This window comes from Cornus florida, unplaced genomic scaffold (genome assembly GCF_030987335.1).
Source record: "Cornus florida cultivar Cherokee Brave unplaced genomic scaffold, ASM3098733v1 CherokeeBrave_3.0.0_Hap2_Chr11, whole genome shotgun sequence".
Taxonomy (NCBI): domain Eukaryota; kingdom Viridiplantae; phylum Streptophyta; class Magnoliopsida; order Cornales; family Cornaceae; genus Cornus; species Cornus florida.
Window position 1 is genome coordinate 90,014,074 of NW_026775581.1, and position 66,058 is coordinate 90,080,131.

Below are 66,058 nucleotides of genomic sequence, written 5' to 3' on the forward strand. Positions count from 1 at the left end.
GAAGCAAGATAGCATTCCAGCTCGATTCCTGATAGATGAAACGGCGTTCTTCAATTTGTTTGCTATAGCAAATCTGGGTTATTTCGGAAAGAAAGATGAAATAAATCTAGAGCAAGCACAAGATCTCTATTTTCTTGCTATTAATGAGACTATTCAGCTTGCACCATCTATTGTGCAGCTTATGATAGCTCATTACAAGAAGAACTCGCGAAAGTTTTCTTCTCCTTTTCCGGTGATTATCATGGAACTCTTCAAGAGAAAGAATGTTTAGATTCCTCCAAGAGCGTATGATCAGTCTATTATGACTGAATTGGATCCTCGTGCTCTGAATAAGTTTAAGATTGTTAGGGAGAATGCAAAAAAGGCTCGGAGAGTTGTTGATGAGGGGTCTTCACAAGCGCCAGAAATTACTCAGCTATTTCCTCCAAAAGTTTCACTCAAGCAGATGCAAACATCATGTATTCTCATCTACTTCAGCATCAGACTTCTATGTTTGATAGGATGTTGGTTGAGATTCGAGATCTCAAACTACAGATGAATCAGATGAGAGAACAGCAGTCAGAGGTTTTGGATAAGGATGTCTACAAGCCTGCACCTCTAGATCCGTCTATAAGAGCTGAGGATGAGGATGACTATTCAGATGGGGATGAGGATGAGGAAGATAAAGAGGCTGAGGAGGATAGTAGAAAAGACTAAAGATGAAATTTTTTGACATAGTGGCAGGGAAGATAATGATGCTGATTTTTGTGTTTATTTATCATGCATCATGACATCATACACTTTATCACATGGTCATTATATTTGGATATTCTTGGTATATGCGTTAATGACAAGTTTGGGTGTTTATTTATTTCTCTTATTTGTCTCTATACTTTGTCAATTTGTTACAAAAATAAGGAGAACAAATGTGATGTTAAGGGGGAGATAAAAATTTGGATATTTACTTAAGGGGGAGTTTTTATAAATTTTTATTTATTAAACTTCACTGGTAGTTGTTGCTTGATAATGTGCAGGAATTTAGGTCAAGCCATATATCCAAGAAGCAAAGAGAACAGTGATATTTTGTGTTTTACCTTTAAACCAATTTGTAATTTACTTTTCTGCTTTGAGTATATTATTCAAATTATTTTTAGGGTTTTGTCACGAAATTGCTAAAGGGGGAGATTGTGAAATATTATTTTATTTGGCAATTATCGTAAACAAAACAAGTCCATGTCGAGTTGTAATTCCAGTTACTTGTACTGCAAGTTATCAAGATTGACGGCGATTACAAAATTGGAGAGGTTGTTCAAAGTTACCATAATTGAGATCATTTGAAGAAAAAGGTAAGAACAACGCATTAGGAAGGATTTTACACAGGGTTAGACACATTCCGCACTTTGCATAATTTTCAAAACTTACCATAGAATTTTTTTAGGTTGAATGAACCAAGGAATTCAAGTCTACCAAACTTGAACCTATTCAGCCCCTCTGAACCGGTTCAAGTAGTCCTGATTAGTTTCCAATTTTTAGTTTATTGTTTCATAATTCTTTCAGAGTTGCTCTAGAATTGTACCAAGTTCTATGCACGAATTTTCTATATTTTCAGAGGGACTAAGACATTCTAAACTCTATATAAACCTTGTCATACACATAGGTTTATTCACGGCTTTTGCATTATCAGTTTATTATTTCTAAAAGCCTTAGGAAGATTTTTTGTCTTAGAAATTCTTAGAGAATTTTCTGTTTGTCTTTCTAGAACATATACACATAAATGCTTAGTGAGTTTAGAGTTGTATTGCTCGAATCCTGATCATACAATTACATCTACATCGATCAGACAAAAGCAAAACTACTTCTACATCGAATTCAGACAATTGAAGAACAGAAGTAAAAGCGATCACACTTTGACAGGGTTGGAGCATTCAAGGAGTGTTGTTTGATCTACCTGTTACTCTTCTACAAAGATCAAGCATAAGTCTGAGGTCAAGTTGCTGTTGGACGGGGAGTCGCAAAGCCAGAGGATTGTCAGCAGTTGGTGTTTTGTAGAACGATAGGATGTGAGCCAGAGTCAAAGTTCAGTGTACTTTGTTTCAAACATATCAGATCGGTTTACTTTGGACTGCACAGTCCACGAGGTTTTTCCCATACAAATAGTTGATGTATTTTATCAATTAGGGTTTTCTCGCTAAAATCCTGGTGCCATCTCTAACTTTACTTTGCTTTATTTTATATTATATGATATTGATTTATTAATTGCTAAAATAAAGAAAGTTGGTAAAGATACAGATCTGTTTTAAAATAATCAAAACTTTCTAAGTATTTTCCGCTGTGTAGGTGCAAAATTCTGCTCAACCAATTACGATTAAGAGAAAATAATACAACACACTCAACAAATAATAAAAATAAACAATAATAGCGTCTGTAGAAGAACTGAATTCCTTGCCCCCTTTATTGGAGGTCTAGGTCTCTATTTATACACAAAAGTTGGTAGAATTATGGTAGGACTTGCGTTGCTTGTCCTCCAATTCTTCCTTTACATGAGTTTCTTTACAAATAGAATTCTTTCCATTGTATGATATGTCCTACATAGGACTTGCTTTGTATAAAGACTTTCCTTCTGGGTTGACCCCTTTGCTTAATAGGACTGGGCCATATTTAATTATACTTGGGCCGGATGTGGTTTGGTGTAAGTGACTTGACTAATGGACCAAAACTTCAACAGCGATAATGTTGGGCTGATCGATACTCTTGCTTGGCTTTGAAGGCCCAACATAAATGATAATGGGTTAAAGCACAACGTAACTTGGGCTTGATCCGGATGGGTTTTTGAGATCTCCTAAATACAGATTTGTATAATGGCGACGTGTTTCATTCTTATTGGAGGGAAATTTTTCCCTCCGCATTTTGCCCCCAATTCCACTTTAATTGGGTTACGGCTCCTAATTAAAGGGGAATTGAAGTCGTGTAGTTGCCATTTTCGCACGAGGCGTTTCCACTTGCGTCTATTGTTATTCTGACTCAAGGGCTTATTCAAGATTCGCTTTTGTTCTCAGTGTGCTCGTTCTGTCTACTGCGTTCTTCAGACTCTCATATCTCCAAGTTAGTTCTTCTTTTCTTTCTTCCAATCTTACATTATGAGTACTTCAACCACTCCTGAGCGTATAGAGATCGTAGATTCTGAGTCCACGCCCTCGTCTTCCCCTAATCTCATTAGGGTTCCCCCTCTTAGGGTTTCAAACTTTCCTAAGCCTGCAAATGACTCGGTTAATCAGCTAGATACTTCTCAATCCAGGCTGAAACATCCACCTCTGGGTCAGACAATATCTTTACTAAGGAAGAAAGGAATGCAATTTTATCTATTCGTCGTATCCCTTTTTCCATTGAATCCGTAATGGAAGAATTTGAGATTCCTGAGGGGGTAGAAATTATAGAATACCCTAAAGGCGCTGATTTTTGCGCCGGCGAGGGCGTCGGAGGAGACGAGTTGCTCCTCTCTGTTGGGCATCTCAACGCTCTTAGGTTCCCCCTTCATCCTTTCTATCACTTAGTCTTCAACAAATTAGGGATTGCACCCCTACAAGTAAACCTTAACTTCCTTCGAGTAATCTCGGCACTCCTCATTCGCCGATGGCTGGAGAGTCTTGACCTGACTCTGGCTAACTTGCTGATTACTTATTCCATTTCTAAGCACGGGACCGAACTTGCTCGTTTCTTTTTCACCTCCCCCTTGCACCAAAGGATATGTACAGACCTCTCTACTTCTGAGAAGAAGTGGAAAGAGAGGATGATAATTGTTAAAGGGAGATGGGCCGTGCCCCAATCGAGCAAACTCCCAATCCCTCACAAGTTCGGGAAGTTAGGTATCGAACATCCCCCCTTTCTTCATGAAGATTGTTCTGGCTGTTTCCCATGTCGAGTCTTATTCTATCGATATATTTATGAGTTTCTTGGTGTTTTTTCAGTGACATTTCCTTCTTCGGCTGCCAAGAAGAGGCTTTCTTTCCTTGAAGGGCAGGTTTGGAAAGACCTTCCTTCGGTTGAGAACTTGCTTACCTCTGCAAATCTCAAAGCAGTTGCTTCCAGAGCTGTAGCCGCTGATCTCATGGACCTCTCACTTCCCTCATTTGATAGCTTCCCCATGATTGAGGAAGAAAAACAAAGGGCTGAAGCCTTGAAGAGGAAGGCTGCAGAGAGTGCCCCACTAACTATATTGCGCTCAACCGAGCAGGAGAAGGAGATTGACGAAGTCCCCTTGAAAAAAAAGGCGAGGCTGAACTCTTCTTCAACCACGAAACCCAAGAGTCCTTCCAACCCAAAAAGCAAAGGGAAAAAAATTGAAGAGATCAACCCTAAAGATGAGGTCAGCGCTTACGTCCTCGCTGAGGCTGGGGCACCTTGGACTCCTTCTTTCTCGAGGGCTGACAAGTCCATCCTCAATGTTGGTGATTCTATGATCACTGACCCATCTACAGCGCTGACTGTTGCTAAGGGAATGTGGCTCCCCAAGGATGAAGAAATTATCGGCAGAATGGGATTGGAACAACTACTCCCATCTGCCCCTGTTCGAGCCATAGAGGTTTGCTTCTTCCTTCTTTTCCATTGTTATGATTATCTCATAAATTTTCTTACATTGTTACTGTCCCTATCTTGATAACGCAGGGCTTGTATCACACTATAGCTCTTTGTGCCACTGTTGAGGCTCAATCTCTCTCTATTCAGAAGCTAGAGAAAGACCTCAGCAATTTTGAGAAGAAGGCATCCCATGCCATTGCAAATGCACAAATTGCATATGAGGCTAGGGATGTTTATAAGAAACATCTGGCTGTTTCTGATGCAAAAGTGGAATCGCTGGAGGCTGAAGTCCAGCGTTTGAATGATGCCATTTGCACCTGCATCATTGCAAGGAGGCAGATGCAAGGTCGTTACTCCAGTTTGGTGCGCTTATCTAGCTCTAAGGCCTTCAGGTCCAGCTTCAACCAAGGTTCAGGGGAAAAAATAACAGATCTTGAGGCTTTTGATACTCATATGGGAGTGTCTTTCCCTTATGATGAGGGTTCGAAGGCTCAGGAAGCTGAAGTTCTTTTCGCCGAGATGGTGAAAGCTCATCCTGAGGTCCCTTCAGCTCCAAGTGTCTCCACTCCTGCAACCAGCCCATCAAATCCTCCACCTGTAAGTCCAGCTGTGGTAAATGCTTTTGAATCTGCCCCGTTTGATCCGAAGAGGAAGTAGGATCGAGTAACTTTTTTTTTTTTTTTTTCCTTTTTCTTTTGTAATGAAACAACATTGGGAATGATAAATATGAATGATATAACCTTATTTCTTAAAGCTGTGTCACTTTTATTCTGCTTCGACTGAGTATGCTTGTATGCTTTTGATATTGCACATACTCTATTGGATGAGATTTTTTTATTTTTTTATTTTTATTTATTTATTTATTTTAAGGAAAGTGCCCTGCCTGAGGGTTCCTTATCTGTTTTAGTCCGAAATAAAATGAATAAGATGTGAAGAAGAGATCTCCTCTAACGGTTTATCTGATAATAGAGGATTGCTTTTTCCTTTGGTGATTTAACCGTCAAGGGAACCCTTCTTGAAATGGATTTGTGTGAAGCAGGTATATTTATACTCATTTCTTCTTGTAGTTTTTTGATGTGGGACAATCTCGTGGCTTATATTACCGAACTTAGAATCAGTGAATATGAGCGTGAGAGTAAGGTTTGTTGAGCCGGACAGTTAGGGTCCGAGGCGAAGGAATTACTCCCCGGCGCTAAGCTTGAGGGGAGTTTTGTCAAGCCGGACACTTAGGGTCCGAGGCGAATGAATTACTCCTCGGCGAATGAGTTACTCCCCTACGTCGAGCCTGAGGGGAGGTTTTTTGAGCCGGACACTTAGGGTCAAGGCGAATAAATTACTCCCCGGCGCAGAGCCTGAGGGGAGGTTTTTTGAGCTGGATATTTAGGGTCCGAGGCGAATAAATTACTCCTCAGCGCGGAGCCTAAGGGGAGGTTTGCTATGCCAGACACTTAGGGTCCGAGGCGAATGAATTACTCTCCGGCGTTGAGCCTGAGGGGAGGTTTGCCGAGCTAGACACTTAGGGTTCGAGGCGAATAAATTACTCCCCGGCGCTGAGCCTGAGGGGAGGTTTACCGAGCTGGACACTTAGGGTCCAAGGCAAATAAATTACTCCCTGGCGCTGAGCTTGAGAGGAGGTTTGCTGTGCAGGACACTTAGGGTCCGAGGCGAATGAATTACTCCCCGGCGCTGAGCCTGAGGGGAGGTTTGCCGAGGTGGACACTTAGGGTCCGAGGCGAGTTGGTTCCTCCTCGGCGTTGAGCCTGAGGAGAAGTTTGCATATATATATATATATATATATATATATATATATATATATTCTTTTTTTTCTTTTTCAAACAACTTATCATGAAGCCGAGGACTCAAAAATGATAGGAGGCCAAGAAAGCGAGTAACAGTGGCTGAGAAGTTTCCTATTTGTTTACTTTGGAGACTTTCCTCCATTGATACTCCCTTCTTGGCAACCAAATGTAATGGACTACACATATATTAACCACATTTCTTTTCTATTTTTATCCAATGTGGGACAAAAACTAAATTTTGTCAAAAAGGTCGGTGTAAGGAATGCCTTTAGTACTGAGCTTGACAGCCTTTAATACCAGTAGGCCCTCCTTACACCGTAATCAACTATTTGAATATTTCCATATATAACAGAATGCAACTCACACTTTTTTGTCGATGTGGGACAAAGAGTTTTAACCATAGGCCAAAACGCATGCTTTTTAATAACTTGCTTCCAACATTACTTTGCATGAAAGCATAAAATTGCATAATCGCAGTGTAGTATGAAAATTTCTTTGCATAAAAATTGCATAATGCATAATGCATAATGCGACGCAAACAAGAAAATTGCATAATGCATAATGCGACGCAAAATTGCATAATCATAGAGTGGTATGGCCTTTTTATGGGAAGAAACAAATGGAGTAGAATTGTACTGAATATAATAGAAGCAAAATAAAGAAAAGCTTGGCTGATTGTGGGCATACGCAACCTTATTTGTGAAGAACTCTTAACAAAATTGACAAACTTATCTAATGGAAATACCTTTTAAGGTGTATTGCATTCCAAGGACGCGCACTGGGACGTCCGTCAGCTTTGGCCAAACGATATGCTCCCTTCTCCACTACTTCAATAACCCTGTAGGGTCCGGTCCAATTAGGTTCCAGTTTCTTTACATGAGCTGTCTCTTGCTTCAAAACCCAATAGCCTACCATAAAGCTCCTGAATCTGACACGTTTGTTATAATTGTTACGTAGCTGTTGCTGATATGAAGCAAGCCTAATTGCTGCAGCATCCCTTTTTTCATCTAGAAGATCGAGACTATGTTCGAGCTGCTGACTATTGTTTCCTTCAAGCAATAAGAATGTCCGAAAGGTTGGAACTGCCGCTTCGGTTGGGATCACAGCTTTGGATCCATAAGCCATGGCAAAGGGACTCTCCCCCGTGAGCCGCGCGTGGTGTGGTTCGGTACGCCCAAAGCACCTGGGGGGGATTCTCGTACCATTTTATTTTGAGTTTCTCCAGCTTCTTCTTTAAACAACTGAAAATGGTTCGGTTAGTTATTTCAGTCTGTCCATTCCCTTATGGATGACTGATCGACGGATCGACTACCAATTATAAATCAACCCGTTTTGCAATAGCACAAATCACTGTAAAATAGGGCTATTGGTCGGGTAAGTCGAACCACTTAGATTGCTAGTTTATGGCAACTTAGATATCTAGGATCATTTTTTAGAATGATAAGGGGGTTTATAAAGGATTTGTTGAATTGTCACTAAAACTAAAATGTGAGGTTCATAAAATAAAGCTTACGAGAATTAAAGCGAGATAAAATACGAGTAAAGACAACTAGGGAAGTGAATCTGCCTCCATCCCTCTACACATGCTAGATATAGAACTAATTTAGGGGATAAACAATATATAATGGTCAAGAATTATATAGCGACAGATAGTTGCCATATAATTAACAAGAAGTACATTAAGCCTTAAACAAGCATAATCCACCAAAGGTGAATGTGTTTAAACTACTTAAACTAGGATGCAACTTAAACACACTTACTTGGATGAAATATTATCAAATTCTTGACAAAAATGATGAAGCATATAAAGGTAGAGATTAAGCATACACCATCAAAGGATTTTCCTAAGCAATGATCTATCAAAGTCACCTATCAACATGCCATTAAACCATTTCATAACCTTATTTCCATTGTAACCATGAAAACATAAGCAATATGATTAATGTAAGACATTACCTAGAACAAGATAATCAACTTAGAAAAATCATTCATATATATATCAACATCCATTACAACCAATGAAGTGCTCTTGGTCATGAAAAGACCATAAAATATATATTGTAATCCCCAAAATAGAACTATAGTAGAACATGCTTACAAGGGGAAGGGGCTTCATCACCTCCCTAGAGGAAGAATTAGTTACCTATGGATGCACTAAAGGAAGGAAGAAGCTTGCCTCCAACCTCCATTTTCGAGCTCCCTCTTTGTAGCCACAAGAACTCTATCTTCTCCTTCCTTTCTCTCTCTACCAATCTTGCAAAAATGATATATGATGATATCTAATCTCTTGGTTCCCCTCTCTTTTTGTAGCCAATAAGCTTACCAAACCCCCTCAAAATGAGGCTCAACTCCCACCAAAAGACATCTCCAACCAACTCATAAAAGAGGGAAATCCGAAGTTGAGGGAATCAAGGCACAAGTGGGTCTGCATGTTCCTTCGAGCGCTTGAAGAATGGGCTTCGAGCGCTCGAAGGTTCTTCTTCGAGCACTCGAAGATGTAACAGATTGCATTCTTCTATTTGTTTTACTCTGAGCTACTTTGGTAAAAAAGCCATAACTTTCTGCTCCGAATTCCAAATAATAAACCGTTTGATGATTTAAAAGGCTAATTCAAAGCTCTAAGTACGCCATGTTTTAATAGAAGTCCAATTCTCAAGTTTGTTAGGTCAAAAATGACAACCAAGGTCAAACTCCACTGCTACCAGGCTGTAAACTTCAGCATTGCACACTTTGATATTCAAGAACTCATCAAAACATCATTTTTATTCCTTTTTGGCAAACAAACCTGAAAATAAATAAAACATGCAAATGAAGATAATCTACATAAAATAATCAAATAATAGACTTAACTAATGCAACTAAGGGCGCTTGAATATGCAATATTCGGCGCTTATCAATGACTAACTGTAGCTAGCTTTTGTATAATTCCAAGCTCAGCGAAGAATTTTCTTGTACTTTTATTGTCGAGGTTCTTACCATTGTCCATCATAATGACTTTTGGGACCCCAAACCAGAAAATGATGTTGTTCCAAAGAAAACTTTTTACCTGCTCATGGGTCACACTTGAGTAAGCCTCGGCTTCTACCCATTTAGTAAAATAATCTGTAGCAAGTAGCACGTACTCCTTTTGTTCCATGGTTTTGGGTAAAGGGCCCACCATATCAATCCCCCATTGTGCAAATGGCCATGGATTTGCCATTGCATGCAAATCTTTGGCAGGTTGATACTTCATTGGACCGTGGCATTGACATTTGTCACATCTCCGAGAATACTCTTCCGTATTCCGGGCTAAGTACGGCCAGAAGTAGCCTTGAGTTAAAACTTTATGTGTAAGGGATCTACCCCTAGAATGGTTGCCGCAATCTCCATCATGGATTTGTTTCAACACCACAAGGGCCTGAGAAGGGCTTAAACATTTCAGGTAATTACCTGAAAATGACTTCCAGTATAACTGGTTGTTAATGATGGCATATTTAGCTGCGGTGAGTCAGAGCTTCCGTGCTTTAGGCTTTTGGTTTGGAAGAATTCCATGCTTGAGGTAGGCTTCCAGTGGATCAATCCAGCATGGCTCTCGAGGAATAACTGGAATCACCATTACTTTTTGTTGAGGGTTAATGCTGGGCTTGTCCAAGACGTCAATCGGCATAATCCGAGTCAGATCTTCATTTGAGGATGACGTTGCTGTGGCCAATTGATCTGCTTCGACATTATCAACACGAGGTACCTGACAGAATTCGATTTGATCGAATCCCCGTGTAACATTCTCTGCAGCTTCTTTATATGCCTTCATTCTTTCCTCTTTGGGATGGTACTGACCTGTCACTTGATTTATAACAAACTGTGAGTCACTAAAAACCTTTAAATAACATACCTGGAGGCTGCTAGCCAATCGAAGACCAGCAAGTAACACCTCATACTCGGCCTCATTGTTCATAGCAGGGAATTTCAAGCAGATAGACTGTTGCAACTTAGTGTCTTCGGGTGTTGACATAACAACCCCTACCCCTGCACTTGTTTGATTCGAGGAACCATTGACCCGAAGCTCCCACTATGGTTCAGGGGGTTTCGGCTCTTCAAGAGTGTCTAAATATTCGAGAAGAAAGTCTGCTACGGCTTGTCCCTTGTGCGACACCTTCGGCTCATAAGTTATGTCGAAGGAATTAAGCTCGATAGCCCATTTGGTAATTCTCCCAGACAGATCGGGCTTAGAGAGTATACCCCGTATAGGATAGTTGGTGAGTACCACAATGCTGTGAGATTTAAAATAATGCCGAAGCTTCCTCTTGGCATAGACCAAGGCCAAGATGATTTTCTCTGCTTTGCTGTATCATGTCTCCGCATCTGTCATTGTCTTACTTGTGTAAAAGATTGGATATTGCCTCTTTCCTTCTTTTCTAATCAATGCTACACTTGTCGCTATACTAGAAAATTGCCAAATACATAATAAGAACCTCCTCGGGTTTTAGAGCGGATAGAATTGGTGGTTCGGCCATATAACCTTTCAACTGATTGAGGGCCTCCTGCTGCTGAGGTCCCCATACATCTTTATTCTTAGATCTTATAGAATCGAAGAATGGTTTGCACTTATCTGACAATCGGGATATAAACCAGCTGAGGGCTGAGATTCGACCAGTAAGAACTTGTACCTCCCTACGATTTTTTGGTTCCTGATTCTGGATGAGGGCCTTAGCCTGAGCCGGACTTACCTCTCTCCCTTTTTTATTCACTCTGTGGCCGAGGAATTAACCTAATGATACTGCAAAGGAGCACTTGGATGGATTCAGCTTCATGTTGTACTTTTTTAAGTTATTGAAAACTTCCTGGAGATGCTTCGGATGGTCCTCATTCTTCACACTTTTGACCACCATGTCATCTATATATGCTTCAATTGTCTTTCCCAACAGATTGTCAAAGATCTTATTGACAAAACGTTGATAAGTAGCCCCAGCGTTCTTCAGTCCGAAGGGCATGACCCTGTAACAATAAGTCCCCTTTTCTGTAATGAAAGCCATTTTTTCTTCATCTTCAGGGTTCATAGGAATTTGATTGTATCTCGAGTATGCATCAAGGAATGTTAGCCTCTCGTAGCCAGTGGTAGCATCAACTATCTGATCTATCTTGGGCAGAGGGAAGCTATCTTTAGGGCAGGCTTTGTTAAGGTTGGTATAGTCTACACAAACCCTCTACTTTCCATTCTTCTTCTGTACGACCACCACGTTTGACAGCCACTGTGGATATTGCACTTCTCGAATGAAACCTACTTGCAACAACTTATCCACTTCTTCAGCTATAATGCGATTGCGTTCGGGGGCAAACCTTCAGTGTTTCTACTTAACCGGTTTGAACTCCAGATCCATCTTCAAGCTATGGCAGGAAACTAAAGGATCGATTCCTACCATGTCCGAGTGATCCCATGCAAAAGCATCTGCATTGCTCCGAATAACATCAATTAACGCCTCATTTTCTTCAGACGTGGAGGAAGAGCCTAAATAAGTGACCTTCTGAGGGTTGCCGAGGATAACTTCCACGGCTTTAAGGGTCTCCTCGGTGGGCTTCGTAATTTCCTCTTCCTTCTCTACCTTAAGATGCTTAGGCAGAGGGCTCTGTAATTGCTATTTGGGTATATTTTTGGAGGTCACACCTGGTTGCTGCTGAGTAGACACCTTCTTTGCTTCAGCCTGTGTCAACATATAGCATTCCTTCGCAGCAACTTGATCGCTCCATAGATTAATCACTTCTTTTCCGTCCGGAGATAAGCACCGCATTACCTGGTGAAGGGTGGACAGAACTCCTCTCATCTGGTATATCCAGCATATTCCCATGATGAGATTATAAGAAGGATGGATCTCCGTTAAAACAAAGTTCTCCTTCAGAGTCCTCTTCGCCGCAGTTACGGACAAGTCTATTACTCTAAGGGGATCTACTCTTGTGCCATTGAATCCCATCAACGGGCTGGAGGTAGGTAGAATAGATGATGACGAGATCTCTAGCTGCTCAAAGACCATCTTTATGATGATGTTGACGCTACTTCCTGGATCTATCAAAACCCTCTTGATCATACAATTGGCCACTAAAAGACTGATGACCAATGGATCCTCGTGGGGGAGTTAAACTTTGGATAAGTCGCCATTTCTGAATCCAATACTGATGCTACCCGAAGCGATAGCATTGACCGAGGATATCTTCCTGAGCTTGTTGGCTGCCCTCAATCTGGATTTGTATACCACCTCGGACTCTTGATCATCTTCAGACTTGCCATGTATTGCATGAATGACTTTTACTTGCGTACCTTCCACCTTGTGAGGATAGACCTCGCGGGGCTTTGCATACTCCTTTGTCATGAGGTAGTCTGCCAACTCACCTCTGGCGATCATATTCTCCACCTGTCGCCTAAGGGATCTGCAATCATTGGTTGAATGCCCATAATCACGATGATAAGCGCAATGCTTGCTTTTGTCCCTTTACTCCAGGGGTTGCTTTATTGGCTACGGGGTTGTGAACTTCATCTTATTCTCTTGGAAGAGCCGAGCCAAGGTAGTTCGGAGAGGTGTAAATCCTTCCTCTACCATTTCCCTTTTCTCAGGTGCCTGGGTGATCGGCGTTGAGGTACGTTGGCTTTTCTGAATATTTGAATTTGGAACTCTTTCTCAAGGCTTTTTCTCCACCGTCACGAGGGTGGCGTGCTGTGCTTGGTGGGCTATATTTTCCTTGAGCCGAATGTAGATCTGGGCCCTGGCATTAAGAGTCTGCATGTCGGGAGAAGAATACTTGACCAAGGAAGTGTGGAACTTCGTCCCCTGAATCATCGCAAGTTTAAATGTCTCTATAGCAGTCGCGGGATAACAATCTGCTATTTCTGAGGCTTCCATATTGAATCTTGATAGAAAATCCTGCAATGTTTCCCCCTTCTTTTGCCTTATGGTGAAGAGGCTGGCAATACTCTTCTTTTGCTTCTTATTTCCGCAATACTGTGCCAGGAACATGGTGCACAGAGTTACGTAATCCGGGATGGACTTATGCAGTCTATTCCTGAACCACTCTAGTGCTGCTCCTGTCAAGTTGGTAGGAAAAACTCTGCACATCCAAGGGTCATTACAATCATCCAAAGCCATCTTTTGAGTGTAATGATCTAGGTGTCGAGAAGGATCCCCCGTTCCATCAAACTGGGTGAAAGAAGGCATGGTAAACTTCTTGGCCTCTCAACCAGATACATATCGTCAGTGAAAGGAGTTTTGACCAAGGAATTTTTGTGTTCTCTAGCCATCTCAGCAAGTGTCTGAATCTTCAGGAGTCTTTTCTCATCAAAGGCATCCTGAACACCTGCACCATCTGGAATTTCATTGGACCACACCATGAGCTTATGGCTGGATTCGACTTGTTTGTTCTGCGTGCGACGAGGGACGTTGTCTGAAGCCACAGCCTCGGATCTTGCCCTCTGTTGTTGCTGAACCTCATTTGGCTGAGCCTCATTGGGTCGTGCCCCATTAGGTGGAAGCCCGGTAATCGGAGGAATATTCTGATTAGAGGGTGCCGCTGTGTCACCTATTGGTGGTGGTGGTGCCAACTGAGCCATCGCCATTTGCAGAGTGTTATTCTGCTGTTGAAGCAAGACGATCTGAGCCACGCTCGCTTCATTTGCCTGACGAAGTACGTCAAACTGGTGTAAAAACTCTTCACACATCTTCTGCATCAACTCCGTCTATTGATCCGTTGAAGATCCTCCGTTTGACATTCTGGATGGTAGTTGCAGGATTCACCTGTGAAACAAGAGTGGGAATATATTTGCACACGTTCCCATAAACGGCACCAAAATGTAGGTACAAAATTCCGCTCAACCAATTACGATTGAGAGAAAATAATACAACACACTTAACAAATAATAAAAATAAACAATAACAGCATCTATAGAAGAATTGAATTGCTTGTCCCTTTATTGGAGGTCTAGGCCTCTATTTATACACAAAAGTTGGTAGAATTATGGTAGTTTCGCGTTGCTTGTCCTCCAATTCTTCCCTTACATGAGTTTCTTTACAAATAGAATTCTTTCCATTGTATGATATTTCCTACGTAGGACTTGCTTTGTATAAAGAGTTTCCTTCTGGGTTGACCCATTTGCTTAATAGGACTGAGCCATATTTAATTATACTTGGGCCAGATGTGGTTTGGTGTAAGTGACTTGACTAATGGACCAAAACTTCAACAACGATAATGTTGGGTTGATTGATACTCTTGCCTGGCTTTGGATGCCCAAGATAAATGATAATGGGTTAAAGCACAACGTAACTTGGGCTTGATCCGGATGGGCTTCTGAGATCTCCTAAATGCAGATTTGTATAATGGCGACGTGTTTCATTCTTATTGAAGGGAAATTTTTCCCTTTACACGCTGCGTATGACTCACATTCATGATCCTTTTCTGCTGCGCTCAATCCTACTTTCTATGTCAATGGTTATTGCAAACATTGAAAGTAGCGAGGGTTTTATGATTTTGTAATTTAAAAAATAATAATTTTTAATTTTTAATTTAACATTAAATGATAAGGTCAAATTTGTTATTTCACAGTCCGGTTAACGGGTCGGACTCGAATATTGAGACAATGTGATAACTTTATAATAGTGTCGGAGTTTTTAGAAACAGGTTGAAGTTTTATGATCAAAAATTGAAAGTAGCGGGGGTTCTATGATTTAAGCCAAAACTTTAATATGCAGTAATTGTACAACTCTGGAGTATTTTTTATTTGTATAGATATTTCCAAAACTATACAACTCCAGAGTATACTGCATAACTAAAATTTTTATAACATTTCACGCATGTATAGACATATAACCATTCATTATAAAACCATTCTTTATAGGCTTATGATGAGATTCACCCTTTTTTAAAGCAGTCGTGAAACCGCTCAGGTCTGAATCACTTTTACCATCAAAAGGCTAACGTTGCACCCACTATATGAATTCACAATGAATTCATAAGGGTTGAATTGTAGTATGGATGTAGGAATTGTAGTTTTCCAAATAATTTAAGTTACAATTGATTCATTTTCTCAGGGTCATGGTAAAAAATAATAATAATTTAAAGATAGAATTAAATTCAAATTTTTTACTAATTTGTAAAATTCAAATTGAATTAGATCCTTTTGTTTCAACGTAAAGTATTTTTTTTTAGAAAATATTTGTATTTTTTAGGTAAAATATTTTTTTATTTGTACCTTTCGATATTTGGTAAAAGTTTAGGTCGAAGTTAAGATCAAGTCGATCAAGTCATTCGAGCGAGACGTATAAAATAACTTACTAAAAATTGATAGATAAATTATTTTTGTAAAATTTTAATATATATAAATTATTTTTATAAAATTTTAATATATTTTTCCTTCGTAAATATTTTCCGACAATCAACCATAAAAAATAAAAAATAAAAAAAAAATATTTTACATCTAAACAAACAGATCTTAACATGTAATTTAATCTATAATCATTAAAATATTTTACATCCAAACAAACCGACCTTAACGTGTAATTCAATCTCTAATAATCAGTCTTGCTTGGGTTGTGTGATGCTTATTTAAATATTGTATAATATAAAAAGCGGTACCACCATGCATAATACAATTCGAACCCAAAGTAATTGATAAACTATCTAACGGTAACAAAGTGTCAAATTTCCTCTTGCAATGAATGAACACTCTGTAGACATAAAATTACTTTCGACTTATGCGTTGTCCCGTGGGCTTTAAAATTGATAGCCCCTCTCTCTTTTTCTCCTGTTGGCAGTATGAGACGGCACTGCACAGGCCAACTTCTCTCTCTAGACCCCTTTTCTCTCTCTCAAACCTCTCTCTGAGACAACACAAAAAAGCCCTAGAAACTCTTCAATGGCGTTCTCTCGATTCCCTATAAGCAGATCCAGCTCTTCGAACCTCTTCTTCAGCAGCCTCCTCCGCCTGAAGGCTTCACCACCAATGGTCGCCGCCGCTAGATCCTTGGTTGCTCGTTCTATCCACACCGAAGTTCCGCCCAACCATCCCCACTACGAAGAGATTAGACGAACTGTGGGTAAGTACTAAGTAGTTCTCTCTCGGAAAACCTCACAAATCCATTTCATCGATAGATTCAACTTCTAATATATACAGTAGCTAGTTAAATCAGGAAATCGATCAATCTATTAATCTCTTACACCACACACACATATATTTATCCATTGTTGTTTAGTTGTTTATTCGTGCACTGATTGTAGATTATTTTGAGTCGTTGATGAGCGCAAAACACCCATTCATCAAAGAGGGACCGCGAAGCCCCTTCTTCAGTCGGATTGAGGGCGATAAGGTTTATAGGAGGGTAGACATGCCCGGCGTTGGGAAGAGAGTGTATATTGATCCAAGGAGTAGAGAATGGCATTGTGATCCAAGGAGTAGAGAGCAACACCGATGAGGGTGTCCAAAAGAGAGTGTATATTGATAAGCTGGGGATTAATCCGCGTCTGTGGTCAATGGCAGTTTCAATTTCCTCATACAAAACGGCGTCGTCTACATTGTCTTGCGTCTTCGTTCCCTTATTTAATGGTCAGTTGATCAGCTCTTTTGTTGATTCATATTGCGGGTTTCACTATATATGTGAGTGCGTGTGTGTTTAGATAGATATATAGAGAGAGAGAGGAGTTTGTTTTCTTTTGACTTCTAAACTCTGTAATCTCCATGAGTATGACTATGACTATTCAGGGTTGATGGAAGGAATACCATATTAGCCTTTTTCTGATTCCCAACTGATAGTTACTTAGTAATGGCTGGTGAGATTTATTTTTACATTTATTTATTTATTGTTTTCTTTATAATCTTTGTGGGTTGAGAAGATAGAAATGCCTTGTTTGCTTAATGACGTGTTTGTCTGAGGAAAATAAAAAAATGAAAGTGTAGTTGTTTAATGGACATGATTATAAGAACAGAAGTATATATTTGGAAGTCTGTTATGCTAGCTTCTGTATATATATATATATATATATATTCTCTTATAGTTTATAATTACTTCAAATTACACTTTCATCATAATAATAGTGACATTTTCCAGTTTATAATTACTTTGTAATTGTGACATTTCAGTTGGAGCTTTGAAAAATAATAGTTTTGTAATTTTGTTTTGTGTGTGTGTGTCTGAGAGAGACGGTTTCATGACATGCCTCTATTTAGCCAGGGTACATATCTAACTATATGGTTACAAAGATGTACTAAAGATCAATACTATATCACAGATTCCTAATAGAGTAGTTTACAGCACTGTTGGGAGGTTGAATATGAATTAGAATTGAGAGAGATCATATCTGATTTAGAAAATTAGTAGATTCACTGCTAAATATATATTCCAACAAATGAAAAAAAAATTTAAACGAAATTCTATGATCTGGTCGACAAGGAAGTATTATAGTGAATTAATAATTTAGACATTTTCTACAGCAGGCTCTATCTCAATCTCCCTCTCAATTTCTACAAGATCCATGAAATCAACTCTGAGGTGAAGAATGAGATATTGGAGGAAGACCAGAGGGAGGGCGTGTTTCAGGTTGCTGAGGATGAGTCTCTGGTCTACTAGTATGGCTTCTCTGTGTAGTGGATATGTCACCTCTTGGTTTAGAGGAGCTCTTTTAGTGTCCTAGGCTTTTGATGAAAGCCGAATGTTTGTATAAATGAACTATGAGATGAGATTTTTTTTTTTTTGGGGGGGGGGGGGGGGGGGGGTTAACTGGAGTTTAAAGTGTAGTAGTTTCTACTGGAGTTTAAAGTGTAGTAGTTTCTACCTAAAATTTACAATGAAATGAGGGGTATTTTTTTTTTTTTTTTTTTTTGGGTAAAGTACAGTCACAGAGGTTTGGTAAAAGGATACTCAGAGGAAATTTATTTCTTTTTTGGACAAAGACACCTCCTGAAAGTTCAAAAATGGATAAAGACACCCCCTGAAGGTTCAAAAATGGACAAAGATACCCCTTTAAATGAGAAATTAACCAAATTACTCTTTGACCATTTAGGAGATTTTTTTAGATTGGTTAAAAAATTCTCCTAAACGGTCAAAGGGTAATTTGGTCAATTTCTCATGTAAAGGAGTGTCTTTGTTCATTTTTGAACCTTCGGGGGTGTTTTTGTCCAAAAAAACAGGTAAGTTTCCTCTAAATGTCCTTTTGCCAAACCTTAGGGAGTGTGACTGTACTTTAATTTTTTTTTTTTTGGTGTGTGTGTGTGGAAAAACTGGAGTTTGTTATTGTTGTAAGGGGGATGCTATTCACTTCGTGTTGTCTCAGTTTGGATTAACCATGAGTTTAGGGAATGAGGTTTAAAGTTCTGTCACTTTATTTATGTATTGAATTTATTTTTATTTTTTGTCATTGGCAAGAAATTTAAACACTCTTTTTGTTCGTGAGAGACTCGAATCCTCACTTCTCACTTTAGGAGGTAGATGAAATCCTACAAGACTACACCACCACCTTTGATTATTTATGTATTGGATTGGGTGGGTAATTTTGAAGCCAAACTGAGGTGATGGCATCAATGCACTTTGGTAAAGAGTGTTTGGGTTTTGAAGTAATATGGTTGTGTTATCATCAAAAATCAAATAAAAAAATTGATTTGATCTAATCTGAGTTGTTTGGTTTATCAAATGAAAAATTTATAGGGTTAACTTATTGGTGTAATTTGAGTCATGTTTTATCAAATAGAAAAAAATTGTCAAGCTTTTAAATTTTACTTATAAGGAGATAATGTTTGCACATCCCGTCTTTTTTCACCTGGAGTCGGATCTTGGGGGCTCTATTTGTTGTAGTCATAGTCAATTTCCATAATTTACATGTTGGCAAAAGTGTAAAATACCTCCCCAAAGTTTACTCCATCGAGCAAAATACCCTCCTGAAGTAAAAAAGTGAGCAACTTAGTCATAGTAGTTCTGAAATTTAGTACTTTGCCCCCCTCCAGATGTTAGAATCCTCTTTCCGGTGAGATCTGTATAAGTGCAATCACATATATACCCTCTATAATTATCATTTTAGAAAAAAATTCAAAAAACATGAAAATGCATGGTGTCGTTGGTTAGTTACATTAGTTTAGGGCATACAACACTTAATTTAAACAAAACACTTAAGCCCATACTTACAATTAAACAATTAATTCAATTAAACATATAACATGAAACCATATAAACACATAGTCACGTAAGCACCTAAAATACAATAAAATAAATAATTAAATTTCAATTATATTATTTTTAAAATTAGGAGTATTACATTCTTCCCTCCTAATAAAAGGAATTCCGTCCTCGAAATTCACAAAACTCTGAATTATTATTTTTTTTAAAATTCATTTCCGTTCCGTTGTGGATTATGCCTCAAAGTATGGGCTCCACTGAATTCCAAATCCTCATAGAAAATTTATGGGTCCTATATTTAGGATACACAAAAATTAAACTACACGTAGGTTGTATTTAACAACAACTCATCCTTATCCAATTTTTTTTATACAAAGGTATATATCTATATTCCTCCAAGTTCCATAGCATAGATTCGCAAAACTTCTATGCATCCAACCTTAACGTTTTAGTAATGCTAATCTATAGGCTACCGCCTCAATTGATAAACACAATCTGTTAAAAGTCAATTTAATACGTAAAACTGACATTCCTCCAAAACGCACATTGCTTCCTATAGGGAAGACATCCCAATCAACCGTTTCATGATAGAAAACTCCAGTGAACGAGTTCAACTATGTACAAAATCCTACTGCTGCCTCCAAACCACGCGCAATCCATTACAAAGGAGAGTATGTCTCTCCGATGTATCCTTAAACAAAATCAAGGTCTGATTGTACAACCCTTACTTTCATTTAAAACCAACAAATGAGAGGTTTGCACTATAATATACAAAACCTCAAATGTTGTCACACCAACCAACCGTTTCATGATAGAAAACTCTAGTGAACGAGTTCAACTATGTACAAAATCCTACTGCCGCCTCCAAACCACGCGCAATCCATTACAAAGGAGAGTATGTCTCTCCGATGTATCCTTAAACAAAATCAAGGTCTGATTGTTCAACCCTTACTTTCATTTAAAACCAACAAATGAGAGGTTTGCACTATAATATACAAAACCTCAAATGTTGTCACACCAACCTCCTTGTGCCAACTATATGACAGACAAAAACTCCGAAAAGTGAAGTAAATACTTCCAATTATCCATTAAAACCTAGGATATATGTCCTAAGCATATCTTCCACGATCAAATATAATTTCTCGATCAAATCCCCCGTCTAGAGATATGAAGCAAAGTTGTTACTCCAATATCTTCACAAAATTCTTTCAAAATAGCACTTTTCATCCACAATAACGGATATTCACATGCTATAACATACTCCATTATCAGTGCAATATTCAACTGACATGAAACTCCAAAGTGAACATTACCCTAATTAATGTTCATAAATGAACGTACTCAATCCATCATTCTAATCCCATACGGAATAAAAAAAAAAAAAAAAAAATTCCAAATCAATGTCGATGATTTCTACCGACCTTCCAGTCCTGATTAGTCCTACTCCCAATTTGAAATAGGAAGTGGCAAAAATCTCCAATGATATCCGATTATCAATCTGCCATCTTTTGAACGGAATTCCACTGAAAGACAGTTAGGTACTCGTCCTTATCCGTACCTACTCCTCAAAATCGACATTAGATGACTTTATGCAACTTACATCCATTTGAGTGCACCGTGAGAAATTACAAATCGTACATCCCAGTCACTTCGACATTATTCACAGAACCTACTGATCCTCCTCCCGTATTTTAAGCTCTATCTGAGTAAGGTAACACCACCTTTAGGGTCAGCTCCGATATTCTAAGTTGACCTCCTTAATTACCTTGGTAATAGCAAGTGTCATTATTACATGTGCTATAAATTCAACTGATAATTCCACAACTAACCAAAAGATTTTAAATATCACATCGGTTGTTGAGAGCATTCACTTCCATATTTACTTCCACCAGACGGAACGTAATGCAAAATGTGAAACACCACGTCTATCCATCTAAGCCGTCTCGTGATCCATTCTATTCGTATGAACTGATGTCTTACCAGTTCGAAATAGACAAAATTAAGCTGATATAATTTATCAGTCAACCAATATCCCAGCCAGAATCCTGACCCTGGTATAAAATCAGCAATCGCTCAACTAAATCCATGAAAAATGCTCTGTTATTTCCACTTTAGCATAGGAAATGGCTGGAAGGATCTAGTAATCTCTGATGGTCCGTCTTAATTATCTAATAAATATTAGTCTTGGAGATAAAATCACTTTGTCCCTCATTCTGTTTGTCCTCCAAACATGTGTTTTATACCGTGAAGCATCATGTTTCTACCAGGATAAATAAAGAACTAAGAGTTGTGAACACTAGTCCTTCCATCCTCCTTCCATATGTCTATAGAAAGTACCTTTAGTCTGGTACCACCAGTTTTCATCTGCACCCAATGTTTAATTTGGAGCATCATCAAAAGCTAACTCTACAACTGAATCTATGTACCTCTGATCCGTAATAAACTTACCGATAAAGAAAATCAACCAGTACTTCTATTCATCATAAAAAATAAAAAATAAAAAAAAAAAAAAAAAAAAACAATTAGCTAAAACTTTTCCACATATACCGTGCACCTCTTCCTGTTATATAGGTGATCGGTCTCCCTATCTTGTCTTTGACACACCTAGTTTCTGTAAGGTAAGTAAGTGTCAATTAGACTACTTATCCAACCTCAAAAGAATATGGAACCTTTCCATTCTCCAAACAAGTCATCGATTTCCTAACAACAGCTAATTGTTGTAAATTGTGACCAAAAAAAAAAAAAATTCCATATTATTTATGTAAATGAAGAGACTTGGTTTCCTCCTCTATGTGCAACACCGGTAACTCCTCCTAATGACACACCCTCGCGAAGAAATTCTTGCTTAAGAATTAACTGATGAAAATTTATTCAGCTTACTATCCTCACTCGGTGTTATTCCAATCAGTACCTAAACCAGTACTAAATCATCCTTCTGACTTGGTAATAACTTCTGGAATTTTCAAGAAGATATTCTACAAATCCAGTATCTCTGATAAATCATCATGGTATTACAGTGATCTTTATTTACCACCACCTCACGCATACCGAAATATTAACAATCACCATTATCATGGTATTGTAATATAATACGAATCCATACCTAGCATCAAGTATATCAAACTAATCGTTCTAGATTATTTGACTCGTAATGATGGTTTAACTATCCCATCCCAAATAACATATCATAATGACGCATGTCTAGGTCCAATAGATTGGCTAGATTTATATGTATCTCCCAAATCCTATGACTTCATGCTCACAATCTTAGCGTAATATAGTGCTGTTACTCTATGTTATTAAAAATAGTAGTCGGCTGATCATACACTTGTGTCTCTAACTAAACCACATACCAAATCCAGAATAATTAACGAAAATAAAACACATACACACAATAAAACAAAATATAATCCTACTTAAAACATCGTTCCCTCTAGAAAAGAAAACCTCCTCTGAAATCAACTTGCAAAAATTGTTTCACAAAATTTCCTTTTATAGTTTTGTAGGTAATCATCCAACCTCGAAACATATCATTTAAACATAGCGTAAAAACAACATTCGTTTGCCTAAGCAAATACCAAAGGCTTAATCCCTCATCCTCCTTATACGCGGAAAGCAAACCGTCTAACGTGGCTTTATAAAGCAACTTAGAATGTCACAACATAATCTCCATACTCTCCTGAACGTGATATAAAATCATGTATTTCGTTCTGATAAGAACTTCATCAAATCCTCAAACTCCTAAAGAGTACTTCTTATATATTTCTTTTAGAGATGACAGGAAAGTTTAACTGTATGTAGATTGATCAACACCAATTATACTAATAGCATTCACTATACTACTCGCAAATAAGATCACCCTCGATTGATTTTTCATCTTCCAGATTTAGTACCCTCTTTCTTGGATATGTTGAAATCTCCTCCATTAGAATCCTTTTCGGGCTCCTCCTCTTCGTTTGTCTCCTTTTTGAGAACAACTAAAGTCGTGTTGCCTCGATATGCGCTGATCTAACACGTACACCTAATTCCTTCATTGGCTTATACTTTAAAGTAGTGCCAACCAGAACTTACACATTCGATTCCTAATTATGTTCTCTGACAAAGAAATCGATAACGTATTCCTTTACTCTTTTAGGTCTTTATCGCTTTCGCCTTGGACTTCATCCTCTTCCTAGTGTCAACCATTCTGTGACTACGGAACATAATTGACATCAACTCCTCATAACGAACCGTAAATAGAGTACAACGAATCCTAATATGGGCTCTAAGTTTTAAGAGACGCAACGCGGAAATCCTATAATGAAAAACACTTTTGAGGACCCTTGAACCTGGAGTGCTCTGATACCAACTGTGATACCCTCAGAATTCCGGATGCGGGTTGGCCAGGCCCACACCCGAACGCCCGAGGATATCAAAACAAATCGGCAGTAATCGAACACAGAATATAAATATGATCAACAAGAATAAATAAAATGCTGAAAAGAAACTAAAACGATAATCCAATAATTCTTTGGAATAAACTTCCATTAATAAATTCCGCTGATACAAGTAATCCTCCGATTTATGATACAACTCGGGAATCCATACAATGTGGACCCCTAGAAAAATCCTAACCAAACAATCAACAGTCTACAACTAGATACAAAAATCACAAAGGAAACTCCTATGTAGACAATCTGGATTAATAATGTAGACGATCCCTGCTCAGCACGAACAATCTATACTCCTGACGAATACCTGAAAAATAATGGTGGGTCAGGCCCACAAACAAGTTCTATACTACTACAGTCCAAGTAGAGACCCGATACACAGATACATCCTAGATAACTTAACAATAGCTAAATAGTCCATAAATATATATATATATATATATATATATATATATATATATATATATATATATATCCACACTAAGGTATTCTCACTGGACTACAAGGCGGTTTCAACCTGAGTAGTAGGCAACATGCAAAACGCACCTAAAGTGGGCACGAGTACCTAGATCTAACAGGGAACACCTTAACCATCATAGCCAGCTATGCATCCCACTGCATATACGCTTCCTAGCCATCGATCCTGAGACTGAAGCTCATATCGTGGTTCCATAATCACACATATATATATATATATATATATATATAAATCCATTCAAAACCAAAGTAGTGCCGCTCAACTGTTCATTGCCTTGACACGACATAAATAAGTATGATTTAATACTATAGTTAATTCATTCCCTTATTTCAGAGTAGGTAGGATTTAGTATTTTGAACTAATCCGTCCCTAGTATGCCATCGTCCCATACCGGTGCATACAGTCCACAAAATCCATATAATTATTCCAGAGTAGGTAGGATTTAGTATTTTGAACTAATCCGTCCCTAGTATGCCACCATCCTATACCCGTGCATACAATCTACAAAATCTATATAATTATTCCAGAGTAGGTAGGATTTAGTATTTTGAACTAATCCGTCCCTAGTATGCCACCGTTCCATACCGGTGCATGCAATCCACAAAATCCATATAATTGACAGAACAGAAGTAAATAGTTCATCAATTAAAATCCAGAGCATGATATAATGATATCAAATAATAAGCTGAGCACCTTATATTGAATTATACAAGAGTAATATCATACTAATCCATTTAACTTGCTAAAACCACAACCAACAATTACACATTTCCTAACCATTGACAACATGCAAATAAGTATTTAAATTTCATGCTGTCCAATATCTTTGCATAATAGCATAGAATAATACATTTATGGGATTTTAACATGCATATATAAATCATTTAAAACCCCCCATTAAAGTCCTGAATTACACTTTAGCCCCTGAAGTATCCAAAAATACACCTACTGGTGTAAAACAACAAGGGAGCCGCCTCCCCTAAAGAGGGAGCTGGCTCTACTCCTTAGGGTGCCGGCTCTTCCTCATAGAGAGCTAGCTTTCTCTACTCCAGAGAGCCGTAAACTGAACTCATTTGTCTTCTTCGTCTCCGGCGATGTCAAAACACCTCTGTCACTTTTTGTTTAGGTTCTTAAGAGTTCAATCTATGTCCCAAATTTATTCAGAAATTTATCCAAACCACAGTATGCATCATTAAACCATTTAAAACATATAATCTGAAGCGATTGATATAATAAATCAATTTCAATTAATAACACATAATATAATTAAAACTTTGAATTAATAAGCATATAAGATCAATTTTAATGTCCGATTAAGTCCTGGAGATTATCTAGGCATGCACAGAATATAAGTCTAAGGGAAATAGTAAGATATAGAACTTGCCTCTAGGTTTCGGATTAAAACCTTAACCTCTACTTCCTAACTTTTCCGGCGATCCTTAGCTGCCGTCGAAGCCTCCTACTGCTCTGGTTCCAATCGCCAAACAACCCTTAATCTACCTCCTTGGTCTGCCCTTAAATCCTAGGCCGAAACCTTAGTTTCATCTCTTAGTTTTCTCTCAAACCTCTCTGTTCTTTCTCTTTGCCTCCCCTGTTATAGGAATAGGGTTCTAAAACCCTTGTCAGACACAACCTTACATATATATATGTTTATACAAACCCTAATCCCAACCCGATATTAAGTCGGCTAATCATAAAAGAAAATAAAAGAAAAGAAAAATATAATTACATATACATATAAGGTCCTATACGTGATAACCAAATATATAAATAGAATTTATAATTATATATATATATATATATATATATATATAACCTATATATATATATATATATAACCTTACATATATATAAATAAAAATACTCTATCCTCTTAAACATATATACTCAAGTATATATACAACTAACCATGTATGGGTAATTATCCGTACCCATAAACAACCCTTATTCAAGTAGTCCATGAGACCTAACTGTTGGTCCAATACTACTATCTAAATCCATCATTTTAAACTAAAAATAAAATAAAATACACATTTAATCTAGCAAATAAAATTACAATTAAACAAATACATCATCAAAATCAAATAACAAATAATTTCATACAACACTTAATTTAAACAAAACACTTAAGCACATACTTACAATTAAACAATTAATTCAATTAAACATATAACAGGAAACCATATAAACACATAAGTCATGTAAGCACCTAAAATACAATAAAATAAATAATTAAATTTCAATTATATCATTTTTAAAATTAGGGGTATTACAACTTGTTCAGACCTAATAGAGGTTTAGTTTTGATGCATGTCGCGGGAATCAGTGGAGAAGCATTTGGAAAATCCATGCTCACCGAAAAATTATTCTTTTCTAGTTGCAGAGTCTGCATAATCAGCTTGCCGTGAACTCTCAGCTTCACCTTATGGGGCATATGATATTTCTTTTTGTCCCACTTATGAAAGTTCGATTGAAATGGTGGATCATCTCTTCTGCACTTGCCATTTGCTTGTATGGTTTGGATGTTGAGTCCCCTTCGGGTGGATTTTCGTGGTCAACAGCCTCTTTTTGGCCTAAAAGGTGGTAGGGGGGGGGGTATGTGATAGATGGGGCGTTGTCTGAAGCTCCTGCGATTATATGGGTTTGGCGGCTTTCATTTGTTAGACCATTTGGAAATGTCGTAATGACCTCGTGTTAAAACGCAAAAAATAGGATCCTTTTGAAGAGGCTCAAAGATCTCTTATTGCTTTCAATGAATTTTTGGAGGTGTCTCGACAACATCAGCTGTTGTCCCTTGCCCGTATCCCGCCTTTGCCATCTCTGCGGGGGTGGTCGGCTCCAAATTCTGGTTTCCTGAAACTTAATTTTGATGCGGCATTTAATCATTCCCAAAAGTCTTATGGAGGAGGCATCATTTTAAGGAATTTCTTAGGTCAATCTATTAAAGTGGCATCGGTGTTCCTTGTTAATGTTTATGATCCTATGCTTGCTAAATGCTTTATTTTGAGAGAAGCTCTGGTGCTTCTAAAGGCGTGGGGTTATCACCAAGTGGTTGTTGAAGGGGACTGCCAATTGGCTATGCGGGTTAAGGCCTCGTGTGTTGTTCAGCTAAGGGTTCTCTCTGATATTGCTGTACTTTTAACGGATTGTGTTGGGTCCTCTCTTTCTTGGGTTCCTCGTTCCGGAAATGGTGTTGCTCATTTATTGAGTAAGAAGGCTTTAGAAGTCGAAGTTAGTGATCTGGAGTGGAGCATTTGGTCCCCGTGGTTGTTGCATGCTCTTCTCCTTGAATGTATTTTCCCTGTTTCTTGAATATATTTTTATTGTTGGTGTAAACAAAAAAAAAAAAAAAAAAAAAAAAAAAAAAAAAAAAAGAAAAAAGTCTGAAATCACAACTTAATATGAATGAAATTCATTTCTTATCTCAGCTCCATTGCTGGTTATCAAATTTGGGCCTACATTTTTGAATTGCTATCTGCATAACCGAAACGGGCGAACCATTTGGCAATTATCAAGCCCGTGCATACACATTTTAAAAAAATCAGGCTAATTCACTATAGTTAGGAGTGTTCATTTAATCTGTTAATCTGTGAAATCGATCCGATCCAATCTAATCTATGCATATTTAATTTAATATATATTTATTTTTTTTATATTTTGTTTGCACAATTACTGCTATTATAGGTAAATTTGATGGAACACAACCAAAAAAAAATACTAGCATTAATTGTTTGAGAAAGAAAAAAATATATATTAATAATGTTAATTTCTCATTGATTAATGAGAAAAGAAAAAGAAATAACATTTGTAACACTTTATCATTCTTGGCAAGATAGAATAAAACTATTTTAATAAAGTCACTCCTTCACATTTACAAGGCCTTGCATACTCACCGGTTACCCTTTCACATTTACAAGGCCTTGATATTGTTAGGATTTCACACACACAATTGACAAATATAACAAATAAAAAATCACACATAAGCAAAAAAACGAGATTTACAAGGTTTGGCAAATTGCCTAGTCCACCGGCGAAGAACGACTAACTTTACTTCAAAAACTTGATTATACACTATTCTCTCTCTCACAATCTCAACTCTCTTTTTCTCTCTACAATTTTCTCCCTCATACCTATATCATCTATTTATAAAGTTTTCAAACTCAAATCCTTGTTGGACAAGGATTAATTTGCCTACAAGCAGTTACCATATCAATCTCCAACACTTACAAGGAGTTACCATATAGTTTCCAACTCTAAAATAGATGTACAACATCTTCCCCAAATCTTTGTTTTTTCCCAAAGCTTCTGGCTTCCAACCAATTAGGAAACGTATTGTTTCTCGCAGCTTCCAATAACTCGCTGTTCAAGTTGAATCGGTACTGCCCTAATTGAACCGGTTCAACTTTGTCAATAGCCAAAGTATGCAAGTTTGAATACCCCAATTATTTATGTAATCAACACGTGATCAAAATATGTCTTCATGTACATGCTCCACCTACTTTAGTGTGAACTTGAATATTATGAGTTAAATCTAGTGTTCTTGATGTTATATTATATTTTAGGCCTATGTAGTCCTAATCTGATTATCTTATGCTGGTTGGAATGAAGCCCTAGTCTGATTATTAAAATTTCAATTCATGTTTGGCTAGAATCGAGCATGAAAATTGAATGAAAACCTCAAATACATGCAAAATAGATTAATTCAGTACTTTGTTTTTGCAGGTATTAGTTAATAGTTATATGTGGTTGATATATATAGATATGCAGAGGGACAAGTGGGGGCAACTGCCCCCACTGAACTTTTAATTTTGTAGTTTTTTTTAATTTTTTTAATTTTTTTATTTTTATTATATGGAAAGATTTTATGGTTTGACAGTGCACATATATATACACTATATATATAAAATCAAAAGCTCGTTCACAGTTTTACACTTTCCCACAAAATATAATATTTTTTCTACTTTCCTAAAATATTATATTCTACTTTCCCAAATAATATGATATTTTTTTGACTTTTTCAAAATATAATATTCTTTCCCACTTTTTCCAAAAAATACAAGATATTATCACATTTTTAACTTTACCATAAGCAAATGCGTTGTTTCATTTTCAATTTTTCACTCTTCAATATTTTTCTTTCTGCGAGTCTTCAACATTTCACAAATTCACAATCCAAAAAAAGCAAGCGGAGCAAACATACTACTTTACCAGTAGACAGAGACTCGGTAAGTCGTACTATTTTTTTTTTTATCATCTAAATTTACAATTGTTATTTGATATTATTATTTTAATTAGAAAAATTATTAGTTATTTCTATCAAAATTATTTTAGGGCTTGTTCTTTCAAAATTTAGTTTGTGTAATTGTGTTTTTTTTTTTAATTTGCAAGCTTGCAGCCCAAATCAATGAAATCACATATTCACTTACTCTATCAAATTTTTCCATTGATTGGATTATATGGTTTTAACTTATAAGGTTAGTTATCTTCATATCTTTATTTTATTATTAGTTTTTTAATATGAATGAATTTTTATTATGAGTAGATTGATAGACATGGTAGTTATTACTTATTAAGAATGTTTGTTAACATGAAATTTTTTGGAATGAAATTGGTCATCAATTATCTTGTAATTCTATTTTTAGTTATTTTTTCATATTTGATATATAATATATTAGAAGAGTAAGACGATTTTTATTTAGAATGTCATATTTTATTTTTATTTTCTTTTTCATATTTTATTCTTCATTCATTGAATATGATTGTTTTTTTAGTATATTTATTTCATTATTTGAATGAACTCATTTTTGAAACAACAATGAATACTCTGAAAAGATATTACAAAGGAATACAAGACTTACCATCCCCTCAACCTTAAGAAAGAAATGATGACAATCCAAAAAAAAGTTGTATGGAAATTGACTTACCAAATCTTCCTTCAGATCAACCTCAAGAAAGAAATGATGACAAACCAAAAAAAAGTCGTATGGAAATTGACTTACCAAATCTTCCTTCAGATCCTGGGTTACGAACTAGGATTACATATTACAATCCCAATATTCAAGACCAAATTCGCAGAGCATATATACTAAAGGGTCCTTGTCAACCTCGGAAACATAAATTTCCACAAAAGAAATTTGGACAAGCATCAGCGTTAAGACGATTTAATCCTGATTGGTTTAATGATTATTCTAATCGGTTAGAATATAGCATTTCAAAAGATGCATTATTTTGTTTATATTGCTATCTTTTTAAGCATAATATAGGAGAAGGATTTCCAAATTGGAAGAAGAAAGACAGACTTCAAATTCATGTTGGAGGGCCAAATAGTGCCCATAACCAAGCTTCGAATCAATATGAAGCTTTAAAGAATCAAAATCAACACATTTAAACAATAATTTTCAAGCAATCAGACCAGACTCGAATTGATTATCGAAAGCGTTTGACTGCATCAATTGATTGCATTCGGTATTTGTTAGAACAAGGGCTTGCATTTCGTGGTCATGATGAATCTGAGCATTCAAGTAATCAAGGAAATTTCCTCCAGCTTTTAAAGTTTCTTGCTAATTATAATGAGGATGTTAAATCAGTAGCATTAAAGAATGCTCCTGAAAATCTTAAGTTAACCTCACTTGATATTCAAAAGGATATTGTGAATGCTGCTGCCATTGAAACTATTAGCGTTATTATTAGTGATATTGGAGATGAACTATTTTCTATCATGATTGATGAATCTCGTAACATCTCAACAAAGGAACAAAAGGCTGTTGTATTTCGTTATGTGGATATGGATGGTGATGTAATTAAACGTTTTATAGGTGTGGAACATGTTACAAGTACCACTGCTCTTTCACTTAAGATGGCAATTGATGAACTATTTTGTAAGCATAGACTGAGTATAACTAGATTGCGCGGGCAAGGATATGATGGAGCTAGTAATATGCAAGGCGAATTTAATGGTCTTAAAACACTAATTTTAAAGGAAAATAAATGTGCTTTTTATGTCCATTGTTTTGCTCATCGACTACAGTTGGCTCTTGTGAAAGTTGCAAAAAGTCATGTTGATATCACCACTTTTTTTAGCTATGTTGCTAATGTGGTCAATGTTATTGGGGCTTCATGTAAACGTCATGATATTCTTCATGAAAAACAAGTTACCATGGTTATTGAAGCACTCAATAATGGTGAAATTGAAAGTGGACGGGGTCTTAATCAGAATACCATTTTGAAGCATGCTAGTCATACACGTTGGGGCTCTCACTATGATACTTTAATCAGCTTGATTTCTATGTTCTCATCTGTTATTGATGTGCTTGAGATAATTATAGATGATGGATCATATGTTGAACAGAGATCTGAAGCAAAAAATTTATTGACACTCATGCAGTCATTCAATTTTGTCTTTACTCTCCATTTAATGAGGGCTATATTGGGAGTTACAAATGAATTGTCAAAGGCGCTGCAAAAGAAAAATCAAGACATTGTAAATGCTATGTCCTTGATTAAAGTATGCAAGAAAGAACTTCAAATGATGAGAGAGAATGGTTAGGATTCTTTACTCGAACAAGTTTCTTCTTTTTATGAAAAACATGGTATTGAAGTTCCCAACATGAATGATACACTTGTAACTCCAGGGCGATCACGACGTAAAGCTAATGAAATCACAAATTTGCATTACTATTGTGTGCAATTGTTCTATGCTGTGTTGGACATGCAACTTCAAGAGCTGAATAGTCGTTTCAGTGAGTCAAACACTGAGTTGCTTATTTGTATATCGTGTTTGTGTCTAGATGATTCATTCGCTTCTTTTGACAAGGAAAAACTAATCCTTCTTGCTGAATTTTATCCGAGAGATTTTGCTCCGTTAGACCTCCTGAAACTTGGTGATCAACTAAACACTTATATTATTGATATGTGCTCTAACAAGGAGTTTTCAAATTTAAAAGGAATTGGTGATCTTGCTCGAAGAATGGTTAAGACAAAAATAGACAATGTTTATCCATTAGTTTACTTGCTTTTGAAATTGGCATTGATTTTGCCAGTTGCTACTGCCACAGTGGAAAGGGCTTTTTCTGCCATGAATATTTTGAAAACTCGACTGCGCAATCGAATGGAAGACCAATGGATGAATGATATGATGGTTGTGTATATTGAGAGAGACATATTTAGTACTGTTGACAATGATATTATTATTCAACGCTTTCAGAATATGAAAAATTGTCGAGGGTAGTTGTGAATGTACTAAATAGAAATATTATGAATCAATGTTTTAGTTTTTACATATATTATTTTGGTTCAAATTATATATATATATATATATATATATATATATGGTTGTGTATATTGAGAGAGACATATTTAGTACTGTTGACAATGATATTATTATTCAACGCTTTCAGAATATGAAAAATTGTCGAGGGCAGTTGTGAATGTACTAAATAGAAATATTATGAATCAATGTTTTAGTTTTTACATATATTATTTTGGTTCAAATTATATATATATATATATATTATTGCTATTAAAAATTGCCCCCAAGGAAATTCCTGGCTACGCTACTGTATATATGCTAACAGATTATATATATGAATAGTACAGTGGTATGCCTACTGTCTGAAATTTGAATTGGAATTATGATTATGAGTTGACGTTAATACAGTTGACTTATTAAGTTAATTGAAATTGTTGGATACTATTTGATTAGTCGGAGAGGTTCGACTTTACTAGCATGGTCTGGGACCAGCCTATTTAGAAGTGCACTACCCCTCTTGTTATAGGCCATTGGGCTGAGTATGCCCTTATTACGTTGATGTGATTCGGAATCATCTGGGTGGGTAGATGCACAAATTCAGCCATATGTTTCGGTAGTTGGACTACATGCGATGCTCACCTTGTTGGAGCATGGGAGTGTTTGATCCTATACTTGGGCTTTGACAACATACCACCTATTTGAGGGGAGCTCGGGCTCATGTGAGATGTGAAACTTCCAGAGTATGACTTGTATATTGGACTTTTGATATGGTGTAAGGACTGCGTAAATATATGTTTAATAAGTGAATGTACTTTTTGGTTATAAGTTAGGGCTCAAGTATACAAAATTCTTGTACTGATTGTTTTTTTTTTTTTTTTCAAATATTTGATTTTAAATATCTATTGTTTTCGATATTTCAGTTACGTTTATCCTTCATACATATGCAACCGAGAGTTCTTTATTTTAAATTTGATATCACATAACTAAATTGTTTTTATTCAGAATACTCTTCCTCACAGATTGGAGGACCTCAGCTCAATCCTATCCATTGGTTTTAGGGCTGTATCATCAAGGGTTTGTGTATAAAGGCAATGTTATAGCAGCAGATAGGTTTAAGGCCTGAAAAATACATTTTTTAATACTCTCTAGAGGCTGTCCTTGAGTGACACAAAAAGGGGAGCTAAATGAGAGTTTCTGAGGGCTTTTGCAAGAGAGCACCAAGAACGACAGATTGCTCCGGCACCAAGCAAGTCGACGACAGACAATCGGGTCAGTATTGATTCCCACAAGTCAATGGGAAGTCCAGACCAATCCGGTGATGAATATGATGTTCCAATTTGAAGATTTGATTCGTAAAATGTAGAATTGTAATAAATATGTCTTGGGCTGATTTAAATTGAAATGGTCGATAATTTATTCAAACAATATATAAGTAAATGTGGGCTGTCTGTTAAAATTGTAGTGTAAAAGATGATTTTGGTAGTAATCTTATTCGATGAGAGTAAATGATTGAGAATTTGATCACTAATATGCAATCAAGTGAATTTCACCAATTCATTTGGCTAGGCTATCCCCTTCCTTTACTTTCTTTTCATTTCCTTCAATTTGAACGCACTTGGCCAATTTGCTTCTATTACGTTTGTACGTGTTTGTGGTTTGAAGCAACTGTTCTTAAGCAATTTCTCTTTTTGTTCTATAAATATGTAAATTTCAAAATTAGAAAATACATTTTTCTTTTGGATTTGATTGGAACTATGAAAATAATTTAGCAAAGTAGTGCTTTGAAAATACGGTAAATTAAGTAGTACTATGAGATGCCAATAAGATGTTTCTGTTTTAGTATATGTAGGTTAGTATGTAGGCATGTATATGAGTAAGGATTAACATGTGCATAAGCATACGCTGTAAACATTTATATATATATATATATATGCATGATTATATGTATATTCTTTTCATATATAAACACACAGGAATATATGCAATATTTAAACTGTATAGGTTCATATATATCATTAGGCATGTGTATATGTATATATATAATTGCATGTGCATATGGTTCCTATACATGCTTGCCTGTTGTTTGGACTTTGGACATGAGTCCAGAGTCTCTCTATTAATAATGGATGGTGTTTCAGGAAATGAGAGATGTTTGTTTCAGGTCTAATATTCTTTTTATAAGCAGCTCTCAAAATTTGTTAACAATGCATTGAATTGGCTAATTGCAGGTTGTATAGCACCATATTCAATGTCACATAATCCTTCCCCCAGTGTAAGTAATTTTTGTTTCTCTACTTGAATAAACTAAGATACCCACCCATTGATTTTTACCGTGAATGTGAGGTGAACTACATACAATGACACTCACAGTCAAACACGGGTATTAGGAGGAGTATCACATGTTAAGTATTCTAGGGTATTATATACTTTCTCATGCATGAGATGTAATAAACACATTTAATTGGATATCTAACAAGCAAGGGTATCTGATAATTCATGTTTATATTTATATAATTTACATATTTTTTTCTATTTCTTCTTTAGATTATTTTATTGCTACAAAACAAGTGAAGTTTATATTGCTTATTTTATGTCAAATAAAAATGTTATTTTTAACATATAAAATAAAAGTACTACTAAATTAAATGAATTTGTAGCATCTCTTCTTGTCACTGGGTTTGGACATTTGAATAAATCAGTATTTAGACACATACCGATGCCTCATACACGCACCAAAATTCATATTAATGTATAATATATTATTTAATTTGAATAATTGAAAATTTGTTGACTTACCACAAAAATGACACTGTTTAATTCTTTTGGATTTGGATTCACTTCGCTAATTTCTTTATCTAAGCCATTATCCGACAATTATGAACATGTTACGTTGCCATGTGTGTTTCAATTTACTTGTGTATGAAACCATAACATAAATGTCAAGTGATGACATAGCATGTTTATAGTCTTTTAATGATGACTTGAAGATGCTTAGAGAGAAACTATTGGTGAGAATCCAAATCAAATTCTTTATTTGAAAGTGATTAAAAGGTAGAAGTTTGGGTTTTATAAATGTAATAAATTTGGAAATATTACAAATGTGCCATGGTGTGGTATTGTGATATGTGCAGTTGAGTATACAGCTTACGATATCTCTAATGTGAAGCTGTAAGCTGCACATGTAACATGGCCACTCTCACCATGCAAATTATCCATAAATATTCCAATTTCTAACGTTCACGACATGGAATTAACCTAGGTGGATAAATTGTAAACGATTATTGCCCACGTTATAAAATGTAAACGTTTTTAGCAACGACTGATGGATTCTGATAGCAGACCAGTTAGGACAAGATGGGGAAAATATTTTGCACAAAGTTCGTTCTCTCATTCTTGACTCAAATTCTCACACTAGTCAGTCCCAAATTGAACCAAGCAATTTCCTAACATAAGATATAATAATAGATCACATATATTTCTGAGTTCAAGCATCTGAATTTATTTTCACATAACCGCCCCTTCCATCTCCTTCCTCACTGAATCTTGAAGTATCTGCAAAAAAGCAAACACAATATTCCACTCAATAAGAGGCCAAATATGCACATGACTTGTGGATATGGAAGACCAAAAATAGATGAAACAAATAATCAAACTTTATCAAACATAAAGGTCTTTAAAAAGAAACTAAAATTTAATAGCATCATGTTCATGGAATTATATCAAAATTAAGCTCACTGCAAGCATAAAAAATGTTTACAACCGCAACACTTCATTAATGAACTATTCGAAAAAGTTATATTCATTTCATGAAATTTGTTGGCAATCAGGACTCAAGCAAGTTGCACTGAACAAGAGTGCAAACCGAGGAAGCCATCAATCTAGAGCTGGAGTCTCGATCAGTTTGAGGTACCATTCGTGGAACACACAGTCTATTTTATGGACTACTCACATGGATAACCGCCTTATCAATCTACCCCTAAAGAATCAGTTGCTTAGTGAAATGTTTCTACTTAGTACTCACTAGTCTTCAATATCTCAAATTCTAAATATAAATGTACAGATATAACTTCATGAAATATTCCATAAAACTATACATTCAAAATGTGTAGATAAAGGGCTTGCTCACAGCCAAGAAACATGGCCCAACAAGGGTATTTTGATTAAATTTTCAAATGTAACCTGCATAAGAGGCTTTTAAAATGACAACTCAGTGCAAAGGAAAACAGGTCATGTTCAGAATGATTATATTTCTTCAACATCTTAGTACATGTTGCCATTGTTAGTGCTACAACCACATCCAAAATAATCATGGAAAACAAACATTAGATAACATGTTTGACATTCATCAAGTAAAATAGATTCAATTTCCCACACCATTACTGAATAGACGCAAGTATTTCACCAGAGTAAGTCATACCATGTCCATGTATGAATTTACGATAGCAGTCAACAACTTGTCTCCTGCAAACTTTCTCCTTTGCTGTACCAATTCATGATGTGAGATCTTCTTTTCCTGAAGAACAAGATTGAGATAAGGATATTAGCAAAATAAAAGACACCTAATTCTTCATAAAGGTTGCAGGGAATATTATTAGAGGATGACTGTTGCAAAAAATTAAATGAAAGTAAAAGAAAAGGAAAGATATATATATATATAAGAGAGATACTTTTCGCACACATATTTAGTTTGAATGAAAGATTACTGGGAAAAAATTATATATTATGAACATGATTCCAAAGGAAATTGCACACAATCAACAATACTCAGACATTAAACAATTAGTGCATTACCAATTGTATGTCCTGCATATGACATTAATCAAGTGACGATGAAAAATAATTTAAGAAAAATGTTGGAAATACTTGCTTACCTTTTCATAGACCAATTGGATTGATAAAGATAGATGCCACGGCCATACAATTCATTGCTCTTAGGCTCAGATTTCCCATAATAACCAAAACCATGAGAAATTATCTTTCTAATCTCATTCTTAGAAGCACCATACCAAGTTAACCTCACATTGGCATTGCCATCACACTTGTTTTCCATAGCTTCCTTGAAATTTTGGAAGGAGCGAAACCGGGCTTGTCCTGTAAAGCCAGAGGAAGCATATTTGTGTATGGCCACCACTCTGCTATGAGCTCGAAGAGAACCCCATCCCAAAAAAAATCTTTCTTGGATAATCGCAAACCGCCTATCCCCTTCATCTACTCTGATCAATCCATCACCAAAATCTTGAGATTGCACACCGTTTGGGCCGGAAATCTCACTTTCACAATCAGGAATCGATGGCTTTTCTTGATTCACTGACTCCGAAACTTCGGAACCCGGATCAACTAAAGTACGTGTTGTTGTGCTAAACCCATTCACATACTCGTCGTTATTGCTTCCCATTGAAATAGAAAGTAACCCACTTTGCTCGCTCATGTTTTCCATAAGAGAGAATTCCTAACAAGGTCAGAATTTTTATACAAAAGCTGAAGTGAATTACAATAACTCAAAACCTAATTTAAATGAAATTAGCTTAATCCCTGATGAGCTTACTAATTCTCTGCATCTAAATCTTGCAATAACTAAACAAACCCAGAAAATAAATAAATAACCAAAAAGAAGAAGATTCAATACAGAGATAGCTATGTATGGGTGCATGAACAGAGATAAATTTCAATCAAGAGGAGGAGAGATCGAGGGCTGCCTCCACATGGGTTGCTTCTTATACTTGGGTTTGCCTGGGCCCAATTTGGGTTCTTGTTCTGGGCCTGTTGTTTTGGTCTGTTTTTGTAAATTCTTCTCCAGCCCAAGCCGAAGCCCATTGTACATATGTTCATTTCTTTATACAATTGCCTAACTTTCGAAAAATAATAATAATAATAATAATAATAATATTTCAGAGATCCAATACATGCTTTGATTATCTCCTTATGCTAGTTAATCAAAGCAATTATGAAAATAAAAACTTCCCTTTCTCAGGGACTTGGTTGCCAATGATAAAGAAATGAAAATTTATCCGGAGACACTCCTTGAAAAAGATATTGTACACTAGATTTATTTGAATCGTATTCGTGCAAGTGTGTATTGTATCTCACACGGTGCCGTGCACGAGTTCATTCAATTAACTAATTAAAAAATTATATGAAATCGGGTGGTAGTCAGGACTCACTGAACAAGAGTGCAAACCGAGGAAGGCATCAAGTTTTTTCTATAGATGGATAATTGCCTTAACAAACTTCCCCACTCAAGAATTAGTTGCTTAGTGAAATGTTTCTACTTACAATAACTTAACAAACCCACAAAATTAATAAATAAACAAAAAGAAGAAGATTCAATATAGAGATAGCTAAATATGGTGTATGAACAGAGATAAATTTCAATCAACAGGAGGAGAGAAATCGAGATCTACCCAGAATTGAAATCTAATCCCTTGAGAAAAATAAAAGGATAAAGCTGAGAAGAATTAATAATACAAACAAACAGAACAATCTAAAGAAAATCAATTGAATGCTTACCAGAGAGAAGGAAGTAAAAGCAAATTTGAATAAATTAGGTTTGGAACTTTCGCAATAATTAGAGAAGCGGAGAAAGAAAATCAGAAAAAGGGTTTTGATGGTTGATAAAGTTAGGGTGAGGGGCTCAACTACATAAAACAACTCTAAAGTATATTTATATCACATCTTTCACGTGCAAAAAAAAAAAAAAAAAAAATACTTGGAAAGTTCTCTAATAAATTTTAACACTAAGTTAACTAAATTACCCATTTTATAAAATATATAAAAATAAATAATTTTAAAAAATGACCAAAAATGATATTATTAGAGGACGCTCCTCACTTGCAAAAAAAAAAACCCTTAAATTTTCAATTTGGTGCAAATGGGTCCCCTTACAAATTTAAACCCTAAGTTAACCATTTTATAAAATGTTTAAAAATAAATAATTTTGTAAAATAACCGAAAAATACACTATTGGAGGACACCGATAATAACAAGTAAAGATAAAAATAGAAAATCAAAATCAAAATAAAAGTATTGAAGAAAAAAAATGAAAATAAAGTGCAAACTAAAGAAAGCAAATTTGTTCTAAACTCCGAAATCCAGTGCACACTAATATTGGGATTTTTTTTCTTTTTTTTTTAACAAATAAATAAATAAATTTAATAGAAAACAGTAAACTGAAATCTCAAAGAATTCAAATCCTTGTTCTCCAAATTCTCAAAGTTTCAAAAAAAGAAGTTTAGAGATATATATATAAATAAAAAAGTTTCAAAAAAAAAAGTAATGTACATATAGCATCCTTATACTATGTGATTAGTAGCATATATACCCCCTTAGGCATTTTCAGAAGAGTAAAAGGACAAAAAAGGTATTACAACACTAATTTATGACAGATTTCTGATTGAGGGTAATTTTGTACAATTTGAAAATATTAAGGGTGTTTTTCACATACTTTTTCAAATAGAGGGTGTGTTTTGCCCACTTTTTCAATAATAATATACTTGCATTACCATGTTGAGTCCCCAACAGTTTTGTGTGTGTGTGTGTGTGTTTTTTAAGCAAATATTGGTTTAAAGAGCTAAAACAGCTGTTAACATGGTTGCATTACCATAACATTGCATGCCCATTCCATTCCTTATCCCTTCTTGTCCTACATTTACACATGTTAACCAAACTCACTACTAAAGTGTAATGTTAAAAGCTCAAAATGACAAATGGGAGAGTAACTTCTTTGTGCAAACCAAATGAACATTTTGAAATTGAGAACACGAGTTAAAACCACTACTCGAATGCAAACATTTATTTAAGCTGGAATCTTCACAATTCTCCACAGCAGCAGCCATATCATATTTGTCATTGCATATCCCATTCATACACTGAAAGATTGTTTTCAACCAAAAATATGAGCTAATAACACTACTTGAACAATAATGATTTACAAAACACATATAATAATTATACAAGCAGAAAAGTAGAAGAGTCATTGAAGGGAAGCAAAAGGACTAAAATGCCAGATTGTGTAGTAGAATTTTGTTCCATCAAATTCTTTTTCCCACTTCTGCTTTCACAATAACCTAAATTCCTTAAGCACCATACCGCCCCCTCAGCTGCATGCTGAGCTGCTGTTTTCTTCTTCGTGTGGGGCGTGCTGAAGCACTCAAAAACCATTACCGAGGGTTTTTCTACCCCAACGTTGATCTTAATGTTATGTTTGGTGTACATAAATGGAATAGAATGTAGTGAAATGCCCATTTCAACCATTCCTTTGTTTGGTATGCAATTTAAAGTGGGAATGGTGAATGAAAATACATTCCACAACTAAACCTATGAAATAGCCATTACATTCCCAAGTAAATTTTTTAAAAAAAATCAACTTCTCAAAAAACCCTCATGTTCCAAATCCAAAAACCACCACTCCCTTCCACCACAACCACCTCCGCCTTTCACCAACACCATCACGAATTGGTTTTCATCCCATTTTTTTTTACAAATATAACCTTATTAGACCATGCCACCTCATTAAAATCAGGTATATTAATGTAATTTCCAATAAAACCCCAAACCCACATTCTCTCTCCATCGTACGATCTCTCTCTCAACTGGTATTCTCTTTCTATATTCTCAAGAAACTCCATTATCATTGTTAGATCACCGTCGCCGTTGTCGTCAACCATGGTGTCGTGAACTTGTTACCGTGATCCATACCATCACGGTTGTCGTCAACCATGGTGCCTTGAATTAGTCGCCGTGAATCACGCGGTTGGCAAACGCATAAATTTCTACTCATAGCTAAGAATTATCAGAGAATCAAAAAGTTCAATAAGAAAGCCTGTTTGGTTAAAGAGAAAATGCAGGGAAAGAAACGAAATTAAAATTTGGCTCTGATTTTTCCCTTTTTTTAGGAGTCAAGACCTAGGAAATAAAAAGTTCGACTCAGTTGAAGATGTAATTTTCATAAACCTAAAAGACAAGTATACTTGACACAGAAAATGTTATAATTTCTCCCCCTCCCTCCATTTTCTCAGTAACCAAACAAAGACCCCACAAATTTTGAAAATAAGAAGAGCAGATTGTCCATTATCTTTTATTTTCCTTCATGTTTCGAGCAACTAACTAGGGATTTATATAATTGGGGTTTCCTCCATTTTCTTAGCGACCAAATAGAGATTCACATAAAAAATAAAAAATAAATAAAAAAAAATCCAAATTTCAATGATTAGAAAAAATATGAGAGGACACTGACTTTGGGTTTTGGCAAGCGATCTTCCAGAAAACAGCATAAGACCATTGGTTATTGGCACAGAGAGTCTTCAAAGCTTCTTTCAACACATACCCCATAGGTCCGAATCGCGACGAGACTTTGAACTTTGATGCAACAGTGAATCAACAAACTGAAATTAGATGACCGTGTAGGGTAACAAATAGATATAGATATAGATATAGAGAGAGAAAATTTAGTGCGGGAGATCACAAATTTCCCGGCAACTTGGATTTTCCGGCCTAACTTCCACGGCACGATCCTCGTCCCACCTCGTTTCGTCCTCAATCCCCTGCTCCTCTTCCTCTCTGGATCCAAGCTCCCCACAATCATCCTCCTGCAACTCATTCTAGAGAGAGAAGAAAAACAGGTCCAGTAGAGAGAGAAAGTGGAACACACTTTGAGACCTAAACTATACCACAAGCTTTGAGCTCGTAGTTGGCAAAGATTTTCTCCATTTTTGCTCAAAAATTGTATCAAATATTACAAAAATAGAGATGTATATGTGTGTATATATAGTTGTATGACTACGATCATGTATAAAGTTTGGATGCAAAAACATTTTTTATAGGGGAGGGGTATAATCGTCATATTGAAGGGTAATTTTAGAATTAGTTAAAAAGTCTGAGTCACGTGCATCACCGTATCACCGGAAAGAGGATTCCGACCTCTGGAGAGAGACAAAGTGCTCAATTTTAGAACTACTATGACTAAGTTGCTTACTTTTTTACTTCAGGGGGTATTTTGCTCGATGGACTAAACCTCATGGGGGTATTTTGCACTTTTGCCTTTACACGCTATCATATTTTTTGTTACCAACTTTACCTATTACTTTTCTTCCCCTAGTATAACCATCTTTCCTTAGTTTTACCCCTCACCATGTCACTTTTTCCAAGGCCCATTTAAGATTTTCTTTGCACGATGTATCCAAACCATCTTTAACTTATTTTCTCACATTTTATTTTCAATTGGTCTACTCTAACCATTTTCAAAATGTAATCATTTCTAATTCTGTTCATTTTAGTCTTATGGCGCATCCATCTCAACATTCACTTTTCTGACACATCCATATAGACTGATGAGAAATATAAATTGGTAGTATGGAGAAAATGGATACGCTTGGGAAAGTTGATCATGAAAAGGAGGTAAGGCCACAGCCGGTTAATGTCATCCTGAATTTTACCAATGCCACTGGGCCATATCAAATTCTTTACCAGTTTCAAACTGGATTTCACATGCAGTCAAAGTAATCATGGCTGATTAGTCCATTCATACATAATTTGTCCAAATTTCAAAAATTTAAGAAAGTGTCCGATAATTTATCCAATTTATAATGCACCACGTTACTTATATTGAGAGATCTAAGTATAAAATTCCATTCACGCAATAATTAACTGAGATCTAGCACAATACGTTATTTAAAAAAAAAAAAAAAAAAAAAAACTAGCTTTGAATCATATTGTGATCTGTATTTGTTATGGTCAATTGCTCTCAGGAGAGTCACGGGATGGGAAAGAAGGATTACCTTTTTAGGAGCACAAATATCATCACATTCCTATATGATTTTCTGCCATTATATTTATAAAAAAAAAAAAATTAAAGATTTAATTTCATTAACACCCCGAGATTTGGACATCTTTTACGAAAAGATATAGTTTGAAAATGACTAGAAATTACTTTCACACACTATTTTTTTGTTACTTTTACCCAAAAAAGGTGCGAAAAAACAATTTTACACCCATTTTTCTTTAATTACATTTTAATTCAAAATTTCAGCAAAGTTAAAAGACAAATTTTCCTTGATTAAATATATATAAACACATTTAAAAATATGAAATTGAATACTATAAATATAAAGCTTCTTAACATATATATTTTAATTAAAATCTATATATAATATATTTAATTTTTAATATAAATAATTTTGAGTTTAAATTTATAATAAAATTTAAAAAAATAAAATTAAATACCATAAATGGTCCAAACATAATCCATGTCAGATTTGTCCAAACTTTAAAGATGTAAATAAAATATCATAGCTACCTTTTATACAACCTTTTTTTTTTTTTTTTTTTTTTTTTAACCTTCTTTAGTTCCTTACTATTTTTTTTTTTCATGTGCTATACATACTTTCTTTTCTTTTCTTTTTCTTTTCGGAGGTCTCAAGGAAGATAATTTATTCCATACTGATAATTTTATTATTGACAATTAAAAGAGATAATTTATTTGTGACATTTTTTTTTTTTTTTTTTGCAATCAAAACAAATAATTTATCCAACAAAGTTGACTTTTTTTTTAATCAGGTCAAAAGAGATAACTTTTTTTTCTTTTGTGATACTTTATGGATCCCATCAAAAGAAATAATTTATTCAATATATATATATATATATATATATATTTGGGTATTATCAAAAGCTAAGTCACATAAAGCGAGAGTTAGAGCGAAACTGAATTTGAAAACGGGAGAGTAAGAGCGACATAATTAAGTTATAAGCAGGGAAAATTTGAACTAGAGTGCATGGCGTGAAAGCAACACCAATTGAAAAGGATTGTGTGACTCAGATCAAAAGAAATAATTTATTTAATAAATATATAAATATATATACATATATATTTTAATCCACTCTGTCAAAAATGTGCTTAACAGCCCTAGTGTACCACACATGGATCAAGAGAAACAGAAGGATTTTCTAAAAGAAAGCCATCTCTGCAATCTCACTTCTTCACCAAACTCTGGATTCTGTTAGAGTAAAAATCATAGTCTCTTCTATTAGCGACACATCTAATGCTTCAAAGATTGCAGCAGATTGGGATGTTCCTGATTCCATTATTCGACCACCAAGGAAACCACCAGACATCAGCAACTGATGTGCTATTTTGCCGAAGTCTTGTTCCTGTTACCGAAAATTGTGGCAACATATGGTTATAGCTGTTATGTTGTTTGTGCTTTTTGGGCTGCTACGTTTGTTGTGCCTTTTGGGCTGTTATTTCAATCTACTTTGTATTCTGGGCTTGGCCCATTGGTTAGCTATGGCTAACCTTTCTTAATCTAATTTAACTTTAACTTTCAAAAAAAAAAAAAAAAAAAGGTTCACAAGATTATAGAATAAGGAAAAAAAATCAAAAAAATAAAGAAACCTATACTGTTTTGCTAAGAACACAAAATGTATGTTATTTCTATCTATTGGTCTGTTTTTCACTATCAAAAAAATGATTCTCTTTACTATAAAGTCATGAAAAGTGCTATTGCATGCACCAGTAAGTTCTATTTTTTTTAATAAGATTTAATAATTTCAAAGAATGTTTAGTTTCTTCAATTTGACATTTAATCAAACAACTGATTTGCACACAATTTCTCCTCAAATACACACAACATATACATCTTAATTGCATGCACTAGTAAGTCATATTCTCTTAATAAGATTTAATGATTTCAAAGAATGTTTAGTTTCTTCAATTGGGCATTTAATCAAACAACTGATTTGCACACAATTTTTCCTTAAATACACACAACATATACATCTTAAATTACCATTTTTATAAACAAAGTCTCTTGCTTTAGAAAATGAAAAGATTATTCTGTAGATAGAGAAGACCTAAAAATATATGTATAAGCATGTAAATTGAATATATATAGAGAGAAAGAGATAGAGTGTACCGTGTAAATTAAATCAGGCTTTGTATCTTGTTGCAAATGAATTCATCCTGTACGATCTCTTGGATTTTTTTCACTCGTGCAAACCCTCCCCTTCAGTCATACAGAAATCAATTCATTGAGTGAAGAGATTATATTATTATAGAAGGAAAATTTGGTATTTTAGAATAAGAGTTTAAGGACATTTTAGACCTAAATTATAATTGTTCATCTATATGTAATTATTTTTCCTAATTCAATCAAAGTGAAAATTAGACTTTAAAAATAGACCACTTTATAATTTAGAACCCTTAACTCTACTTAAGTGTAGTTTTTTCTAGAAAATATTTTTTACTTTCTAGTTTTTGGTTGTCGTAAAAGATTTATGAAGAAAAAAAATATTAAAATCTAACAATAATAACTTATCCATCAATTTTTAACAAGTTATTTTACACGTTTCGCCAGATGGCCTGTACCTCGACCTCAACCTAAACTTAAATCTTTACCAAAAGATAAAAACATTTTACTTGAAAAAAAAAAATTTATTTTCGAAAAAAATATTTTACTTTTTAAGAAACTGAGCCTGTATATCTCTTTAATATCTATTACTGTATATGTTTTGAATTTGCATCACTTCATTGATTAGAATATAATATAAAATAATATAAAAGAAAAAATTAGAGAATATATCACCCTTTTAGTGTAATTTTTGTGCATGTACGGAGAGAGAAATTTTAAGATGTAAATTATAATTTTCCTTAATACCAAAAGTTAATTACAATATTCATTAGGTCTAATGAGGTTAATGCTAGAGAAATACAGTAGTTTCAGCTTTGCAGGGATGTAATGATGTATACTATGCAGATGCAGGCCACCCTTTTTGCCGCAGGTAACAAACACCACCTTTTTTTCTCGCAAAGCAAATAAATGGCGGGAGTTGTTCGTCAAACTATTGTCATGTATATAGAGAACTTTTTAAAGGAATCGTTTCCTTTATTTGTAATTTTAAAAATAATTTAATGTTAAAAAAAAATTATTTAAAAAAAATTATTCTCTACTTTTTAAATTACAATCCATTTTCTTGTTCATGTAAATAACTCGAATAATATTCTTATAGGTGGTGATTGGGTACTGTTTTGCACCTTGCCATAGTCTATTAAATTAAATAGTTTACTAACAATAACTATTTAATTAAATAATATCCCATTAGCCTCCATCAACTGTTTCAACATTCCACAGACTATCATCTGCTTCATAAAAACACTAGAACATAATAATCAAACCCTAGCTAAAATAACAGTTAGTAGTGCCCAAACTCACTAAATTTCCATGCAAATCAGGATTGAGAGAGTTAAAAAGGTTGAAGATGAGACATCATGTGTGAACTCAATAACTTCCAAAAAATAAAATTAAAAAAATACAGAAGTTAATTAAAGAAACCAAAAACAACATCAAACACCAAATCCAGAAATTCCAAAGTGTTCGTTCGATCATATACAAAGCAGCAAACACACCTACACCTAATTCAGTCCTCTAAAAACACCGTCTCAAAACGAGGTTAACCACTGGCTACGAAACTCAATCGGCGGTGGAATCAGAGACGGATCCTTCATTTCCTCCGTCTTCAGCTTCGGAATCGAAATCTTCAGAACACCAGCCTTCATGTACACCTTCATCTGGTCGCTTTTGTAGAAACCAGGAGGAATAGCTATGACGCCGGAGTATTTCCTGGCTAATTTGTTCTCGTTCTCTTCAGGTTCTCTCTGATCTGCTTTGCCTTCAATGTGGATGGCATCGTCTCTGATCTGAACATTCAGACCTTCGTTGCCGATCCCAGGCATGTCCACCCTCACGATGGCCTCAAGCTCGTATTCATCAACATTGCACATCATTCTGAGACCTTTCATCAGATATGGATTTTGATATTGCGCTGCTGAAGTGCTCTTAAGAACTATATATATGTATGAAATGAATCAGAAACTGAGTGAAGAAAGTAACAGATTGAGAAGATGGGTGAGTACGAGTTGTTAACTTTTCCTCGAGAGGAGCCAGAGCAAGTGTGGTCGTTGGAGTCGGCAGATGAGGAGGAGGAGCTGAAGGATAGAGAACGGCCGGCGAAAGGAGAGGCGGCCGCCGTCAACAATCGTTTCAATCGGAGAAGATTTGCGAGAAAAGGCATTTGGAGGCCATTGATGTGATCTATTCGTGAATGCAACTACTCTTTCTCTCTCTATCTAGGGTTTTATGAGGTTTTGACAGTGAGAGAAGGGATATAGGATGGAGAAGGTAAGAGAGAGAGGAGAGGGCACACGTGTCGTTTGACAGCGGTGTCCAACGGGTGAGGCACTTTCCTGTAACACTCACGAGTTGGTTCGACAAGCCATCGTGATCGTCCGATTTGTTTATGATTGGTGATGCTAATTATCCAACAAATTCGAAGTGAAATGAAGTATCTCATCTCCTCTTTAGAGATCCAAATCCACAAGGATATTGCATAAAATTGAATTTTCTTTATATATACTCCGTATTACAATTTTATGGGCGCGCGCGCACATCTATATATATATATATGTATATATATATATATATATATATATATATATTTTTGAAGCACATCCTTTATTCTCAAGCACATAAGGCTAGCAATTCTAAGCGACAATTGGTATTACTTTTAGGATCCGTTTGGCATGCGTTTTATTTTAGGCATTTTGTTTTTGGCTAAAACAGAAACAGTATTTTTACTATTAGAGTTGTTTTGGCAAAAATCGAAAACACGTTTTGGAACGATATTTTGTTGTGAAATTATCGGAAATAGAAATATGAAAAACATGTTTGGTATGCCATGCGTTTCAAGAATTTTGAAAACAAAACATGTTTGGTAACTTCAACTGTTGTAAAAAAAAAAAAAAAAAAAAAAAAAAAAAAAAAAAAAAACCACAAACAAAAAACACGTTTGGTTATCATTTTTTTTAATTTATTTTTATAAATTTTAAATATATTTATAAATTTATTTTTATATAAATAGTATATATATTTTAATAAATATATTGAAATTTGAACACACAAACATATATATATATATATATATATATATATATATATATATATATATAATTTGACATGTAGAGTTCCATCTTTTTACTGTGTTCTTATGATCTAGATATTAAGATCACCTTTTTCGTTTCTAATCCATCTATTTGGAGTCAAACTTCACAAAACATCTATCAAGGAGTCATAACATAAAAAATAAAAATAAAAAAAAAGCACCATGCTATCATACTCATTCTTCTGTATCAGGAAAAATGACAAAGAAATTGAGAACAAATTAAACAGTAGATTAAATTAAACAGAAGATATAATTCAAAGTTCAAACACAATTCACTTCATTGTTTACAAATTTCAACAATAGGATTCAAAAACAAAGAAAAAGATGCTTAACAAATAAAAAGATGTTTCCTTATGTTTTCTTTCACCGTTAGGAAAGTATCAGAAAAACTCAAAAGATCTTACAGGAGACATACTTAAAAAAGTACAAATTTCACTTCCATGGAACAAGTTTCAATAGTAAGACACGTCATCTTCATAACAGCACACATCACCTTTAAGAGAGTATCAACACACTTCGTATCTGCAATGGTAGAATTTAAGTTCAAAAATATTAACAATAATAGCAGCCAGTAATAGTTAAAGCAAAATAGTAACAACAAAAATGATATATAGTACATATATATATTACAAGCCCACAATAACAACAAATATATTACATATAAAAAAAAAAAAAAAAACATACTATCAGTTTCAGGAAGATCAAGAGTGCCCAAGAGAATTCCAAATTCGATCAACAATAGTATTACGCAACTAATCCATTTCTCGAAGCTGAGCCGAAAGCAGATGCTCAACAATCTCATCGTCTTCACCATCACTTTGAGGAGGATCGTCACCATCAAATAAATCATCAGGCTGATATTGATTTCTAATGAAGTTGTGTAATGTGCAACAAACCATTGCAATCAATACTTGTGTTGAAAACTTATAAGGAGGCATTGCCTTCAAAATAACGAATCTCATCTTCAACAACCCAAAGCTTCGCTCAATTATATTTCTCAAAGATGAATGCGTATGATTGAACACTTCCTCCCGACCACGGGGTGGTCTACTCCTACGGTATTCCTGAAAGTCGTAAGTATGACCTCGAAATGGGGCCAAATAACCAAGCTTATTGGCATACCCTGAGTCCACCAAATAATACTTACCTGCAATGTTAAGAATACGTAAAGATATGTACACTATGATAAACTAACCATACATTAAGTGAATTTGTAAGATAATAATGCCTGGTGGTGGAACTGGAAAGTTCATTGCCTCATTCCCAATACACTCTTTTAGAATTCTCGAATCATTAGCGGAGCCTTCCCACCCAGCTAGCACATATGTGAATCTTATGTCAAAGTCACATACAGCCATTACATTTTGTGTGGTATAACCCTTTCTACCCCGAAATGGAAGTTGTGTAGCTATTGGCAGAGTTGCAGGAATGTGGGTTCCATCTATAGCTCCCATACAATGCTTGAAGTAAAGGTAAAACCTAGAAGAATCTTTAATCTTATTCGGAATCACAGAAAAATTAAGAGGGGCAATGAAATGGGTGCCCAACTGACATACTGCATGCAACACAGCATGGAAGTGTCTGGAAATGGTTTCAGTGGAGTGTTGAAATCTCTCTACTACAACACGATTCATTTGATTATGTGATAAAGTGAGCAAAAAGATTGCCACTTATTCATATACAGTTAAAAATTTAGAATCCTTCAGCCCTATACCTTTCAGGGTACTATGTTCTGAAAACTTTATGGTACATCCTAAAATTTTCATAACATCTTTCTCTATGGCCGTTTAGAATCTCCATAACATACGCTTCCCCTTGTAAAATTGAATCCCTACAACGGCTCTTTTGATAGAAGTTCTACTCTTCTAAAATAGCAGCAAATATTAAGACACTCTCATTGTCATCCTCATCATCATATAATTGAATTATTCTTCTTATATTGTTCCACATATCCATTGCCCTATTTAAATATTTAAAATAAGCAAAGCATTTAAGTTAATAAGCAAATGAATTAAATAATAAACAAAATATTTAAATAATAAAACAAACATTTAAATAATGGTATTAAAGCATTTGAGTAGTGAAGATGCAAGATTTCATTTCTCCTCTCTTTTCCTATCTCTCTCTCTCTAGAATTTTCCTCCCCCATTACAAAAGCATTTAAGTTAATAAGCAAATGAATTAAATAATAAACAAAATATTTAAATAATAAAACAAACATTTAAATAATGGTATTAAAGCATTTGAGTAGTGAAGATGCAAGATTTCATTTCTCCTCTCTTTTCCTATCTCTCTCTCTCTAGAATTTTCCTCCCCCATTTTCCACCTGTAATGGTCTATTTATAGGTCATCACACTTATTACTGTTAACTGATTACATTGGGCCTATATTCAAAAGTTCTCTTCCTTCTGGGCTTGATCTTCCAATGGGCTTGGCCTTCCTCGGTGGATCCCCCAGGTTCGGCCCATTCCAGGGCGCTTTGGCATGGATCCTACTTTAATCATTCGACCCGATCCCGTTTCAGCGAACTATATCCGGCCCATGCCACTTGCCGCATCCTCAACTGCCCCCATAATTACCCCTTATTGATTAAGGGGTAATTATTAGAGGCTGCTAATGATGACCTGACGGCTCGAGAAGATCGTGTGGGAGAATGGACGGTTAGATTTAGGGGTCGGCGTTTCGAGATTCAAAAAAAAAAACTCATCGTTTTCCTGACTCCTCGGCCCTTGGGCTCACCTTGTCTTTATAAGCTTCATAGATTCTCCATCGATCCTCTTTACCGTCTCCATCTCACCTTCTGCTGTTTGAATCCTCTCCGGCGATCTCTTGCGAAAGATCCTCCTTCCAGTGGCTTTGCAGTACTTTCTGCCGTTTTCACTCTCTAAGGTTAGTTTCCTTTGCATTTTTCGTTTGGAAGACTTCTTTCTCCTCCTCAGAATCTTCATTCACTCTCACCATGACAGTAGATCTAGACGTCTTCGCATGAAACTTCACCTCCCTGACGATGTAGAAATTAGAAACTGCCTCCGAGAGGTGAATATTAGAACCGGTGCTGGCCTTCTTCCCGGCGAGGTCCTGTTTTCACTCCTCCATCTTAATCTCCTTAGGTTTCTTTTGCATCCTTTCTTTTGCTATGTTTTCAACAAGCTAAATCTTTCCCCTTTGCAAGTAAACCCCAATTTCCTTAGAATTTTATCTGTTATGCTATTCCTGATTCGTGACAGAGGTCTGGATCTGGACCTCGTAGATCTTCTCCTCTGTTACAAGGTCAGCAAGATCAGAACTGATGAACCGTTTTACCACTTTTTCCCCATTGAGAAGAGGTCCATCTGCACGGATAAAATTAAATCCGAGAAGGGCTGGAGGAAAAATATTATTAGGGGAGCCTAGTTCTCTCCAGCTGCAGAGGATTTCCCTATCCCGAGCGCTTTTGGAGAGTGTTCTGTCTCTTTTTACAAGAAATATAAAAACCATAAGAGCGACTGTCCTTGCGAGATTTGCATTCCTCGTTTTTGTACTTTCTTGTGCCATTCCTTAGGTATTCCTTGTGATGATTTGAGTTACAGTGTGTGCAGGGATAGGGATAACTACCTGAAGCGGTACGTTCTGACCAACGTTCCCTCCTGCTCGGACCTTCTCACCTTAGACAATCTCCTCGATATCTCAGTCCTCGGCAAGACAATGAGCCAACTCCAGATCCCTTCCTTCGGCAGGAAGAAAACTGCCCCCAGGCCTGCTATCACCCTTGCATCAAATTCCTCACCGGCTTCAGCAACTTCCTCCGCTACCCTTTCTGATACCACTCCTTCCACCGATCCATCCGTGACGGCTACTGACCCGGTCGCTAACACGGCGACTGCCAGTCCGAACGTTACCCCTTCTGTCAATAATCCTCCTGGTTCTACTACTGCTTCCGCACGGGAAAAGGCCAGAGGAAAAAGGCATCAACCTGACAGTGCCCTCAGCATAGATGACGTTCCCTTGTCTCAGAGGGTTAGGCCCTCTGGGCCAAATGTGATATCCCTAGCGAGACCTCCTCAAACTAGGCTCCCTACCCCTTCTAGGCATGCCTCCGCTTCAGGAACGGCGCCATGGAGCCCTCGCTTTATTCGAACAGACGGATCGTCTGTAAAACCGACCGAGACCATGTTCAAAGATGGTCAGACCGCAATGGTTTACTACAGGAGTATGTGGACTCCTAAGGACATCGAGGTAGCCAAAGGTCTATCTCAGAGGGAGGTGTTCAGCCGATTTCCCTTGTCCGCCATGGAGGTAACTTTTGCCCCTTAGTCAATAAATCTTTACACACTTTTTACACTTATTTTCTTCTAACCATCTGCTCGGCTTAACCAGTTATCCTGTATATCTCTACAGACCTTGTACGGGATGATGGCTATGCAGAAACAAGTTGAGCATGTGAATGCCAAGGTTCGCGCGCTTTCTGACAGCCTTAATGCAGCGAACAAGGAGAACGATGATTTGGCTGCTCAGAAGACCAGGTTGATGGTTCAGCTTGGTAAGATTGAAAAAGAGAGGGATTCACTAAGGAAGGAGACTGACTCTCTTCAGGATGAGAGGAATGCTCTGCAGCTTGAAAAAAGCGTCTGGCATACCGAGCGGGAATCCCTTAAGGCTGAGAAGGAAGAACTGCTACGCCTTCTGAGTGATGAGCAATCCGCTCGGATGGCCTTTGAGAAAAGGGCCTTGGACGAGCACAACGCTTTACTTGATACCATCAGCAAGGTAAATGGTGGTATGCTAGCTCTGCATACTTGGTTTTCTAGAGTTGGAGCCCTCAGATATGCTCAGGGGTTCCGAGAGGGTTACGCCGATCGCGTTTCGGATGAGGGTCAGACTGGTTCTACCCCTGATAATGTTGATAAAAAACTGGATATTGACCCTCCTGGTGTTTATACCGATCCAGACTCCACCGCTGCAGAGGGCATATTTGATGAATGTCAGGAGATTGCGTCTTCTCGGATCACTCCTACTCCTCCTGCTGCTCTGACTTTGGACATTCTTCCTCTGTTCACCTTGACTCCATCTGCTGTTACTGCTGAAGATAACCCTCAGTAGAATGATTCTTCCAACGTTGTTAAGGGTAGGACTCAACAGAACGATTCTGTCATTCACCTCGACTCTCCACCTCGTGAGGACGGCGACACCACCAATAATGAGGAGATAACCCAACATCACCAAGAGGCTGACGAGGCAAAAGCCACTTAGTTAGAACTTTTTTTTTTTTAAATGTACTAACTTTGGTATATTCGCCATCTTTACACCTCATTTCTTTTTGTAACTCTCTGAATTTTGTTAATGAGATGGCCGACTTTTGATCAAACTTTTTATGTAAACTCCCCTTTTTTTTTCTTTTTTTTTTTCCTTTTTGGCAAGTGTTTGGCGTTCGGCTTATAGTGCCAACTGCCACTAACTTTGCTAAGGCGCCTGGCGCTCGGCTGGAATGCCACTTATCACTTGACCTTTAATTTTTCTTAGCAAGTGTTTGGCGTTCGACTCTAGTGCCAGCTGCCACTTACTTTGCTTAAGTGCCTGGCGCTAGGCTGGAATGCCACTTGCCACTTGGCCTTTAATTTTTCTTAGCAAGTGTTTGGCGTTCGGCTCATAGTGCCAGCTGCCACTTACTTTGCTTAGGTGTCTGGCGCTCAGCTGGAATGCCACTTGCCACTTGGCCTTTTATTTTTCTTAGCAAGTGTTTGGCGTTCGACTCATAGTGCCAGCTGCCACTTACTTTGCTTAGGTGCCTGGCGCTCGGCTGGAATGTCACTTGCCACTTGGCCTTTAATTTTTCTTAGCAAGTGTTTGGCGTTCGACTCATAGTGCCAGCTGCCACTTACTTTGCTTAGGTGCCTGGCGCTCGGCTGGAATGCCACTTGCCACTTGGCCTTTTATTTTTCTTAGCAAATGTTTGGCGTTCGGCTCATAGTGCCAGCTGCCACTTACTTTGCTTAGGTGCCTGGCGCTCGGCTGGAATGCCACTTGCCACTTGGCCTTTTATTTTTCTTAGCAAGTGTTTGGCGTTCGGCTCATAGTGCCAGCTGCCACTTACTTTGCTTAGGTGCCTGGCGCTCGGCTGGAATGCCACTTGCCACTTAGCCTTTTATTTGTCTTAGCAAGTGTTTGGCGTTCGGCTCATAGTGCCAGCTGCCACTTACTTTGCTTAGGCTTTTAAAGAGGAGTGTAATCTTTATAATTCTCAGAAACTTATACATTCGACTGTTTTCAATTTAAAATGAACAAAATTCAGTATTGAATCTCAACTTTTTATTGATAATACCTCTTCAGAGAAGTAGCATTCCAAGGCTTGTTAACCAGCCTTCCGGCCATGGTTTCTAAGGTATATGCCCCTTTTCCTATGGCCTCTGTAATTCTGTATGGGCCTTCCCATGGTGGCATCATCTTTTTGACTATCCCCACCTTCTTTTTCAGAACCAGATCACCTGGCCTAAAGTCTCTGTGTTTTACTTTCCTGTTATGGCTGTTCGCAAGCGTATGCTGGTAAGATGCGAGCCTTACCGCTGCTGTGTCTCTTTTTTCTTCCAGCAAATCGAGGTTAAACCTTAACATACTGTCATTATGCTCACAGTTCCATGCCAAGCTTCGAACAGTCGGAACTAAATGCTCGACTGGTATAACTGCCTCGGTTCCATACGCCGTGGTGAATAGGCTTTCTCCGGTCGGTCGTCTAGGGGTCGTTCTGTAGGCCCATAGGACGTTCAACAGTTCATCTAACCATCTTCCTTTCCTTTCCTCTAGTTTCTTCTTGATACAAGTAAAGATTGTTCTGTTTGTAATTTTCGCCTGTCCATTGGCCTGTGGGTGACTTACTGCCGCCAGCTTTTGATTAATTCCATATTCCTCCAACAGCTCTCTTACTTGCTTACTGTCAAGGTTGGTATCATTATCCATGACGATTGACCTCGGAACACCAAACCGGTAAATAATATTACTCCAAATGAATCGTCTCACATGAGTTTGAGTAACGCTCGGATATGGCTCTGCTTCCACCCACTTAGTAAAGTAGTCTGTAGCCAGTAGCACATACTTGTTCTGAGCTCTGGCAGTTGGTAGAGGACCAACTACATCCATCCCCCATTGTGCAAAAGGCCATGGTGTGGCCATTACATGCAAGTCTTCAGGTAGTTGGTGAATCAGTGGTCCGAACCTTTGGCACTTATCGCACCTTCTGGACAATTCTTCCGAATCTCGCGACATGTTTGGCCAAAAGTACCCTTGAGCCATTGCTTTGTGTGCTAATGATCTCCCCCCTGAGTGGTTTCCATATACGCCTTCATGAATAGCTCGTAATATTTGCCAAGCCTCTGTGAGGGTAACACACTTTAAGTACGGTCCGGAAAAAGATCTTCTGTATAACTGGTTATGCGCTACGGCGTACTTCTCAACGTTCGCTTTGATTTTCCTAGCCTCATCTCTTTGTTCAAGCAGAGTACCATCTCGGATGTAAGTTATGATCGAATCAATCCAACTTGGCTCATATGGAATAACATTCACTTGCCAAGGATCCGAGCCTGAAGGTTCTTCGAAAATGGATAGCTGGTTTAATATTCCCACTGGAATCACCCTTGCCAATGTTTCTCCAGAACTGGAGGCACTACATGCTAGCCTGTCGGCATCTTCGTTATACTCCCTCGGAATTTGAATAAATTCAATTTTTTCAAAGTTCTTCGCTTCCCGCATAACAGCAGAACGATATGCTTCCATCGTTTCATCCTTGGTTTCATACTCACCCCTCACCTGCCGAACGATTAACTGTGAGTCACTAAAAACATTCAAATTCCTGACCTTAAGTTCCTTGGCAAGCTTTATTCCTACCAGCAACGCTTCATACTCTGCCTCATTGTTCGTGGCTGCGAATTCAAGCCGAAGCACTTGGCTTAAGGCTGTACCTTCTGGCGTCTGCAGTTTGATCCCAATACCTGCACCCATCTGATTTGAGGATCCATCGACGAAGAATTTCCATAAGCAACTACAAAGATCCTCCTCCACGTCCTCTGAATCACATTCTAGTAAAAAATCTGCCACCGCTTGCCCTTTGACTGCTGTTCTAAGTTCGTATGTGATATCAAATGAGCTTAACTCTATGGCCCACTTCGTCATTCTTCTGGAGAGATCTGGTTTGTGCAGGATTATTTTGATAGGGAAAGTGGTTAGAACGATGATATGATGGGATTCAAAATAATGTCTCAACTTTCTTTTCACATGCACCAGCGAGAGTATCACCCGCTCTGCCTTTGAATAACGTCTTTCGGCCTCAGTCATTATCTTGCTAACATAGAACACTGGATATTGCCTCCCTTCTGGTAGCGGATCAGAACGCCATTTGTCGCGATGCTGGATACTCCGAGATATAAAAACAGCTTTTCGCCTGATTCTGGAGCTGACAGTACCGGAAGGTTCTGCATATATTTTTTCAGAGCAGTTAACGCTAGGCGTTGTTCATTTCCCCAAACCTGCCTGCCATGGTTCCGTATTGTGTCAAAAAATGGTTTGCATCGATCTGACAACTTGGAAATGAAACGGCTCAGTGCAGCAATCCGTCCCGTAAGTGTTTGCACTTCTTTGATTGTCGTCGGCTCGGCATTCTTAGTCAGAGCATCTGCTTGGGCAAGGCTTGCCTCGATGCCTCTGAGATTAACCACGTGCCCTAGGAATTGGCCTGAACTTACACCGAACGAGCACTTGGTCGGATTGAGCTTCATTCCATATCGCCTCAACACATCAAACCCATCTCGAAGATGCTGCACATGATCAGCTTTCTTCTTACTTTTGACCACCATATCATCAATGTAAGCCTCCACTGTCTTCCCTATTTGTTCCTTAAAAATCTTGCTAATAAGTCTTTGGTAAGTTGCTCCGGCGTTCTTCAGTCCGAATGACATAACTTTGTAGCAATACGTCCCGCATTCGGTAACGAAAGAAGTTTTTTCTTCATCAGCGGGGTCCATGGGGATCTGATTATAACCTGAATAAGCATCTAAAAAGGTCAAGCGTTCATATCCAGTAGTTGCATCCACCATCTGGTCAATCTTTGGCAGCGGGAAGCTATCCTTCGGACAAGCTTTGTTTAAATTGGTAAAATCAATGCATACGCGCCATTTCCCATTTTTCTTCTGCATAACGACCACATTCGATAGCCAGTCAGGGTAGTATACTTCTCTTACAAACCCCGCATCAAGTAGCTTGTCAACCTCCTCGGCAATAATTCGGTTGCGCTCGGGGGCAAACCGTCGCTGCTTCTGCTTTACAGGTTTTGCATTGGGGTTAACGTTCAAGGAGTGACAGGATACCGAAGGATTGATCCCTGGCATGTCTAGGTGACTCCATGCAAACACATCTGCGTTTTGAGACAAAAAATCAACTAATTCCTACTTTTCCTCCTCAACGAGTCGTTCCCCTACTCTGGTTGTCCGTTCTGGTCGGAACTGATCGATCTGCACATCAAACAGGGGTTCTTTAGTCAAGCCTACTGGTTCCTCCTCTCCATTCTGCTTGGAGGGAGGCTCCTGTAATTGCTATCTCGGACTTACTGAACGAATGGGAGCTTTCCCTTTTCCGGCATGTTTCAGCGTTACAGAGTAACATTCTTTGGCTGCAACTTGGTTTCCATGAATATCAATCACTTTGGTTCCGTCTGGCCCCAGGCATCTCATTACCTGATGCAGAGTGGAAGGAACACTTTGAACTCTGTGGATCCACCCTCTGCCCATCAGAAGATTGTAAGAGGGATGAATTTCAACAACTACAAAGGTTTCCATCAAAACCCTCTCGGCAGCATGTACCGCTACCTCCACCGTGCCGACGGGCTCCACTCGCTTTCCATCGAACCTTAATAGTGGATTCCCGGTGGATTTCAGCCGATCCTGTTTGATCTCGAGCCGATCGAATGTATCTCTTGGCATGATGTTCGCACTACTTCCAGGGTCAATTAGAACTCTGCGCACCAAGCATTTGGCCACGGTCAAACTTACGACCAGCGGGTCCTCATGAGGGATCTGAACACGCAACAAGTCTGTTACGTCAAACTTTATCCGCATTGATGCGCTCTGTTGGTGCAGTGTGTTTACACTGCCTATCCTTTTCTTCATCCGTGCCTGGCGAAGACGTGTTCGAAGCAGTTTATCTAATTCCTCGGCAGGTTCTGGCCGACCGTGAATTGCATTAATTACTCGAACCGGTTGCGTGTTGTGAGAATTCGACTTCTGATTCTTCTTCACGTGGTCTATTGGTCGGTTCTGCTCCACCGCTGGTCCTTGAATATAACTTGCGAACTCCCCTCTGGCTATCAACATCTCTACCTGTCTCCTTAGGTTCCTGCATTCATTAGTCTGGTGGCCAAAATCAGAATGAAATGCACAGTGCTTAGACTGATCCCTCTGTTCGAGAGGTTATCTGATTGGTAAAGGAGGTCAGAACTTATCTTTATTTTCTTGGTACAGTCTCGCTAGGGTAACTTTCAATGGAGTAAACAGCTCTTCCTCTCTGGGCCTCTTCTCAGATTTCCACGAGGAGCGTTGCGGCTGAACCTGTTTTTGCCTGATCTTTGCTTTGGTCTTTTCTTCCATGGATATAACGAATGTCTTCCGAGCGTTTGCTGCTTCTTCTTCTTCCAAGCGCACAAATCCATCGGCTCTTTTGTTAAGTTCATCCATAGTCCTCGGCGTGTTAACCACCAAGCTTGTGTGGAACGGGGTGCCACGGTTCATGGCCAGTATGAATGCTTGAACTGCCGTTGAAGGGTGACATTCAATAACCATGCTCTTGGTAAGGTTAAACCTGGTTAGGAAAGCCTGGAGATGCTCTTCAGCGTGTTGCTTCATTGTGAATAGGCTCGAAATATCTTTCGCTGGACGCTTGTTTCCGTAGTATTGGCTTATGAACCGATCACACAAGCTTCGGAAACTATCCACTGAACCCCTCGGCAGGTTCTTGAACCAATTCAGAGCTGGTCTGGCCAGACTCGTAGGAAAGCACTTGCACATCAAAGAGTCATTCTCAGTGTTTAGAGCCATTTTCAGCTGGATGTGATACACGTGATCAATCGGATCAGTCGTTCCGTCGAACAGAATGAAAACGGGCATGGAAAATTTCCTCGGACTCGGAGCATTCAGAATCTCATCGGTGAACGGTGAATCAACCGTTCGAGCTGCTGAACGGAGTGCTTCATTCTCCCTCTGGAACCCCGCGGCTGCTCTCTGGTCTACTGATCTCATCTCTGAGCTGTGATAGTCGTACGTCGTCATGGAAGGCCGATAGGTCGGATCGAATGATCTGTCCTCAACAAAGTCTTTGCGCTATGGAGGCATAGCTTTCTAACGAATCAACTCTGTTGCTTCACCTCAGCTGAGCGTTTCTTGATGTGGATCAAAAGTCATTGCTTCGTTTCGCTTGATCTGCTCACGCCGTGGATCTATGTGAGTTGATCCTTCACGATCATCAATACGACGAAGATTTGGCGGCAAACCGTCTCGCCGGATTTCCTCGCGGTGAGGATCTACTAGATTGTTTCCAACCTCCTCACCGTGATGTGCTGCATCGGTACGTGCACCATCTTCTCCTACGGGGAGTGCTCGTGGAATTACTAGAGCTTCTTGACGCTGCATTTCAGTCCTTAGATCTGCATTTTCTCTCCGGAGAGCTTCGATCATGTTCATCAACTCATCAAGTTTCACTTGCTGGACGTTCTCAACCATATTAGAGTTGTCACCCCCTATCATGGTTCCGGATCGAAGCAAAGGCATGAATTACGAACTCCGAAACAGATCGAAGCGTTTTCGATGCAAACTCCGTTAGATCTGGGCTTAACTTCACCGAATCGTGATCACTGTTTGCTAGATCTAAACTTTTCTAGCTTCAAACTCATTGGATCTGACTGCAATTGAGCAAATCACAATCGCGTCATTCCGAAACAAATGTCTCAGAATCCACAATAAGCAAGAATTCTCTCTGAACAAACTACAATCTCACTGATCTGGATTCAACTTCCAGAAACCACACTGCGTACTCACAAACTCGATTGAACTAACATGGTACTGATCGGGCTCGAATTGATCTTCGTCCTCATTTCCCACAGACGGTGCCAATTGAAGATGCAAGATTTTATTTCTCCTCTCTTTTCCTATCTCTCTCTCTCTCTAGAATTTTCCTCCCCCATTTTCCACCTGTAATGGTCTATCTATAGGCCATCACCCTTATTGCTGTTAACTGATTACATTGGGCCTATATTCAAAAGTTCTCTTCCTTCTGGGCTTGATCTTCCAATGGGCTTGGCTTTCCTCGGTGGATCCCCCAGGTTCGGCCCATTCCAGGGCGCTTTGGCATGGATCCTATTTCAATCATTCGACCCGATCCCGTTTCAGTGAACTATATCCGGCCCATGCCACTTGCCGCATCCTCAAGTAGTAACAGGCATCCAAGAAATAAAGTATTTAAGTTATTACAGTCATCCAAATGTGAGATAATAAAAGTATTTAGGTTATTACAGTAATCCAAATGTGAGATAATAAAAGTATTTAAGTTATTACAGTCATCTAAATGTGAGTTAATAAAAGTATTTAAGTTATTACAGTCATCCAAATGTGAGATAGAAATAAATTAAACGATGACACAAAACACAATCATCCTAAAGAAAAACTCAAACATTCAGTGCCCAACCAATTCTCATTTCCTCAGGTGCCGAAAGAAAAAATTTCTGCCACTTCTCAGAATCATGTAATAACTTCGATACCTTAGCGAATTGGACCATCTCAATTCCAGGTATTTTTTGTAAAAGGAGCATGGAGGCGTCAAACATTTCATCATCTCTATCCTTTTTAGAGGGAAAGAGAACTTCATCTCCTTTCTCACATGAAGATACACGAGTAGAAGTAGAAGATGCTTTAGCTGCTTTCTCTATTACAGCTTCCATTCTCTCGGCTCTCCTCTCAAAATTCTCATTCATGTTTGATAAGAGTGCAGCTATACTAGGAGATAAACCATCTTTTTTGGTTTTCTTACCTTTACGTAAAGGTGGGGGACTGACCTCACAACCCTCTTCCTCATCATCGTCATCATTGGGAGTGGGCAAAATGATTGCGGGGGGTGCTGTAGTGGACGGGTGGGCATGCATCCCTGTTGCATATGTGCCCCAAATATAGTCGACATCTTGTCAAAATGCTTACACCCATGCTTTTTAAACTTATTTGCATTCGCAACAACCTACAAATTTTGTTACAATATTAACCTCATAACCAATAATATACAAGATTTTAGTATTTATTTAGGACTAACAATTAAATTACTAGCCTTGCACAACCTGTCCTATCTCTCTTCCTGAACTATAACCATGCCCGTCTCATGGTCATATCCCACGCCAGTCTCTAATAATAATTTCTTAAACTCGAAATAAATTTTCCTCAAACCATCAAACTTATTCCGAAGTTGGGTTAAACCAAATTTTCTTCCTGTTTGAACATTCATTTCTTTGAACAAATTATTCCAACCACTTTTACTAAATATTGTGCCACTACGATTATTAGCCTTAACTTCTTCCACTATAATATTCACAAATTTTTCAATGAGTGACTCATCCCATAACAATTTTCCATCCTTCGTAACTTTAGCCACTTCTTCAATTGTGAGATAATCATCGCATTGTTCCACATTCTCAACATTCATATCCATCTAACATATTAATAACAACACTATAATTAATAACAAAGAAAATAATATTAAACTAGGAAAAACTATTGATGGTATTAAAGCTACTCTATCACAACTATTGATACAGGATTCATAAATGTTTATACTATTAGAATATGTTTATTCCCCTTTTATACATTTGCTAGAAAGAGATTATGATTTTAGGTTTTACTTAGTTCCTAGGAAACGTACATATAGTTAATATGGCATAAGTGTTGGAAAGTCCTACGAGAAGTTCACACATTTAATAAAGAATACTGAATCAACAAGAAGAGAAAGGAGAAATTGGCGATAAATGTTAGAATATTAGGTATTTTACTAAAGGGAAATATGGTCATTTCATTGTAATAGCAATTGTATATATTGTGATACCCCTGGATTTCCGAATGCAGGTTGGCTAGGCCCACGCCCGAATACCCGAGGATATAAAAACAAATGGATAATAAACAAACACAGAGTACAAAAGAATAAAGAAGAATAAATAAAATGCTGACAAGAAACTAAAATGATAATCTAATAATAAACCTCATAATGTATTTCCATTAATTAATAAACTCTTCTGATACAATTGATCCTCTAAAATACAACTCGGGAATCCATACTGTGTGGACCCCTAGAAAATCCAAACTAAACAAATGACAGCAATAACTGTCTAAATCAGGAAACTGAATCATAAAGGAACTCCTATGTAGCATCGGAAGAATGAAGTAGACTGATCCCCGCTCAGCACGAACAACCTCTACTCCCGACGAACACCTGAAAAATAATGGTGGATCAGGCCCACAAATAAGTTCTACTCTACTACAGTCCAAGCAGAGATCCAATATACATATACATCCTAATTAATCCAACAATAACTAGTAGTCCATATATATATATATATATATATATATATATATATATATATATATATATATATACACACACACACTAAAGGAACCTCACTAGACTATAGGGTTGTCTCAACCTGAATAGTAGGCAACATGCAAAACGCACATATAGTGGGCATGAGTACCTAGACCTACCAGGGTATACAACTACACTATATCTAGCTACACATCCCCGGCGATATATACACCATAACCACTGATCCTGAGACTCAAGCTCATATCATGGCACCATACTTATATATATATAATCTAGTAACCATCCTATCCAGTATAAATTAATCATCCATAAGTCATTCAACTTGTTCAGCTGACCTAACTTGAATATAAGTAGGACTTAACATTTTAGTTAATCCATTCCCTTATATAATAAATTAATCCTCCATAAGTCATTCAACTTATTCAGCTGACATGACTTGAATATAAGTAGGACTTAACATTTTAGTTAATCCATTCCCTTATATAAAATAGGTAGGACTTAACTAATAAGTTAATCCGTCCCTAGAATACCACCGTCCCATACCGGTGCATTAAACCACACAATCCAACAATTGATGTAACGATTAAGGAAATACATTAAACAAACCAGAAATAACTATGATAATATGATATCAAGTTATCACAAAATAGGAATGACTTATTATTTATTTAAGATTCCTATATCATATGTCCTACACAAACTGAATCTTATACATGATGATATTTCATTATACTGTCAAATAAGCATTCTCCATATCCAATTCATCCTACATATTTAATCTTAATTGTTAAAACATTTTAAAAGATTAAATCCATTCGTTTGTTTAAAACATTCAAATAGAAAGCATCATTATGATTGAGTCTATTTAAATTTATTTAAACCCAAACTTAGTTCATATTTAATGTTTAGGAATCCTAGGCATGTTTCTACGTTCCATCATTCCACAGATATGAAAAATACATAATGTAAACATATAAAAATTCACACCGGAAATCACATCAAAATCATGCATTTATCAATTCATAACACAAGAACAGATATGAACCAATTTCATAAAACCTATGTTCTAATCCAATTAAACATGCATAATTATTTAATTTTATGTGTTTAATAAATCCTGGAATTTCCTAGGCATGCACAGAAACACGAATCAAAGGGAAAGAGATAGAAGAAGAACTTGCCTTAAACTTTCGGATCAAAAATTAAATTTCTTCTTCCTTGATCTTCTCTCTATAGGGTTTTTGTGCCGTGGGAGACACTGTCAGGCTACCACACTGGCGAGCTACTGGTGTACAATCCCAGATCGCCTGGGTAGAGGAAAGGTGAAGTGCTTATATGTAAGTGCATCATCTCCAATTGGTATAAGGCCTTTTGGGGTAAAGCCCAAAAGCAAAACCGTGCGGCCTCAGGCCCAAAGCGGACAATATCATACCATGTGGTGGAGTGGGGCGTTACAAATGGTATCAGAGCCTGACCCAGCCAGAAGTGTGCCGACAGGGACGTCGAGCCTCCAAGGGGGTGGATTATGATGACCTTGTGGGCGGCTGTGCCGTGGGCGGGTGCGAGAGACACTGTCAGATTACCACACTGGCGAGCTACAGGTGCACAAGTCCCACATCGCCTAGGTAGAGGAAAGGTGAAGTGCTTATATGTAAGTGTGTCATCTCTAATTGGTATGAGGCCTTTTGGGGTGAAGTCCAAAAACAAAACCGTGCGGGCTCAGGCCCAAAGCGGACAATATCATACCATGTGGTGGAGTGGGTTGTTACAAATGGTATCAGAGCCTGACCTAGCCAGAAGTGTGCCGACGAGGACGTTGGGCCTCTAAGAGGGGTGGATTGTGATGACCTTGTGGGCGGGTGTGCCGTGGATGGGTGCGAGAAACACTGTCAGGCTACCACATTGGCGAGCTACTGGTGTACAGTCCCACATCGCCTGGGTAGAGGAAAGGTGAAGTGCTTATATGTAAGTGCATCATCTCCAATTAGTATGAGGCCTTTTGGGGTAAAGTCCAAGAGCAAAACCGTGCGGGCTCAGGCCCAAAGCGGACAATATCATACCATGTGGTGGAGTAGGGCGTTACAAATGAATTGTGATGACTCTGTGGGCGGGTATGCCGTGGGCAGGTGGGAGAAACACTATCAGGCTACCATACTGGCGAGCTACGAGTGCACAAGTCCCACATCGCCTGGGTAGAGGAAAGGTGAAATATTTATATGTAAATGTGTCATCTCTAATTGGTATGAGGCCTTTGGGGTGAAGCCCAAGAGCAAAACCATGCAGGCTCAGGCCCAAAGCGGACAATATCATACCATGTGATGGAGTGGGTCATTACAAATGGTATCAGAGCCTGACCCAGCCGGAAGTGTGCCAACGGGGACGTCGGGCCTCCAAGGAGGGTGGATTGTGATGACTCTGTGGGCGTGTGTGCCGTGGGTGGGTACAAGAGACACTGTCAGGCTACCACACTGGCGAGCTACGGGTGCACAAGTCCCACATCGCCTGGGTAGAGGAAAGGTGGAGTGCTTATATGTAAATGTGTCATCTCTAATTAGTATGAGGCCTTTAAGGTGAAACCCAAGAGCAAAATCGTGCAGGCTCAGGCCCAAAGCGGACAATATCATACCATGTGATGGAGTGGGTCGTTACATATATATACACATACGTGAGAGAAGAAGGGAAGCACTCTTACTCACAAAATGTCCAATAGCTGTGTTTTCTTATTCTATAAACCCTAAATTCAATAAAATTAAAAGATGCAGATATTCTTCTGAACTTATGCATGTATATTTAAAAGTAGGGGAAATGACATAATGATAAAGACTGAACCAGAAAAGGTGGGTGTGCATAAGAAGCTT

The 66,058-nt window shown here is 37.3% G+C and overlaps 3 protein-coding genes and 1 pseudogene across 3 annotated transcripts; 2 read left to right on the forward strand and 2 right to left on the reverse strand.

Annotated features, from left to right (window-relative positions):
- Nucleotides 1-16,128: 16,128 nt before the first annotated feature.
- Nucleotides 16,129-17,159, forward strand: LOC132284910 (uncharacterized). The gene is made up of 2 exons (XM_059787052.1): nucleotides 16,129-16,405; nucleotides 16,587-17,159. Exons 1-2 carry the CDS (start codon nucleotides 16,225-16,227, stop codon nucleotides 16,778-16,780), a joined length of 375 nt encoding a protein of 124 aa, XP_059643035.1. The 5' UTR covers nucleotides 16,129-16,224; the 3' UTR covers nucleotides 16,781-17,159.
- Nucleotides 17,160-30,362: 13,203 nt separating this feature from the next.
- Nucleotides 30,363-32,606, forward strand: LOC132281519 (uncharacterized; annotated as a pseudogene).
- A 3,505-nt stretch (nucleotides 32,607-36,111) lies between these two features.
- LOC132281520 (probable inactive poly [ADP-ribose] polymerase SRO2) lies at nucleotides 36,112-38,258 on the reverse strand. Its single transcript, XM_059783220.1, has 3 exons — nucleotides 37,499-38,258; nucleotides 37,082-37,140; nucleotides 36,112-36,179 (listed from the first exon to the last, which is right to left on the reverse strand). The coding sequence occupies exons 1-3, from the start codon at nucleotides 38,062-38,064 to the stop codon at nucleotides 36,112-36,114; spliced, it is 693 nt and encodes a 230-aa protein (XP_059639203.1). The 5' UTR covers nucleotides 38,065-38,258.
- Nucleotides 38,259-49,366: 11,108 nt separating this feature from the next.
- Nucleotides 49,367-51,520, reverse strand: LOC132281521 (protein ALP1-like). Its single transcript, XM_059783221.1, has 3 exons — nucleotides 51,354-51,520; nucleotides 49,843-50,093; nucleotides 49,367-49,761 (listed from the first exon to the last, which is right to left on the reverse strand). The coding sequence occupies exons 1-3, from the start codon at nucleotides 51,518-51,520 to the stop codon at nucleotides 49,367-49,369; spliced, it is 813 nt and encodes a 270-aa protein (XP_059639204.1).
- Nucleotides 51,521-66,058: the final 14,538 nt, after the last annotated feature.

Coding starts and splice junctions, on each gene's coding strand:
- LOC132284910 (XM_059787052.1), top strand. CDS start 16,225: ATGGCGTTCTCTCGATTCCCTATAAGCAGATCCAGCTCTTCGAACCTC. Junction 16,406..16,586: donor AGAGATTAGACGAACTGTGG/GTAAGTACTAAG, acceptor CACTGATTGTAG/ATTATTTTGAGTCGTTGATG.
- LOC132281520 (XM_059783220.1), bottom strand. CDS start 38,064: ATGGAAAACATGAGCGAGCAAAGTGGGTTACTTTCTATTTCAATGGGA. Junction 37,141..37,498: donor TCCAATTGGTCTATGAAAAG/GTAAGCAAGTAT, acceptor CTTGTTCTTCAG/GAAAAGAAGATCTCACATCA. Junction 36,180..37,081: donor AGAAAGTTTGCAGGAGACAA/GTTGTTGACTGC, acceptor GCTTTTTTGCAG/ATACTTCAAGATTCAGTGAG.
- LOC132281521 (XM_059783221.1), bottom strand. CDS start 51,520: ATGCAAAGGAAACTAACCTTAGAGAGTGAAAACGGCAGAAAGTACTGC. Junction 50,094..51,353: donor ATGAAGCTTATAAAGACAAG/GTGAGCCCAAGG, acceptor AGATTCTTCTAG/GTTTTACCTTTACTTCAAGC. Junction 49,762..49,842: donor CTTTCCAGTTCCACCACCAG/GCATTATTATCT, acceptor TTAACATTGCAG/GTAAGTATTATTTGGTGGAC.